Source organism: Sceloporus undulatus, chromosome 1 (genome assembly GCF_019175285.1).
Source record: "Sceloporus undulatus isolate JIND9_A2432 ecotype Alabama chromosome 1, SceUnd_v1.1, whole genome shotgun sequence".
NCBI classification, from domain to species: domain Eukaryota; kingdom Metazoa; phylum Chordata; class Lepidosauria; order Squamata; family Phrynosomatidae; genus Sceloporus; species Sceloporus undulatus.
Window position 1 is genome coordinate 316832320 of NC_056522.1, and position 71900 is coordinate 316904219.

General features: G+C 40.9%; 3 protein-coding genes across 8 annotated transcripts in view; 2 read left to right on the forward strand and 1 right to left on the reverse strand.

Annotated features, from left to right (window-relative positions):
* Positions 1 to 7052: 7052 nt before the first annotated feature.
* On the forward strand, positions 7053 to 20412 carry DCAF4 (DDB1 and CUL4 associated factor 4). 2 transcript variants are annotated; one of them, XM_042445247.1, is made up of 14 exons: positions 7053 to 7352; positions 9018 to 9129; positions 10966 to 11066; positions 11196 to 11353; positions 11724 to 11806; positions 12313 to 12415; positions 12999 to 13142; positions 14826 to 14875; positions 15339 to 15418; positions 17669 to 17764; positions 17839 to 17936; positions 18101 to 18277; positions 18378 to 18492; positions 19545 to 20412. In XM_042445247.1, exons 2-14 carry the CDS (start codon positions 9020 to 9022, stop codon positions 19796 to 19798), a joined length of 1569 nt encoding a protein of 522 aa, XP_042301181.1. In that variant the 5' UTR covers positions 7053 to 7352; positions 9018 to 9019; the 3' UTR covers positions 19799 to 20412. The 2 variants fall into 2 exon arrangements, with proteins under 2 accessions (XP_042301181.1, XP_042301182.1); XM_042445248.1 differs by lacking the exons at positions 7053 to 7352; positions 9018 to 9129; positions 10966 to 11066 and having other exon boundaries at positions 11203 to 11345.
* A 7740-nt stretch (positions 20413 to 28152) lies between these two features.
* On the reverse strand, positions 28153 to 57329 carry ZFYVE1 (zinc finger FYVE-type containing 1). 4 transcript variants are annotated; one of them, XM_042472260.1, is made up of 12 exons: positions 57074 to 57329; positions 52766 to 53619; positions 45621 to 46125; positions 44419 to 44633; positions 40424 to 40530; positions 39702 to 39810; positions 38340 to 38437; positions 38060 to 38177; positions 36988 to 37158; positions 35192 to 35372; positions 32118 to 32231; positions 28153 to 30282 (listed from the first exon to the last, which is right to left on the reverse strand). In XM_042472260.1, exons 2-12 carry the CDS (start codon positions 53261 to 53263, stop codon positions 30050 to 30052), a joined length of 2349 nt encoding a protein of 782 aa, XP_042328194.1. In that variant the 5' UTR covers positions 53264 to 53619; positions 57074 to 57329; the 3' UTR covers positions 28153 to 30049. The 4 variants fall into 4 exon arrangements, with proteins under 4 accessions (XP_042328194.1, XP_042328171.1, XP_042328187.1 ...); XM_042472237.1 differs by having other exon boundaries at positions 35168 to 35372; XM_042472253.1 differs by lacking the exon at positions 57074 to 57329 and adding an exon at positions 56852 to 56939 and having other exon boundaries at positions 35168 to 35372.
* A 3295-nt stretch (positions 57330 to 60624) lies between these two features.
* RBM25 (RNA binding motif protein 25) overlaps positions 60625 to 71900 on the forward strand; it is a 37769-nt gene continuing 26493 nt past the window's right edge. For both annotated transcript variants that reach the window (XM_042450939.1, XM_042450949.1), the window contains exons 1-3: positions 60625 to 60774; positions 67856 to 67974; positions 68195 to 68244. In XM_042450939.1, coding sequence (XP_042306873.1) covers positions 67869 to 67974; positions 68195 to 68244 — 156 coding nt within the window. In that variant the 5' untranslated portion in view covers positions 60625 to 60774; positions 67856 to 67868. The remainder of the gene's footprint in view (positions 60775 to 67855; positions 67975 to 68194; positions 68245 to 71900) is intronic.

The window sequence follows — 71900 nt, forward strand, 5'->3', positions numbered from 1 at the left end:
GGAATGAAAAAGATACATTGCTTTTAAATCCCATTTTTCTCCCTGTCCCAACACTAAAGAAAGTTCTTAGAGTTCTCCAGTAGCTAAACTATCCAATAACATAGAGTTTAGTATTTGCAAATTAGATATTATTTGTTGCAATTCATTAAAATATGATTACAATTGTTACAAGGCTATGAAATTTGTAGATTTCAGTGATTGTGGTTAGAATGTGAGAGCTATGAAGCCCAGTCCTGTACAGAAGCCAATCCCATTGTAATCAGTGGAATTTAATCACAGGTAACTAGTTTTAAATCTCTACTCCCTAGGTTCTCTAGACAGTCTGCCTCAATGCACTATCCAGGCCTGTGAGGAATGTACGAAAAGGAAGGATAAGCATGACCACAGTAAATAAGAAGAGCTCTGAATTACTATTGACAAAACTGAGCTGTTTTGTCCTACATGCACCTAAATGCTGAGGGGAGGGGGTAAAAACATTCATGTTTGCACAGAAACAGGCAGTGTGGAATTGAAATGACTAGTAATGGGACACGACACACCATTTCTGAAAGAGCCCTCAATCTCCCGCAGTTTAACTACTCTCATTTTGTGGGATGCATGGTGCCCAGTATATAATATAATTATCTCTCATTTATGCCCTGTCATGAAAGGCAAAGGAAGGGGAGTTCAAAGGAGAAGCAAATGAGAGAAAAGCAAATCCACTTTTGTATTACCCTGTGAAGAAATAACCCGGTTACAAAGGGGAAATTTTGTATGTTTGTGCATAGTAGGTCTGGGTTGTTAAAGTGTTGGCCAGACAGAGAAAGAACATGTTGTATACTAATCCAGAACCAAATTTCCAATTGTCAACAGGTAAGAGGGGAATGGGACTAACAGGAGGCAAAAAAAAAAATTAGAATACAATGCTGATGTGTCTTGAAAAAGAAGCCATCTTCTTGTCATCTTTTAATTTTTCCATTTTGTTCAGTTCCACCTTTTTAGTGAGTAGATTGTGCCTTTAACTTTGTGCCTCCTTTTGAAATAATGGCTTCTGTACCTGCATCTTCTCTAATTTTGAGGCTAAAAGCAACTTCCGCACTCTAAGCCCATCTCTTGGACTATGCCAGTAGTTCTCAAACGGTAGGGTGGGTTCCCAAGGGGGGCACAGAGTTGCTCAAAAGTGGCACTAGACTCCTCCCAAACTTTTTTAGGTGTAAAATTTGCACATGCACTGAGTTAAATATTGAATTCACTTAAATAAAACTGTTCGGATTTGAACAATATTATTTCCTTATGAAATGTTAAAATATGAATATACATGAAATGAAAATATGTATACTCAATAGGCAAAATATTTTAATCATTTACTACACAGATGGGTGATGTGGTACAAAAACAACTCCCCCTAATTTTTAAATTTCCACCCATTTAATCCCATCCCACTTTATTGTCTTTTCTCTGGTGGAGCTCTGGTTTCATCACTTTATTATTATTATTATTATTATTATTATTATTATTATTATTTTCTCAACTTTCTCTCAGGACCAGCTTTCTATCTGGATTTTTCCTGTATTGAACACCTTCAATACAGGGAAAGATCTTTTTATGAGTTTGCAAGAGCTGGTTACATAGCTAATCCTCTGCTGAGGATTAAGTAACATTTTTCTTTTTATTCTCCCTTCTTTTAATATACACTGCTAGATAGTGGGGAACTCTAAGGGCTGTATTTAAATAGTCTTGATTGGTGGAAGTTTAGGTGGAGCTGAAGAACAATCCTAACTACTGTACTGCTCAATTTGTTTGCCATAATTTTAACATGCTATAGCTGCTTCATGCCATGGCTGGCTCATCTAAAATTTTAATATACTTTGTTCCATATTGTATTTATTTAGTATCCAATAGTGGAATTGCAGTCTACTTTGCACAGTATGGTATTTGCACATAATAACTACACTACCCATTTTACTTTGTGGGTGCTTTTTCCCCTCTAATCATTGCATGTTTCATTATTCCTACATCCAATGAACTTTCCCATTTAATTTCTTCTTCATGTTCACTTTCTTTGCTTCTAGAATAGTATGTTTCATTCTTAATAACCCAAAAAGCATTCACATGTTAACCAGCTTGGAATTGCAAATAAGTTTCAGAAATACATTTCGCCTATGGATAGGAGCAGGTTGTTGAAGTGGGGTATGTAATCTTCATTTTTACCTTGAAACTCCAGGGCACTATAAACGCAGATTACCGATTGACTGATCAGGTCTTCAGAGCTTTGCCCATGAGTTGACTGACATGAACTTAACAGGAGAACTGGCATATGAAACTAGAGCCTCTTCCCTGTTCTTGAAGGCAAATAAAATAGCCTTATTAGTTAACAGTGGCCTGTTCCAGAGGAGGCAAATGTGTTGGGAAGTTGCAGTATATTGCAGTAGTTATTAAGATTGTGTGTGTGTGTGTGTGTGCGCACGCACGCACGCAGAGTGAATACACACACACACACACAGAGAGAGAGAGAGAGACCCTGCCCTCCTTATCAGTGGACTTGTTATCCACAGATTGAACCATCTGCAGATGGCAACCCCATTTTGGATAATGGCACCGTATGAGCAGGCATGCGCACACCCCACTGCCATTACTTTTAATGGACTTTAGCATGCTCAGATTTTTGTATCCGCTGGGAGGAAGTTGGTAACGGATCCTCCATGAATATGGGGTCCAACTGTGTATGTATATATATATATATCAAAATGACATTTCTATTTTCCAGTGTATATTTTATCATTTCTAAGCATCAGCTGCAGCATTTTATTCCCATCTTCAAGGGAGTTTCCTTTGAATTCTGAAAGATATCCACCCACCCACCCACATACACACACAAATCTTCCTTTCTCCTCATTTCTCCCCCTTTAAAAATATAGTATGATAGTGTATCAATGAAGTGGCACTTTTGCATTTTAACCCTGTTAGTCAAAAGAAAAAATATATAATTCAGAGCAGAGGTTTGTCTTTCAAACAAATTGGTACAAAAAGCTCCAAAAAAGGAGCGGAACTAATGAATGTGGAGATGATGACAACAACCAGCAAAACACAGTAGCTATACCTTAACAACTTGCACCTCTAATCTGTTTTCTGATGGGAGTGAAATGTCACAAAGGTGGCCACAGAGGAATAGCACAAGAGTAGTAATAATAATAATAATAATAATTTGTTTTATTTATATACCGCTATTCCAAAGATCATAGCGGTGAACAGCAAGTAAGCTAATTAGCAAGTAAGCTAATTTGCCCCCAACAGTCTGGGTACTCATTTTAGCGACCTTGGAAGGATGCAAGCCTGAGTCGAGCTTGGGCCCTTTTGCTGGTCTTGAACTCGCAACCTTGTGGTTTTGAGTGAATGGCTGCAGTACAGGCATTTAACCACAGCATGATTTAGTGGTTTGAGACTGGACTACAGCCATGGAGACCAGGATTCGATTCCTTGTTCAGCCATGAAAAACCCACTGGGTGACCTTGGGCGAGTCACACATTCTCAGCCCCAGAAAACCCTGTGCTAGGTTCGCCTTAGGGCTGCCATAAGTCAGAAATGACTTGAAGACAAACAACAACAACAATCTTGTATACTTACACATAATCCAGTACAATGTGATGTATTTGAAAGAGAAGTCCTTCACATGCCTCAACACACATTGCTTCACAATGTACGTACATCTTAATTTGCCAATAAAAATGAGCCACAGCCATCTGTTTTGGGGTGAATCCATATAGTTGTTAATGCTGATGCTACGCTGCTCTCTACTGGATGACAGAAGAAATAATATTGAGCTTGAAGAAAACTGCTGAATAGACAATCCCATTATTAGATGTTAAAATAACACTGGGTGTGTACGTGCCTTCAAGTCACCTGTTGACTTATGGCGACCGCAAAAATAGCTTACAGAACCTGGTCTTTGTTGGCAGTCTCCCATCTAAGTACTAACCAGAGCTGACTCTGCTTTTTTAAACAATCAAAAGAACTACAGCAATATATACTGCAACTTCCATGATCAGATGGGATTTGGTGCATTTTAGGGTATACAGTATAGGCTTAGTAGCATTATTAGTAGCACAAGCTGATGCTTAACGCTCTAGCAATTATAGAAGTGAAACTTTGGAGGAAACATTGGTCCAATATTCCAGTTATACAAAAGAGAAAATTAATACAATATTCCATTATACAAAAGTGAAAAATAATGCAAACAGCAGCAATATGAAACAACTGCTTCCTCAAGTATCAAATAATTCGTTAGATCAAAAGGAATTCTTTATACAAAAAATGATAATCTCATTGTTATCCAGCCACAGTGAGCCCTTGTTATCTGCTGGGGTATATTCCAGGACCCCCAGTAGATACCAAAATCTGTGGATGCTCAAGTCCCATTAAATACAATATGGTAGTAAAATGTTGACCCTTATATAAAATGGCAAAATCAAGGTTTACTTTTGGAATTTATGTATTTTTAGAATATTTTCAAGCAGTGGATGGTTGAAGCTGTGGATAAAAGAAATCTGAGGGCCAACTGTATAATTAACTGGTTTCATACATAATACAATAGTCTGTATTTTGGGAAGATCTACAGTCCAGTAGCAGAACAGATGGTTTCAGTGCCAAAGGTTTTAGATTTAATCCCTAGCATCCCATTAGTAATTAGGAAAGGCCTGAAACCTTTGGCATTAAAGCCATCTGGCAAGCTCTTTCCAGCCACTATAGACCAGCAATGGACAACTTTGGAGGGTCCAAGGCCCATTGTGCCCTCTCTCAGACTTGGCAGTGCTGCACCCCCTCTAATGCCCCAACTACCCCTACTAATACCTCCATGTTGTCCCAGAAAGTCTTGGGGGTGCAATTTCTGATTTAAACATAACCACCCCCTGAACAAAGCATGTTTAAATGTCAATTTATGGCCTTAGGTTTCTGGTGCAGCAGAATTTTATGGGATCGGTGTAGACCTGAGGTACCTCCCATGTCCCACCACAGCTGTAGACAGGCCAATGATCTGACTCATGATATGAATTCTAGTTTACAAGGTGATTCACGCACAATTCATTTCAAATTAATCCTACTTGAGCCAGGATTCAGTGGTGGGACTGATGAGCAAAACTTCTCAAGCCCAGACATGCTCACCATCAATACAAATCAACGATTTAGTGGAGTGCATCCTTCCTGGATTTGTATAATCAGTAAGGTATTCAGGTCTCATCAGAAATCCCACTCAGTTTAAAAGAACTTGTTGTTGCTGTTGTTAATTGCCCTCGAGTCGACTTTGACCCATGGTGACTCTATGAATGAGAGACCTCCAAGTCACTTCTAACCGCCCTGCTTAGCTCCTGTGCACTCATGGCCATGGCTTCTCTGATTCAATCCTTCCATCTAGTATATGGTCTTCCTCTTTTCCTATTGCCTTTCACTAAGCACAAACGTGGGTGAAACGTCATGCAAACGTGGCAGAAACGTTGCGGAAGCGCCAGGGATGTGATCATCCGTGCAGCTTCTAAAGTGTAATTGAGGCTTCCCACTATGATCCCGTCATGAATTCGTTCGCAAGGAAGCCATTTTCTGAATAACAGCATATCCCGCTATTCAGAAAATGGCTTCCTCGCAAACGAATCCATGACGGGAACATAGTGGGAAGCCTCAATTACGCCACAGATGATCACATCCCTGGCACTTCCATAACGTTTCTGCCACATTTGCATGGCATTTGGATGATGTTTCGCCCTGCTGCATCTGATAAGGTCCAAAGTCTTTTCTAGTGGGCCCTTCCTTTTCATGATATGCCCAAAATATGACATCCTCAGTTTGGTCATCTTTGCTTCTAGGGAGAGTTCAGGTCTGATTTGCAACAGGAGCCATATATTGGTCTTTATAGCAGTCCTATCATCTTTTGAATAGAGTTTACTTCCAGAAAAAGCAAGTGGAGAGTAACTCCCTAAACATGAGAAAGTTGTCGCTGGTTTATGAAAGTAACAGGACAAAAATTGGTACACACGTGTGTGTGTGTGTGTGTGTTGTATGTATATATATGTGTGTCTTGGACCTTCGGTCAAGCTGGTAAGTGTTCTGACTTTGTTCTGTGATTCAAATTCTTTCTTGGACACAGGCTCATTTGGTGGTTCTTACTTCATAGGTCCAAAACACACTACAGAAATAATCCAGTTTGAGGCCACTTTAACTGCCTTGGCTCAATGCTAGGGAATTCTGGGAACTGTAGTTTTGTGAGACATTTAGCCTTCTCTATCAGAAAGAGCTCTGGTGCCACAATGAAGTACTATTCCCAGGATTCCCTAGCACTGAGGCAGGGCGGTTAAGGCAGTCTCAAACTATGTTATTTCTACAGCGTGTTTTGGACCAAAAGGAAAGAGAGAAGCATATAAACTTTCCTATACACAAGAGTGACCAGATGTCCTCACTGCGAAGGACAACAATGGACCAAAAATGTAGGACATTCAAGAAAAACAGGATATGCTGAAATAAAAGCTAAAAGCACAAATAGAAATATTAAATCTATGCTTCTTAGTGATGCTCAAAATGGGGGACATTTGGAATTCCTCCTGGACAAAAGGCTGAAATGGAGGACCTCTCTTGGAAAAGCAGGAGGGCCAAGTCTGGTGACCTTGTCTCTAAAAAAAGCAGTGGTCCCCAAACTGTGCCCTTTAAGGGGATTTTGGACTTCAGTTCCCAGAATCCCACACTATTGGTCAGCATGGCTGAGGCTTCTGGGAGCTGAAGCCAAGACCAAAGCTCCTTGCTTGCTGCTCCTCCTCTTCCTTCCCCTGCTAGCCACGCCCACTCGGCTCCCCAGTCAGGCGCGCGCCACCGAAACGGCCTCGAAATCACAGAACAGTCACGTGACCCGCCAACGGTTCCGCCAAAGACGCGTGGCCGCGTGACTATAGGTGTATGTGGGGGGAGGGTCCGAAGTGTTCCTCGCTGAGGGGGTGGGTGGGAGAAAAAAAGCATACTACGACACATGATTGGCGTCCCTGTCGTCCAATGAAAAAGGCCAGAAGTGTTTGGAACGGAACTGCGGGCTCCAATGAGAGAGGGAGGAAGAAGGAAAGAGGAAAGGCGTGGCCTCTGGGCCTCAGTGAGCGAAGGGGAAGGGAGCAGTCTTCGGCGCTGCTTAGCGAGAGCTCTATTGGTGGAAAACATACTACTTCACATGATTGGCGTCTCCGTTGTCCAATGAAAAGGCCAGCAGTGTTTGGAACGGAACCTCAGGCACCAATGAGCGAGCGAGGGAGGAAGAAGGAAAGGCGTGGAGTGAGTGCTGCTGGGCCTCAGTGAGCGAAGGGAAGGGGTCTTCTTCTTCGTCAGAGCTGCTCAGCGGGAGCTCGGTAGGTGCCTCTGGGCCAGTATTGAGCTTTGTAGGTCTTGTAAACCACAAAGGAGCCACGTCAGGCGCTACACTGAGGCGGAATACAATGAAATGCCAAGATACACAGAAAGAGAAGAAGAAGGGGTAGGAGAGTGGAAATGGGAGGAAGGGATATCAGCCATCTAAGATCCGCAGAGGACACCATTTACTACGAGCAGGAAACCCCACAGAGCTGGCACACCTCCTGAGGAAGAAAGGCAAATAATGACTATTGAGGACCTTTACAAGTTCAGCCCAGTCAGTGAGGACATGGAAGGAGTAAAAGGATCTCCATACCTGGGATCAGACCTTGGTAGAAATGGGGGCTGCGTCAGGAAACCAGAAGGAGGTTAAGAATGGGGAAGGTGGCTATAATAAACAATAATAAATGCTATTTGTAGCCCGCCTCTCCCAAAAGGATCGAGGCGGGTTACAACAATAAAATGCATCAACAACGTATACACTGCAGACATAAATAACATTATAAAGTACAGATTTAAATGCAAAGATACATGACCTGGTGCAAAAGTTAAAATCATACAAGCCACTGCATTCCCTGTTGCCCCGTATGGACAGGAGAGCTGGGCAATTAAGGAAGAAGATAGGAAGAAAATCCATTCATTTGAGATGTAGTGCTAGAGAAGAGTGCTAAGGATCCCATGGACAGCCAAAAGGACAGACAAATGGGTCCTAGAGAAGATCAAGCCAGAAACCTCCCTGGAAGCCAAGATGACCAAACTGAGGCTGTCGTATTTTGGACGCATCATGAGAAGGCACAATTCACTAGAAAAGACAATAATGCTGGGAAAGGTGGAGGGAGGTAGGAAGAGAGGAAAGCCACATGATAAATGGATGGCCTCTATTAAGGAGGTCACGGGTATGGGGTTGCAGAGCAGTGGAGGAAAGAGAGTCTTGGAGATGTCTCATCCATAGGGTCGCCATGAGTCGAGATCGACTCAAGGGCAGTTAACAACAAAGAGCTGGGGACACCTGGCTTAATGAGACAACATTTGAAAGGGATCCAATAGTCTTAGTAGACCACAAGCTGAACGTGAGTCTATAGTGCTCAGAATATATTTTAGGCTGAAATGTTAATTGGAAAAGGTTACAATTTGAACTTACTGTCTTAATCTGTTAGTAACAATAAGGTGAATATTACCATGCAGTGACTAGGGGCTTGAACAGACAGCCCAAAATGAAGCAGCTTTGGGCCACTTTGGACGTGTGCTGTTTAAATGACACACACATGTCCTAAAAGGCTGGAAGCTCCTTAGGGCTGAAGGGTGGCTTTGGAGCAGCTTCTGGCCCCTTAGGACATGTGCATTGTTTAAACAGCACACTTCCAAAGTGTCTCAAAGCTGCTTCATTTGGCCTGTCTGTTTGGGCTCTTGGATTCAGAAAGCTGTGTTAGGTCAGTTCAGTTGGGTCTGCTGCTTGTGTGAGGTTCTGGACTTACAGTGTGCTGAATCAAAGACTGCTTCTGAAATCATTCTTAATTTCAACGGGGGGTTTTTCATGCAACATGGCTACTGTTAAAGAAATAAAAATCCAAAGTAAAGCTAAAGTAGTTAATTTTATGTGAGTGTTCTGGAAGTCTTTTCAGAATATTTGTGTTGTACATGAACTTCATTTTTGTAAACTGCAGGAATGAAGAGAAACAACTGGCGAGGCAGAGAAAAATGTGTCCGGAGCAATCGCAGGCAAACCTATAATACCCAGCCATACAGGGCACTCCACCACTGGAGTTATACAGAAAGGCAAGTGTATGTTACAGTTCTTTCGGTGTTTTGAAAGTGTGCAGTAATGGAGACCATCCATTAGCAACCACCAGGCTATTTCCTTGCCATTTGTAGTTTATGGGATAAATGGGTGGGTACTATAATAAGGCCCTAATGTGCTTTGGATCAAACTTGAAGATTGGATTATTTTGCCAAATAGTCTCCTTGGCAAAACAACCTTCTAAAAGCATTATTCCTATATTTGCTTAGTGTTAACCAGACTATTTGGGGGCAAAATATTCCAGTTTCTTTGAATGTTCCATGGGATAATTTGCTATTTACTATAGTAATCCCAATGAAGTAAGCTGCATTTTCCTACTTCATAGTGGGAAGCATAGTGTCTAGATCAAGGGAAGTAATAGTGCTACTCTATTCTGCTTTGGTCAGACCTCATCTGGAATACTGTGTCCAGTTCTGGGCACCACAGTTCAAAAAGGATGTTGACAAGCTGAAGCATGTCCAAAGAAGGGCAACCAAAATGGTGAAGGGTCTGGAAACCATGCCTTATGAGGAAATGCTTAGTGAGCTAGGTTTGTTTAGCCTGGAGGCGATATAAGAGCCCTGTGTAAGCATTTGAAGGGATGTTATATTGAGGATGGGCCAAGTTTGTTTTCTGCTGCTTCAGGGAATAGGACCCAGAGCAATGGATGCAAGCTTTAGGCAAAGAGATTCCACCTCAACATTAGGAGGAACTTCCTGGCAGTAAAAGCTGTTTTTGACAGTGGAACAAACTTCCTTGGATAGTGGTGGTGTCTCCTTCTTTGGAGGTCTTTAAACAGACAGAGGCTTGATGGCCATCTGTCGGAGGTGCTTTGATTGTGAGTTCCTGCATGACAGGGGGCTGGACTGGATGGCCCTTGTCATCTCTTCCAACTCTATGATTCTTTGATATGTACTGTACTGCAATATTCTAATTGCATTTTACAGTATGTGGAATCACGTGACCCGCCAAGGGTTCCGCCAAGAAGCTTCAAGAAGGTCGCTTCAAACATCCCAAACCTTCAAGCCTTCAGCCACACTTAACTTTGAAGGTCATGGTTCATCCCACTAGCAGAGGTTATTATGAATTGGAGGAGATGGTTCTAAAAACATAGCTGTTACTGTCAAAGGAAAGGTTAAATGATGGTTTATATGGCCTAATAGCTGCTTAGTGGTCCCTTGAAATCTGTTTCTGTGGAAGGGGCAGGGTGATGAGAAAGTTATGGTGGAGAAAGATAAAGTAGGGGATTGGAGCTTTCTTTTTATTATAGCTTCTCATTCCATCCTTTAAACTAACCTTTTGGTTTCTAAATTTAGAAAGGAACTTAACTGACTCACAGGAACTAATAAACTCATAGTAAGAACTAAGTGTTTACTTACTCTCTGCTTGTCAAGAAGAACATTTGCCTTCAGCTGCCAGTTGTCTTGAGACTGTGAAGGGAAATATACTCTGTCTAATTCAGGGATGCGTATATAGAGGTGCATAGTTTACACTGATGTAAAATGCCTTGAAGATAATTTGATTAAAATGTAGTACAGTGTGCCCGCATTATACCCAAAGAATGGCGCCACACATCGGAAAGAGTAATTGCACGCACGCCCATGCACACACTGCTGCACCACCGCAACCACGAGCCCATTAACTTTAATGGGGTGAGCTTACATGGTATTTCCCTTACATGGTGGGGTTCAGAACAAATCCCCCGCATAAGGGAAGGGACTACTGTATAAAAATCTTTTAGAGCAAAACAGAAATGTACAGGAAGATGACAGTGTTTTATTAGTTAATCTATCAACAGTATTGTATTCTTTTCTTCATGCATTCCTTTTTTATAGATATGAACAAGAAGAAAGACAAAACTCACAGAACCCGGGTACAAGCCAAACTGAATCCCCCTCTACATCTTCTAGTATGTGCCAGAACTCTCCAGCGCCTGGTAAGAAAAGCGTTAACAAAGCTCACTACTTTTTAAAAAATATATATTTGTCCACTGCTATACTGTGTAGCTATGAGGACTGTTAAACAAACTTGTTTTTGAAGAAATATCTGTTCTATTTCTTTTTAGAATTACCGGGTTTTTATTATGATCCTGAAAAGAATCGTTATTTCCGCTTACTTCCTGGGCATAACAACTGCAATCCCCTCACCAGGGAAAGCATTCAGCACAGAGAAATGGAATATCAGAGGCTGAAACTCCTAGAAGAGGAAAAGAAATGTATAAAAGTACCGTGTTTAATTTGTTCCTTAAATTTTGCACAGTGGCCTCCATCCAGCACAGAGTTATGCATTATTAAGTCATTTGATGTCTGTGCATTTCAATCTGACTAATTCTGTATGGGATTGTGGCCTCTGGTTTAATATAAGTCTAAATTTCTCTGTTAGATGAGCAAGTGTGTTATTGATCAAGTTTTAATTCATAAACAGAAGTCTACAGATATAGATGGACTAAGCACAGCAAGTGTTTTAAAAATGTATGAAATTCACAATTTACTAGTTGTTCATCTGCTAATGTACATAAGAAGCTGATGTGCTTTATTTGTCTTTAAGCACAAGGAATATGACATAATATTATTCTGTCCCCAATTTTTAATAGAAAACATCCAGATGTGGACTGAACTCTTCCATTGTCTTACGCAAGAGGCAGTTAGGTTTGTTCAGCTCAATCAACTATTGCAGGTAAGATTATTTAACATTTTGTTTATGTTATAGAGCTCTTGCAAAGTTGCCTATGATCTAGTGAATTTATTCATATCTCATTCTGTAGTGCATGGATGGTGTATTTGTATGTCTTTCACTTTTAGCCCACCTTTACCAGAAAATTAGTTTGCAGACTTGACAGATGAGGTAAATATTTCTTATTCAAATGTTGTCCTTTCTTCAACTTGTGTTTTAAAAAAGAATGTACAATTATTAGTGGTCCTTTACTGTTTAGCTTTAGCTAAATAATCTGATAATAACTACTTTATTTCACTGATATTAATAGGCAGTTCAGTAGAATGAATTGCCTTTTTGTCCCCTATTACTGTCCTGGAATTAATATGTTTGGTAACATCTGGGCAATGTAAGAATTTAATATAACTGAAGTGTTAGAAAATATTGCTTTACATCCATTTTATCTATTTTATTGACATTAAAAAAACAATATGGTAATTTTATTTTCTCTTTTCCTCTTTTCTTTGTAGGTTGATTCATGAATTAAAGGTGAATTGTATGCAGAGAAGAAAATTAGAAATTGAGAGCCCAGATTCTACAGTTTCTGGAAACAACTATTTTAAACTGATAGCAGTATGTTGAGTGCTCTTCTTTTATGCTGGAACATAAACATTTGTGTTTGCACTGGATAGCTACATTATCTTACGTGGATAGCCACAGAGGATCCGGGGTCTGCAAACATCATATATTCCACCACCTCTTTGTCCCAAACCTACCCATTTTTCTGAAACCATTTCCCCCAGCTGTTTGTTTGTTTGTTTGTTTGTTTTTAAGAGGAAAAGGCTCCCTCCCAAAGTTGACCTTCACAGTAGCCTTAACTCATTCCTTCCTAGAGGCTTCTAAGTGTTTTCCCCAGTTGTTGGAGACAGGGGACTACATTGGAGCACTGTGGGCTGCACAGTTTTCATTCCTGTTGTAAGACACATACATGAGAACTTTCAGAAACCTGGGTGCCATGTACTTGGAAGAATGTACCTTATAGCTGGATCTGTGATATGGGATGGAAATAACAATGTGTTAATCTATGGCATTTGGGGAACCAATTGCATTTTGGTATGTGTAGAAATTCTTATTGGTACCTGGACTCTCTCCATGCATAGGAAAAAAACTTACAGCAACTCAAAACAAGACATTTTCTTTTCTTTTTTTTTTTTAGGCAGACACTGCTTATGAAAGAATATTTACTGTGAATGATGTAGAGCATGGAGGATGTAAATATGGTATTATCAACCTTAGTGGCTTGGGGAAGGATTCTCTTACTGTGGAGATGTATGACAACCTTTATTTTACAAACCGCAAGGTATTATTTTGTCCTTTGTTCAAGATTACAATTGATCCGTTCTGTTTGATTGAAATTAAGATTGCAATCCTGCAGATAAGCATCCTCTTGATAAGAATATTGCATAGTCCCTCCTGATTTTACTTACAATAATAAATCTAGTTATTTAAGTGAGTTTTGCAAAGTGAAATGTTGGACTCAGTTGGATGAAAGTAGCCTGGAGAAGAATTTAGAAGTAAAATACTACAGCTAAACTACCTGTAGTTAATTCTTTCAGTTCTGGTTGTTCTGCCTTTAGCAAGCAAAAGTATTCAACTAAAGAAAATATGAGTTTGATTAAATAGCTTCAGCAGAATTTCTGATGTGTAAGCCTTCAGTTCAAATTATTGTAGATGGGAATAGATTCTGACTAACGGAATAAATTTGCAGTTTCTGTCACAGGTTTGCAAATATCCCCAGAATGATTTTCACCACTTTGTGCACCTCAATTATGCATGGGGTACTGACTTCAGAGTGGAGTTGTTGTGAAACATATGTAAGACTGACTTTGAATGCAGTTCAGAAACTACTTTTGATTCAAAATACCATTGTGCAGCGGCTGACGGGATCTTGAGAATGTATTTCCTCTCTGCTTAAGCAACTATGTCAGCCTCTAATTTATGCCTAGGCACAATTCAAAGAAGTGGGGGATTAACTTTAAAAACATTAACAGTTTTGGACTGAGGTATTGGAGAGAGTACATTTCTTCATATGAGCCAATTGAGATTGTTGTGAAATGCCTTTCTTTTGGTGTCCCCAATGTTACCATACGAGGTCAGGCATTTTCAATAATGGCAGTCAGAGTTCAAGCATCCTCTCCTCAGATAAGATTAGTCTGGCACCACTTTTGTTGTCGTTCTGGTGTCACATGACACCTAGGCATTTTTAACATACTCCTAGGTGCGTTGTTTTTTTTAATACTTTTTTTTTCTTTAGAGGTTTTAGAAGTTGTACACTTATGTATATTCCATTATTATATTACAGTATTTGCCATGTTGCAGAACTGTCCTAGAAATGTTTTTTAAGGGGCAGAACAAAAATCTTTTAAATATACAGTGTATAAGGGATTTGTTCAGACTAGTCATTCTATCAATTATTTGGCCCTCGTATAGGCAGAATGGCTGATAAGCTGTACTACTGTACCAAGCCTGAAATGTTGTTAGGATATTATTGAATCTCTTACCTCTTCTATGGTAATATTCCCTGATTGATGTTTTGTGCCTTCAAGTTGATTTTGACTTATGGTGACCCTAAGGTGAACGTATCATGGAATTTTTTTGGCAAGATTTTTCAGAGTGGGTTTGACAATGCCATCCCCTGAGACTGGAAGAGTGACTTGCCTAGGTCACCCAGTAGCTTTACATGATAGGGCCAGGATTCAGACCCTGGTCTGCAGAGCCATAGTCCTACCCTCAAACCACTACACCATGTTTGCTCTCATCCATCCCCTGATTACTTTTTTGGTTAGTTACAGCAATGCAAACTGTTCAGTTTATTCATCCCACAGTAGGTGAAGGGTTGTCCTTCTAATCATATGTTGGAGGAGTAAGATTCCACTCGTTATATTCTGTCTCACATATTCAGCCCTTCTGGGTCTTAATTTTTTGGATTCTGTTGTTGTTCCAATTGACTTTACCTGTTGTTTCTTTCTTTGTGTGTATTAAGGTGAATTCTGTTTGTTGGGCATCACTAAGTCATCCAGATTCCCATGTTCTATATCCTTTTTTTTTTAAAAACGAAGAAGCACTGGCTAATTAACATATTTCTCAAAATTATCACTGTTCAGGGATTGCAAAGAACATATAATTGGTTATACATCTACTACTCTGTCCCTTTGTCCCACCAGCCTCAGTGGGCATCAACCACCATTAGACTAATGACAATTGCACCCAATGAAAGAACTGTCTGATTAAAAATAATAATTGTAAGCCGCCCTGAGATTGGCAGCACTGAGAAAAAAGAGAAGTATCCACTTAAAAGAAATCCCAGGAGTCTTGCTTTATAGTATGTGTTATACATTTTGAGACTGCCTGAAAGTGACTGTTCTCTGGTGAAATATTTATGAGTACTGCTGTAGCAGAGGTGGATCTTCCTCTCAGGCTGATATTAAGTGACACATTTTGTTCCTTTGAGAGTTGTTTGTATTGCCTCTTTAATATCCTTAACTGCCTCCATCAAGCTGTGCCTCATGGGCATTGCAGAAACTCTAGGCTGTGCCAGTTTGCTCCCAGCATCCTTATTTAGCAACTCTAACACAGGTACTGCATGATTGTTGGACGGATGATTATGCATATAGATTTGGGGTGTAAATCTTCCAGCACTTTCAGTGCCTGTCTCTAAGACATCTAACAATAAATACCAGTCCTGAATTATATCTGTAAGATTATAATGAAAATGTAGAACTGTTCAATAGAAAATGTTTATCTATGGGTTGTGCACAGTTAAGAATTTAGAACCCCTATTATAATGATACATTAGATCAAACAGTGAACTTCGAAATTTATACTTTAGTTTGCTTATACTTTTATTAGGCCAACCTGTATGGCCTTCAGAGTTTCTCTTGGGGTCATCATGCAGAAAACAATGTGGAGACATGCTTGACAGTACTTTACTGGATTTCAGTACTCTCTCTATGATTGAGATCAACATGGCCATCCCTGCATTTGTATTAATTTATTACAGTGGTCCCATGGTATCCGCTGGAGTTTAGTTCCAGGACTTTTTGTGGATACTAAAATCTGTGGATTCTGAAGTCCCATTAAATCCAGTTGGCACAGTAAGATGGTGTCCCTTCTATAAAATGGCAAAATCGAGGATTGCATTGTGGAAAATTAAATATTTTTATTCAAACCGTGGATGCGTCAATCTGTAGATAAAAAATCCATGGATATGGGGAGCTGACTGTATTTGTACACATGTGACAGTGTGTGTCTAAAGAAAATACGAACTGCTGCTGTTGCACAGGACCCTCAGACCCCAAGTATTTATGATCCTTTTTGAAATAGTACTCATAAAGCATGTATGAGATGAGTGAAAATGAAGCATTTGTACAGTTTGCATAAAGAGTATTTTACCTAGATATTGAAACAAAAAACTATCATATTCATTCAATAATATTGTAACTGCATTAATTTTGGAAGATCTAATATCCAGTTGTCTCATGCGGACAAGTGCTACCATGAATAGTTTATATTCGGCTCTCTGTATCCACAGATTTTTTTTTCAATCCATGGATTGAAAATATTCCAAAAAAATATAAATTCCAACAAGCAAACTTTGACTTTGCCATTTTATATAAGGCAGTGATGGTGAACCTATGGCACGCGTGCCAGAAATGGCACTCAGAGCCCTCTCTGTGGGCACATGTGCCATCATCCCAGCACAGAGTTTGCCAGAGTTTGTTACTAGAAAGCCAGTGGGACATGGCACTTTGCAATAAATAAGTGGGTTTTGGGTTGCAGTTTGGGCACTTGGCCTCGAAAAGGTTCGCCATCACTGATATAAGGCATACCATTTTACTATGCTATTGTATTTAATGAGACTTCATGTGTTACAAAAACAATCTTAAAATGAGTCACTGAGCAGCTAAAAGAAAACTGATTTAGAGTAGATGAATTATGGACTTACTGTGCAGATAACCTACACACGCCTGTTTTGGTGTATTAATGCAAAAATAGGCAGGGTTTAAGGGACATGGTTGCTTAGCAGCTAAGATGCTGATTCTGATGACCACAAGGTCAACAGGTTGGCAGTTTGAGACCCAAGCGCCGAGTGACAGAGTGAGCTCCCGTCACTAGTCTCAGTTTCTGCCAGCCTAGCAGTTTGAAAGCATGCAAATCAAGTAGATAAATAGGCACCACTTTGGTGGGAAGGTAACAGCATTCTGTGCAGTCATGGTGGCCATGACCATGGGGTCATCTTTGACAATGCTGCCTCCCTTGGCTTAGTAATGGAGATGAGCACCACCCCTACAGCTGGACACGACTTGACAATCACGTCAAAGGAGAAACCTTTACCTCCTTAGGCAAGGTCTAGAAGTAGAGGACCAGTTTTCAGTCTCTGGATCTGCCACAGCAGCCCCCAAAAACATGCTCCAACAGTAAAATGGCTGGAAACCCACTTCAGGTTTGTGAAACTCCTTTTGTAGATTTGAGGGGAATGAAACAAGGTGCAGAGGGGCCCTACGTATTGTTTTTTTTGGCAGAATTACTGTTTTCAAGGAGGTAAGTATAAGCAATATTTTTTCAGTGGGAGAAAAATCTGAGAAGAGTAGTCTGTAAAAAAAAAAGTCCTATGGATGGCTAGATTTCGACTCCTGTATTTAAAAAAAAGGTAATTCCGTGTCATAGAAATATGTCCACTGTGTCTTGAATGTAAACATTCTGAAGCTGTTGGTGTATAAATAATAAAATTGTAGTCCCCCAAATATTTCAAGCAGCAAGCCTGGTACTGAGCATCATTTTTCATTTCCACATGATGCCTAAGAACTTCTTTTCCTCTTCTTTTAGGAGATCAACCAGGAATGTTGTGCAGCTTTAAAATCCCCACAGCCTGGTCCTGTGCCTGGTGTTTGAATCCTCAAGCTGACAACTGCTTTAGCACTGGTGAGATGAAGTAACTTCCTACTTCCATTATGAGTTTTATTATCCAACTGGTGCTTACACTTTATTTACTGTAGGTTTAAGTCGACAGGTACTTGTGACCAATACAGTGACTGGTCATCGGCAGACATTTGGTACCAGTAGTGATGTCCTAGCACAGCAGTTTGCCACTCAGGTAGGTAGGACATTTTTGTGAGAGAAGCAGCTTCTGAAATATACAGTACTTCTGTGCTATTTGATCTGCTTTTATTTGTTCATTGCCTTGAGAAACCTTGTAAGTTCAGAGGCAATAATAAATAAATTTAGAAGCCCACTTAATTTCTTACCTCGCTTTTTCAGACTCCAATGCTCTATAATGGCTGCCGTTCAGGGGAGATTTTCAGCATTGATGTCCGTCAGCGTTCTCATAAAGGGCAGAGATGGAAGGCCATCCGTCTTTTCCATCACTCAGCAGTCACATCTGTTAATGTTCTAAAAAATGAGCACTACCTCATGGCTGCAGATATGGAAGGCAAGGTAGAGATGGGTTTCTTGCATATATTTTTACTCATATGTTCCAATAGTTTTTCCTTTACTTAAGGCAGATGTATATTTCTGTTACTCTGTCAACTTGCAGGTAAAACTCTGGGATCTGAGAAAACTAAAATGTGTGAAAGAATATAGAGGCCATCACAATGAACATACCATTCTTCCTTTGCACATTAATGAAGAAGAGGGATTTCTTACAGCAGGTATGACACACGGTTAAATGCAGTTATGGTGGCCTAGTGGTGGTGTTTGCTCTGCTGGAAAAGTAAAGCTGTCTGTGTTTTCCTTTGACCTCTTAAGTATACATAGAGAATAATGATATACTGTCATATCTGAATTATGAAGAGACTGAGCCTCCAATGTTACCTTTCCCCTCCTTTTTGGGTTGGTGTTTACTCTGAACTGTTGACCTTATTGGGCATTATCTCCATACATCCACAGTTGCTTTGCTGCTTGTGCCTCAGAAAGCTGATCCCAACCCATTTTACTGTCTACGTTGGGAGCTAAACTCTCCCCACCACCGTCATGCACAATATGTAAGAAAACAAAACAAAAGCCAATCAAACTGGAATTTGAATCTTATTTTAGCATATTTAATGAAACAGTGCCCTCTACCAGGTTGGCTTAGAGGGCATATGTAGATCATGTGGCACTCAACAATCTTTCTAACACTTCCTAACACAGGGGTAGGCAACCTGCGGCCCGCGGGCCGGATGCGGCCCAGCGAGGCCTTGGGACTGGCCCCAGCCCAGTCCTGCCGCCGATTGCTGCCGGGGCTTTGGCCTCTCGCGCGCAGGGACAATTGTCTATAGAAGCCTCAGAAACATGCATTTACATTAACATTTTATAAAAAATCAGCAAATTTTTTCGCGTGTCCTCCACTTTTTTTTTAAAAAGTGTACACAGTTTGAAAATTTTGTCCTACATTTGTCCCGGTTTATTTATTTATTTAATTTTTTAAAAAATTATTTACTAATTTATTTTTTGGCTTCGGCCCCCCAGTTGTCTGAGGGACAGCAACCCGGCCCCCAGCTCAAAAAGGTTGCCTACCCCTGTCCTAACACATCTGCTGCCTGAGGGAGATACCACCCTCTGCTCAGTAGTAGGGCTAACTGTTGCTTAAATCTGAAAGAAAAACCTAGCATGAGAAAGCAAATGGAAAGAGAGGCTATGTTGTGACAAAAATATTGGAATTAACAAAAGGATGTAGGTGCTGGAAATTTCTTTTGATTTTAATTACCTTTTGTCCTTTTAGTGGGTCAAGACTGTTATACACGAATTTGGAGTCTGCAAGATGCCCGATTGCTACGGACGATCCCTTCTCCACATCCATCTTCCACCGACTCCATCCCAAGTGTAGTGTTCTCATCTCGGCTTGGAGGCACCCGAGGGGTTCCTGGGTTGCTTATGGCCGTCAGGCAGGATCTGTACTATTTTTCATATAAATCGGATGACCCATATTGCTTAGATACCAAAGACATGGACCATTCCATCCTACTTAGTGACTGAAACTAACAATATGATGGGGATTTAAATTATTATTGTATTGACATGACTTGTTGTTCTTCTCATCCATTAACATTTTGGAGCTTCATAGTAATCCCAAGAACATTTTTCTTTTCTATATTTTTTATGAAGCATTGAAAATAAATTCAAAAGTGATTATATTTTGCTTTTTCCAAGCATGACTGGTTCATTCTTTATGTATGGGTGTTTGTAAGTATGTATATTAGAAATGAATGATTGTGGAGGGATAGGAGGCTGCATTCATCCCTCGGGACCATGGAGAGTTGCACCCATCAAGCAAAACAAAAATATCCCCCCTCCCCCCAATGCCTTTACCATGTTTTTAGGCCCAAGAAAGGAAACAACTAGAGAGTAACTTCCTCTTTCTTACGTTCCTTTCTTTTCTTTTCCGGGATGGGGAAGTCTCCTCTGGGGGACTTCGAAATATGGTGAAATTTCCTCCCACACCTAGAGGGCATTTTGGGAGCAAATAAAATTGTAGCCCTGTAGGTTGCACTTTGCCCACTTCTGGTGTATATAATCAGTTGCAGATTTGAAACTCACAACAGAACTTTTCCAGTACACGTTGAATAAACTTTATCCAAAATGTTTGGGAACAGAAGTGTTTCACGTTTTTTTTATTGCGGAAGAGCTTGAAGAATGTGCACCTGGGAGCATCCCCAACTAATCAGTTACCCACAGCTACACTGTGGCAGTATTGAGAACTGCAACTTCTTTCATTGTCTATAAATGGACAGTCAGTTCTGAGTACCTCATCCACCTCTGGTGTTTTGGAAGAATGCATGGGGGGGTAGTGGACTTAAGTCTAGGAAAGCTCATGCTGCTAACTTCTTTCTTTCAGTTAGTCCAAAGGTGCTACAAGATCTCTACATACTAAGCATATCACAGTTAAAGCCTTTGACAAAAAGTTCCTTTTTACAAAGCCTCTTCCTGCCCCTTTTCTTTTCCTCTTTGTTCTATGTCTAGCTGGAAAGGTGTTTTGTTTTTTTAACAGCATTGGAATTGGGAGGGTGGTGAAAAAGTGGAGGAACAAAGACTTTAATTTGCTTGGTTGCTGCAGTAAACAGTGCAATAGTGCTTGAACTGGAATACTGTGGGTCACTCCTCAGTGAATACCTTTTCAAATGTGTGTATGTGCCTACAACAGGCGAAGTAGCAACAGGTGCCTCTAGAATTCCTTAACTGAGCACATGTGAACAACAAATCAGACAGAAGGCAGAAAACAAACTAGACTGTTCCACCAGCTATCACAAGCATGATAAAAAGCACAGAGCTACCAATTTGGCCATAACAAAAGCAGAAGCTGGTGGGGGGAACCTCTGGATTCAATCTGGGGAAAGCTTTCAAGTGTAGAAGATTTACAATGTTTTTGTTCACTTATGCAATGCTTATCTAATTTCATATCTACATACTGTTAATTTTAAACAAAAACTGGTGCAGCACGTTGAACTGCTCTTTTTTCATGGAGTAGGACCCTATCCCTAGTTCTCTCATGTTACTTCTAAGTATATTTTGTGCATTTTGCTTGGCCCAATAAATTTATCACTGTTTTGTGGGTTTTGGATGCAATTCTGGTTTGTACAAATAAAGTAGAAATGACTGCCAGGACTGCCATCTGTGTACAAGGTGGTCAGGATGGACAACCATGAGAGTGTCTTCCCTATGTTAGAGACTTGAATCCATTGACTTTCCTAGGTTAGTGAGGGCCCTTTCACACTACACACAAACCATAATTTCACTTTATCTGCCATGGCAATGTCCTGTGGGATACTGGGATGTGTAGTTTGGTGAGGAACTATGGTCCTCCCTCCATACTCGAGGTCTTCAGACTCGCGTCCCTCAGTTACACGCAAGGGACAAATGGAGGGAGAATGGGGTGCGCACCCCCACCCTATATTAAAACCAATGAGGCTTGAATATATGCAAAACTCCATTTTCGTGCGAGGGTCCGGAATGAATCCTCGCAAAACAGGAGGGGCAACAGTACAGCTCTTTGGTCCAGGATTCCATAGGATGCTGCCATGGCCGTTAAAGTGGAATTGTAGCTCTGTAACTGTGTAGTGTGAAAGGGCCCTTACTGCTTCCCCAGACATGGCTTGGCTTTTTTAAAATTTCACTTTTTCATCCAGTTAACATGGGGAATGTAAAAAGATGGGGGATTCTGTTGAGTTTGAAGTAGCAGATGAGGATAAAGACAATCTAATCTGGCATTTTAAAAAATATATATTTTCTGAACCCCTAGCCAACATGGCCACTAAGGTTTTAAGATTTAAAAACTTAGATGTAAACATTTAAGTTCTATTTTGGTATTTGTTGGTATTTTGGTATTTGGCACTAGGTAAAATTTAGAATATGTATAAGGTAGATAATGGATCTGTTGAAAAGAGAACTTCCAACTGTAGCCCAAGATCCAGCTCACAGTCACTGCTCTGTGACCTTTGATATCAAGTCTATATCAAAAAGAGATGTCTTAGGCAAGTAACCCCAACTGGGCTCCCCAACACAGCAAACCAACTATATCAGGCTGATTCAGATAGCTCAGCATGGGAGAAGCCTAAGACACACAGTCATAATGGGATCTCTCAAGATCAGAATCAGCATAATCCTCTAGACTATGGAAAGGTGGTAGTGAGCTGGACGGGGAGATCACTTGCATATAGCAGACAAAGGGAATTTCCTTCCTTGGTTGTGTAAAGAGGACGACTTGCCCTCTTGACCCTTGCCCTTCGGGGTTGACAGTTCAGGGAGGAGAAGTAATAAAATCTTCATTACTCACTATAATTAATACTTCTCTCCGAGAGGGGACATTTCCATCTGCCTTAAAACAGGCTATAGTAAAACCAATTTTGAAAAAACCTCCTCTGGACCCCTTGCAGATGAGTAGTTACAGACTGGCAAGATGCTACTGGGCCACTTTCAGTTCGGCTGCCCTGAAACTGGAGCTATGCTTCAAGATTCGTAGAGTATTGCCTCTTAGCAACCATGCAACAACATATTATCTACTACCTTTGCTTTGTTAATATGTGTGTGTGTGTGTGTGTGTGTGTGTGAGAGAGAGAGAGAGAGAGGGAGGGAGGGAGAGAACTCCCCCTTTTAAATAAACAACATTAATCTGGAAATTACCTCTAGAGTTCTCTGGGTTTAGAACCATTATACAAAGACCAAATTCCCAGCAAGAAGTTATCCAGGCCCAATCACTACTAAACTATTGAGCTAACTTAATTTCCCCATTGAATACAATTTGTGAGTGCCCTGTTGGGACTCCCTACAATTTAGGTAACACAACATAGACAGTCTTAACACTTAAGATGGACATTTACAACTTTTTTGAAAAATGTGTCATGCTTCTATTAAAAATAAATGAATTTCTGGGTTTTGGATGACAAAATTTGGGCTATTTGCGCTGTTATCTTGGAGGAAGACCCATTGAAACCAGTGATACATTTTACTTCTGTGTAGAACTGTACTATTGTATTAATCAATTTTTTGAAACATATTTAATAGCTAAAAAGGTGTCCTCAATTATTTGGGGTGCAACTTTTCATATTAAAAATTATGCAAATACTGTTAAAAACTGAAGATAGGCTAGCACCATCTTTTGAGGTATTCCCCCATCTTTTATGCACGTGAGCAAAATGCCACCACTAAGACAATGCCTGCTACAACACACATCTCATGTGCAGCTCATTTTATATTGTTTCTATTGATATGCAAATTTAAATGACCGAGTCACCTAAATCTCATATTGCCCTATGCTCCAGTCAGTAAGTGATCCAGGAATCAGGTGGCTGGATTGAAAGAGCTGCTGGGTAGTTAATCCAGTGTAGATCAGTCAAGGTTATTCAGCAAGATGAAGGGAAATAAGAGAGTGGTTGTCAGCCAGTCCAAAAATGGTTACAGCAAGTCAATAGTCCTGATAAACGAAGCCAGTAAGGAGCAAATCAGAGCTGTCAACCAGAGCTAGTCCAAGGTCAAGAAAACACACTGAATAGTAAGGTCAGTCACCAAGACAGAACGGTTGTAAGCAACAAAGATGCCAGGGAGTTCCTGGGAGGTTTATAAGCAGCTGTCTTAAGATACCAGGTGCTTAATGGGTCAGCACCTCCTATTTAACAGCTGCTGGGATCAACATAGGCGTGTTACAGATGGGCCAATGAGACGCCGTCGTTACACGCGAGGGGCAGCGCTTCCTGACGCACCTTGTCCCTCGCGCATAATGAGTACGTCAAAATGGCGGCATCGCATACAGATGGGCGCCGCCATTTTGACGCCGCAGACATGCAGTGTCCGGATGTCGCATGCTAGAAGTAGCGCCGCGAGTGCGTTCCTTGCGGCGCCACTTCCAAAATGCAGGAAGAAGTGTCATTTTGGCGCTTCTTTCTTGCTGCGCCTGGGAACCGCACGGTTTGGCTGCTGCGGTACCCGGACGCAGCAACCGGCAGCGGCACGAGACCGCCCGTTTTGGGCGGTCTGTAACGCGCCACAGTCTCTCCTTTTCTCTTCAGCCATCTTCAAAGGACCTCATTATATCCTTAGCATCTTCCACCTCTTGCTGGGGAGTAGGGCCCCCCACTGCCTCAGTTCCCAGCTCTTTGGTGTCAGAGAAGCCACTGTCATCACGGGCTATACATTCCTAAAAATCTGACTCCTCTGTGTCTGAATATTCCAACTCCAGAGGGTGAGTTATGACACACGTATTAAGTGGATCAAAATTTCCTGAATCCTTTTATAGCCCTGTTTCATATGAGCAAGAACTGTGCTTTCAAGGTACATAGATAATGGAGATGCTCTCTATTACTATATTACACAGTGCATGCAAAACTTACACAAATGGAAAAAACCCCTTGCATCTGAATCAGATAGGGTCCAAACAGTAGGAACCATATTGTCGCAATCAGCATAAAACCAGCATAGTTAAGGACAAAACAATTGTCACATCAAATATTAATTTATGGGGAAATAGTAGCTTGTAGTTAGGGCTTAGGAGAACCTTGGGTTTGGAGAAGCATAAAACCAAATGCTTGCACTAAGCCTATGAAAGCCTTCTATTTGGTGTTTTTAAGAATAAGCCAATTAGGGAAGAAGGATTCCCTAATCTGGAGGGTTAAGGCAATGACTTCAGACTTCGTTTCATTGTGTATTTTTTCTTCTGCATGCTCCAGCTTTTTGAAAGTAGTATTTAAGACTGTTCTTCAGCTTCCAAACTGCCACGTTGAAAACAAGGGATAAACTTTGCAAGGTTCATTCATCTGCATTTCTTATGTTCTGGTCAAAGCACTAACTCAATATTTCAGTGTGTAACATGAACTATGTGTCTTCAGTTGTATAATAGGAACAACAGATTTGAGATGGGTGGGATTAGGCTGTTTCAAGACTGTGAGTGATTTGGTGTTAAGCATATTTATGTAATTTCCTGAAAATCAGGGTATTTTGGAATGGAGCATAACACTTTCCCCAAGTTTGCTTTATAATAGCAAGTCACAACTGTGTCTGCAACCAATGGTATCTAGTCTGTGAGCAGGCAACTGACTTAAATCTGATCTCACTGGGTTTGGTTTTCTTTTTTAGGATTTGTTCCTTTGGTAGTTATTCAAATTCCACTTGCAATATTCATCTGGCTTCAAATACAGTTGTCCCATTTTTTTGGGAAACATGATGAAAGGATGCTGTTAAGGCCACGGCAGATCGTCCTGGATTGACCTTTCCATACAAAGATTTTTTTTCATATTGCTGAAATGGCAACGCTGACATTGTGTTCTATTGAGAAATGGATGAAGATGTGGCCCTTCTTGTTTGTATCTGAGGCACTGAATCAAGAAGAAAAAAGTATTTCTGCCTTGCCCTGATAGAATGGGAGATCCTGACATCTAGAAAATAGTTAATTGGCCCTGCACAGCTAGGTTGAAAGGTACTACAGACTTTACCATTTAAAGTAAACTTATTCAAACGTTGGTCTTCCAGATGTCTTGGACCTCAGCTTCCTGAATTTTTGGCCATCGGCCAAATTATCTGAGGTTTCTTGGAGCTGATGTCCAAATAACTGGAGGACTAAAGTTGGAGAACCATTGATTCCTTGATTTATAAACAGTGAAAGTATAATGTAAGTCCTTTCCCAGCTGACATAACTTTTGTTGTTGTTTGGTTTGATCTGCTTTTTCCTCTTATACCAACAGAATCGTCCTGCTCATAATGTCCTTGCCAGTGGAAAAAGGGGAGGCAATTTTAATTGATTCCCCCCTCCTTCTGCACTGCACTGCCTCCTTGTTTCAGATGCTCCTGCAGTCCTCAGAGTGTATTTTGGGGATAGCATGGTGCAACATCAAATGTTGGACTAGGACTGAGTTTCAAATCCCCACTCAGCTATGAAAATTACTAGGTCACCATCTCTCAGAATAAACTATTTCACAAAGTAATTGTGAGCATTAAAATGGGACAATAACCATCCAGGCCACATTAAGCTCCTTAGACAAAAAATAGACTTCAGCAGGAGGGAGGCACTGACACAGATCCCCTCCTCCATTTCCCACCGTGAGTTGCTTTTACTGGTTCATAAAGCTGCAGATGGAAGAAGCACTTCATCAGTGAGAGGCTTGTGGCAGATCAAACCCATTTTGTATAATGGCTGAGATACACATCATGGCATGACTTCTTAATCTTTTCTTCTTCTCTTTTGCCCACACTTTAATTGACGGAGCCATCTTGAGACGCCACAGAATGATGTCATGTTTCTAAAAATAGAGCAAAATCTCCCAAGAAATTAGAGTGACCCTTCCAGCTTCCTTTCTGCACTGCAGGCAAAAGCAGGCAATCTTCTGCAGACAACTGATCGTATCCCCTGAAAACACGGCCCCAAAGGTAACCTAGTGAAAGCATGCTAGACAAATTATTGTCATTTTAAACATACAGAAGCAAAAACCTCAGAGCAAGGGGAGAGCTTGAACACAGACTGCAAACACAATGGGAACTTCAGAATTTAATTGTAACCAATAATATCAAAAGGTTCCAGACTACCAAGCCTGGCAGAGACATGTGAGAATTAAAATTTACTTCCAAATGTTATCATTGCTAGGCTTCTTTCTAGTGGGGAAAAATAGCACACAAATTGCTTTGTGTAGTAGACAAATCTCTGAGGGCACAGCCATCTCTCCCTGTAGCTGCAGGACTCAGAACTCCAGAACCAAAACGGCTGTGAAGCAGCAGCAATAACAAAATGCCAGACAATCACCCATAAGCATATTAAGACTCCAACAAACTGAAGCATTTCCAATTCAGAAAAAAAAGCAAAGCTCTCTACCCTTTGTATTAAACCACTAATATCCTAAACAAACAAGACGATGAAAGCAGGAAAATGTGCAGCAGGGCACACCACCCTGTCCCTCCAGCACCTACATTTTTGTAGCTGAGGATTTTTTAAATATATATCGCTGCTATATTTTAATGCTCATAAATGTAAATTTGGCACATTTGTATGCTATGATGATGCTGAATTTAAATAAAAGTTGCCCATTTATTTTGGAAAACAAAGGATCAGCACTCATAGCCAAGAAAGCCATGGAGCTGAGAGTAAACCTCTGCCAGTATTGTTCCTCTGGGTTGCCACTTTGCACAACCTCAGCCGTACTGTGCATGGGATTCCTTCTACTGACTGAACATTGAACATACACATTGGGGCCCATCCATAAAGCTGCTCCTGAGCATGATAGTTTCCATTATGACATTCAGTAGAATGCCAGCATGATCTAGTGGTTTGAGCACTGGACTATGGCTCTGAAGAGCAGGGTTTGAATTCCTGGTTGGCCATGAAAACCCATTGGGTGACCATGGGCAAGTCACAGTCTCAGCCTCAGAAGATGGCAATGGCAACTCCCCTCTGAAGAAATTTGCCAAAAACCCTGTGATAGCTTTGCCTTAGGGGCATCATAAGTTAGAAATAAACCTCTCTCTCTGTGTGTGTGTGTGTGTGTGTGTGTGTGTCTCTCTCTCTCTCATATCACATGAACTACAGGTCCAACTCCTCTCTGCTTGCTGTAAAACAGTGCTATTTCTGCTTATTCTAAACTGATCAGTTTTCATTTCTAGAGTTACTGTTAATTCACTTTTTTTCTTTCTGAGGAAACCAACCCCATACAATTAATAGGTGATTCTAGGTGAGAAAGTAGCTGACTTTTCATTGCTAGTGCCTTTGCAGCTATCAGGCTTTATGCCATGCTCAGCATTGCAATAAATAAATAACTATGTACATCTGACATAGGGAACCTATAGAAAATGTTTATCTGGTGTTCAGAGAATGAGGTAGTCCCATGGCTGGTTTAAAAACATAAACAGAGACACACAAATCAGTGAAACAAAGCTTACATGTGAAGATTTTATACAAGGAATGTTAGGGAAGGTTTCTGTATGTGCAGTAACATGGCAAGAGTAGCTACATGCATGGGACAACACACAGGGCATGGACTACAAACAATTCCATTTCCACCACAGAGTCAGAAATAAAAACACTTCAAAGTGCAGTACCTAGGCTGAAAAATCTCTACAAGAGGACTTTTGCCCTACCTCTATCCCATGAAAAAAATTATCAGCTTCTAATTACAAAATATATCCTAATCCATATGGGATTCAGATAGCAGGAATTCAGTATTACATAATCCAGTTCATCTTTTGGCATGCATGCCAGAAACTGTCTCTTACTTCCAGTGACAAGGCATGATCAGGAAGGTACACAGAAGATCAGCACTCTTGTTCAGGAGGGATAGTCCTCTACAGCACTTAATTTAATAATACAGTTCAAAAGAGGAATTTATATCAAGGATATATAATTCATAGTTGGAAGAAACAACAGTGCCCAGATTAACATGCCAAACTCCAACTGTTTTGAGTGAAGACCAATCTTTGCCAAAGGAATGTGCCATACTCATAGGAGCTGAAAGGAGGAAAGGATTCATTCTTCAATCCAATTTAGCTTGTGACAGCCTCTTGCTTGTTATCATGGAAACCAAAAACTACAGAAAAGTGCAATGCTACAATTTCTTTTAGTAGTTTGATTTATGCTTCAAAGGGGTTCAGTGCAGGACTATTTGAAAAAGAATAATGCCTCAGTGTCATATGCTTTTCAAGAGGACACTGGCATTTTCCAGTTTACTTTATTTGAGTACTTGAAGGGTGGTTCACGCAGACACCTCTAAGAATTAAACTTAAGTCAATTTATATACTAAGATGCTAAGCAATGACTACACTACATGGTATGAGAGCTTTCCTGATCCATACTATTGAAGGTTTGTGTGAAGAAATGAGAGTCCACCAAAAGAAAAATGAAGCATGGAAATGTGGACAAGTGGCATAAGGCCTCATCAGATCAATGTGTAGTTAAAATAGCTGTTAGCAGACTACCTTTGGCTGTTGTTCCCTGTTGTTTGTTTTTCATTAAACTTCTGTATTTAGCCCAGGGTCATTCTAAGATAACCAAACTAGCATATTTTCCCACAATAGCACTAGTTTATTACGGCGTATACAGAGCAATGCTGAATAAAGACAAGATATTCTTATTAATTCCTCTGGCTGTTTTCAGCCCTGGGAAAACTTATTTCCTCTGGATTTTGTCCTACAAATGAACAAAACAAATTGGGGGGAAATAAATATGAATGGTGTTACAAACAGCCAGACTCAGAGGCCTGGGATTCCCCATCCAAAATCAGGGACCCCAAACAATGTGTTTTCCCCCAAACTGCAGACTCTGGAATAGAAGGCTTTCCAAACCTATGATGCCGTAAGCAGTCAAATGCTTCACACAAAGGAATTCCAAGGCACTCATGAGGCAGTGTGGTTGACCCATTTCACTTCAAAAACAGTTCCACACACCTTTGCTTTAATGTTAAACTGTAAATCATCAATGCTTCATCAGCAACTAGATGCATTCTTAGCATACTATATTATACAGATAGAGATTACATACTTTTAACTGGTATATAATACACTAGATTATGGATTCCTCATCTTTCTCAAGCTTCTCTGCACATCCGAACTGTTAGGATTGGTTTGAAATCAGGCCTTGTCTTGGCTCTTCGTCATTCGGCAATCTTATTGAAATCCACACTTGAAAAAGAGCCCAGAGATCCAAGAGCATGCACTCTGACTAGAAAAAGTTAAAAGCAGTGATTTTTGTTTTGTTTTGTTCTGTTCTTTTGTCTAACCCTGAGAAGCTAAGCTGTTACGGAGGATCCAGAAAAGCCCATGGGGTTAAAGATCACCAGGCTTTTTATTGCAATTAAAGCAGACTCTGACAGGATGATCCCAGCCACGGGAAGGGACAGCTCTGCGCTCATGGGAACATTCGTCACAGAAACCCTGACCACAGGCACGACAGTGGTGCTTTGACAGCTTGATGTTGAATTCCTTCCGGCAGTTGTGGCAGTGTAAGATTTCATGGTCGGGAACCCAGTAGGCAGGTCTAGCCGCATCCTTCACAAGACCTGCAGTGTCCAAAAAACAAGAACTGCCATGCTTTTCTGTGTGATACCACCAAAATGAAGCAGAATCTACAAAGCCTTAGAGGATTACAGCCAATCTACAGAACTATGCTAAGTAATGTGTAACCTTTGGGCCAATTTAGTCTCCCCATGTCCATTTTCACAACCCCCCGAAAGGCTCATCACTGCTGCTGTCACCACTAAATTTGTTGAGTGATGGCAGCAACAAACTACACACCCATTTTCCATTGAAACAGTGTGTGCTCTTCTTGTGCACCTAGTTTACAAGTGGTATTGCACTTCCCCAAACCTCTTTAAAAACCATGATTCTACTTGTAATTCTACTGATTCTACTTGTGCACCTGGAGAGCACACACCTTCTTTTTGCACTTTTTAAATGCTCTGGCAAATTTGGCAACAGAGATGTGGCCTTTAAGGCCAATAGCACCTCCTGATTCTTGGTAGTTGACTGCTCCTGTAGTCGGTTAATAAAGGATTAACCAAAATGTTATTCTAAGGTCCAGGTTTTCTGTTTTCCCTGCTTGTGCCTTGGAATGTAACCTGTAATAGGGAAACAAGTCCCAGGGATAAGAAGATACACAATATTGTAAGTTGTCTTATGCTGGCACTGTACCTTCCTATGTAAGCTATGGCTGTACTTGTGGGAATCCTTCACATCTGCCACCTGAACAGCCTGGGTCTTCAACTGTTCCATCCCACCAGTGACCCCATAAAATCTCCACACAAGCTCAAAGGAGACCTATATCCTCTGCTCCACTCCAAAATAAGGGTAATACAGAAGTTATAGACTCCAGTTTTTCTCCTAGAGGTCAACTAAAAAACCTTCAGGTCTTATATAGGGGGTCGAACAGACAAGGCCAAAATAAAGCTGCTTCGGTTCACTTTGAAAGTATGCTGTTTAAATGCTGCATGCGTCCTAAGAGGCCAGAAGCCACGCCAAAGCCACGCTCAAGTCCTAAGGACTAGAGCGCAGCTTTGGAGCAGCTTCTGGCCTCTTAAGAAGTGTGTGTCATTAAAACAGCTTACCTCCAAAATGACCCCAAGCAGCTTTATTTTGGTCTGTCTGTTTGGGCCCATAGGTTTTCTCTTTCAAAAACCATGAAGAACACAGTGTGGGCAGGTGGGTTGACCTTCTTGTTTCTCTGATCTGCTTCATGATGGAATAAAGACTAGAGTAAGTACTATCAGGAACACTATAAAATGCCTTAGGGGAGGACCCAGACATTTGAGAAGCTGTTGTCTTATCTTGAATGAAAAGCATATAAATGAATTTATTCTTTACACATAACAGCATGCATGCAAGAGAACTGCTTGCCAATGATGCTGTCCAGAGTTTGGGAAGGTTACTTTTTGAACTCAGGCTTTTGTTGTCTAAAAAAAACAATATTTTCAAGTTTTGCTACTGTGCAACCCACAATACTGCAATAGCAGTGTAGATCACAAGTCTGATCACGAATAGGTTTGATAATATAGGAGTGTCATTCTCATCCAGCTGGCACCCACTCAGAGTTAAATATTTGGTGGAAAAGATTCCTAAAAGCATTCCTGCCCATATGGCTGCTATATTCACATAACATTGCCATTACAGAGAACAAAAAATGGGGAAATGGTTCCCACACACCCACAGCTATGCACAAACAACCTCCATCTGATAGGAGAACATGATTCACCAGTTGCAACTATGAATAAATGCCAAATGCTTCCCAAAATACTAGCTTTCTTTTATTTCCCCAAATGCTACTTCTAAAAATCCACCATCTCTATAACCTTTTAACCGAGCAACTAAATATTTTCTAAATCATACCAACAACACTTACCCAGTGGGATGTCAATGGCAGTTACAACAGCCCCAAGAGTATTCTGTACTGCTTCACCAACCTTCCTGGCTATCACTGTTCCTCCTTCTTCATCTGTTGGAGCCTCAGGCACATCTGCAAGACAGATATTAGGGCTCAGGAGCAAAGACAAATTTTCACCCTATTCACAGTTATCCTCCCATAATGAGATCTTCTCTAAAGGATGAGAGATTTCTCCACCTTTTCAGCACAACCAACTTACTGACTGCCTTTGTGGACAGAATCCTTTAAAAAGTAATCAGATAGCTGACTGCTCATCTTTCTTGTCTGGTTTTGACTTTCAAGTGACACCAAGTAGACATGGCATATATGGGATGATACCTTAAAAGGGGCTCAGGGCTCACCACCCTGTGAGTGACATCTGCAATGCGACTATTCAAGTATTTCAACCCAGAAATAGACCAAGATGATGGCAAGAGATTAACTGGAATATAAGAAACGGTAAAAATTCTCACATTTGGGCAACTCATTAGGAAAATGAGATGTTTTGAGTAGATTGTTTAGTCTGCAACTTGATTATATGCAACAATCCCTAAGGTTAACAGTCCTGGTGATTTCTTTGAACTGTATGGTTTAGTCAAAAGAGGCAGAAATTTACTGAATGGAACCTTGAAAAGTTAGGGGCTTATTCATTCATCCCAAGCTAAGGAACTAAGAGCTGAATTCAGATTTATTTCTTCATTCAATAAAGTATTTACCATTTTTCTATCTGTTTGAGCTCCCAAAAATGTACAATGAAAAACATTCTTGTTAAAAACAACCCATTGTACTTCGAGAAATCCAGTTAAAAATAACTTATACTTAATGACAAAACTGAATGACAAAATACAAACCTAATAGAAGGCTCAGTATACTAAGAATAAAATCATGATTGGAGTTTTAGGATCAATGAAAGGTCACTGCTTTTGCAACTTTTACCTAGGGATTGGAAATAACTGAGACATAGGGATTTTAGCTGATCACTTCTATTCTGTGGGGTTATTTTGTAAAGCTCATTTTAAAGCTTTAAAAACAATTCTGAGAAGGGATATTTTTCTGTTTGAGACAAAGGCCAACATGTTTATGCAGAGCATAGCTCTATACCAAGCAAAATGGGGAGGGAAAGGAATGTGGTTTTGTGAGTGACATAGGAGTCAGCCAATCAACTCTGTGCAAATGTGCTATTAGTTAGAAACCAAAAACAAACAAACAAACAAAAAAAAAACCAGCCCCTAAATGAGATCTGGAGAAGAAAAGGGTACATGCTCTCATAATGCAGTAAGTGCAGTTTCACAATTTTACTGCTAAAAGTACAGTTACAGTGGGCCCTTGGTACCCAATGGGATTTGATTCCAGGACCCCTCATGGATACCAAAATCCATAGATACTAAAGTCCCATTATGTATCATGGCATAGTAATATGTGACCCTTATATAAAATGGCAAAATCAAGGTTTACTTTTTGATTTTTTTAAAAAAATGTAAACTGCGAATGGTTGAATCTGTGGATGCATAATCCATAGATAGAGAAGGTCAACTGTATATGCTCCCCAATATTTACTGCAGACCAGGGAGAAACATCCAGCAATGTCCCTATAGTCAGATGCTGAATGACAAAGGCATCCTCCCAGGTCTCCTAGGTGTCCTCCAGAGGCCCTGAAGAATGATGTCATTGTTGTGTGTCCAGTTTTAAGCACATAGCCAGATGCTTCTCTGATGTTGTCTGCTTTTCACCAGACACTAAATAACTGGAGGGGGGAGCAAAACCACAGAGTTGGAAGAGACCACAAGGGCCATTTCCACTACCATGCAGAAAGATGCAAACAAAGCACTTTCAACAGATGGACATCCAGCCTCTGCTTAAAAACCTCCCAAGAAGAGCTAGCTGAGTCCTGCAGGGATGGAAGGAGGAAACATAGCTCCACCTGGGCAGAACTTCATGATGCACCTCCTCTGCATACGTACCCACCAAATGTTACAACTCTCAAAATTCCTGACAATTGGCCATGCTGGCTGTGGTATTATGGGAACTGTAGACCAACAAATCTGAAAGGCATCAGCACAGGGAAGGCTGAACTACAGAAGAGACAAGGAATATGTTGACTTCCAAATGTGTTGGCCTATAACTCCCACCAGTTCTGTCTACCATGACCAGTGGTTAAGGGCTGTGGAAATTGTAATCCAAAACATCTAGAAAGCTAGAGGTTCCCTCTCCCTGAGTTGAAAAATCAGAACAAGACATATGCATAAATGTACCTCCTTGGGTAAATATTCAATATACCAGTACACGTTATATTATTCTATTACCATTACCATCAGAATATTTTCTTGCAGCTTTTAATACATTCATTTTATTATAGAATAAAATGGAAGAGACATAATTCAATCTGAATACTGATTGCTTAATTTATTATTATTATTATTATTATTATTATTATTATTATTTGCCCAAGTGTGTGTGAAGGGGAGGAATTGTCCTGGAAGAAGATATGTATTCTAAATATGTGAACAAGCCTGGAAATTAACTTATTAATAAATCTTCCTTGTACTCCATGGTGTTGCTATCTTGTTATTCGGCTGTATTATATTTTCCTCTATCTCTCGTTGTAGTCTGAGGACCACACCCAGAAACAAAGGTGAATGACTAGGCTCAATAAGATTATATGTTGGAAAATCATGGTCAGATCTCCTTATCTCTTCAATTTGTTGAAAAACAGACATAGGCCCCCAACTGGATCCTTGAATAAATAGTGTGAGGGTCCATTTAGATGAGGAAAATAGCATGGATGGGGAAATGGTTAACCTTTTATGCAGCTCTCACTGAGAGACTCACATGGGTACTTTAAAAAATAAACAAAGTGAGAAACCTGACCCAGAGCTTACCATGTGCTAGCTGGGGGATTTGGGGAATTGTCACCCAAGAGAAAATATTTTTTCTAAACTCTGATGATCACAGAACACAAACATTTCATTTAAGCACAACATTTGTCTTTAAAAAAGAATGAATAGGTTTTCCCTCCTTGAATCACACACCTAATATTGTCAGGTCAGGATTACCTAACTGAATGCCCCTGCTATCAAAGCAGCTGTCACACACTCGCACAGGTGTGGGTCCCCAGCCACGTTCAGGGACAGGGCAGGTCTTGGATGAACAACCATCACAGAAACCTTCTCCACATGCCCGGCAATGGTGTTTGGTATCATTATCTTTAAAAGATATGCCACACTTCCTGCAATTCTGAACAAGGGAGAGAAAAACAAAATACTGAATTCTTCTTCTGTTTAGCTTAGAGGAAAGAACAAAGGGGAGCAGGGAAGCATTTGAAGGCAACAGCAACATTCAGGTTTTTTGTAGTCTCATCCTTCCCTAAACACAAATTGTTCACTTCCCAAACCTGCAGCCTTCTCAAAGTACACAATCATAGCATTATATTTCACCTAACTACTGTGATAACTTCCTATGGAATCCTGAGACTTACCATTTAGGGAGTACTTACTTAGAAGTTTTAGCCAGAGAGTTTGAGGGCCTTACAAGCCCCAGAATTCCATAGGAAGCAATCATGGAAGTTTAAGAGGAATCATAGTGCTATAACTGCATAATGTGAAAGTCAGCATAGTCTCTTGAATAAGACCAGATCCTAGATATCAAAAATCACCACGTTATTTTGGCATCGTAGGCAGGCAGGTGATAGATAGATAGGCAGACAGATTGACAGATAGATATCACAAGAATCTTTACTCCTCTCTAATATTAAAAAAGCAATGACAACAAACTAAATTAACAATCTGCTGCCCTTTCATGACACCCCAAACCACCTGCCTGGGGCATGTGCCTTACTCTCGCCCTAACAGTAAGACTGCCCTTGCTGCTGGGAGGATCCAGACAACTATGAAGGGATCGTTAGCATTTGCAGCAGCCCCTCAGCAGAACACTTTAGATGTTGCTGCACTTAAGTCACATCAGCAGCTGTATTTGAGACATTTGCAGTCTAGCTGTTAGTCTGAGAGGAAAGATACATTGCCTGCTGAAGAAAAACATAGTTGTCAGGAATCCTGTTCTCTTTTTCACCTTCTTTCTCTCTTTGGTTAGGAGGAGGGAGAGTGGAGATGCAAACCTGGCCAGCATTCAAAACAGAACCCAATGAAAGCCAGAGTTCTGTTGTTATGTGCCTTCAAGCTGACTCCAACCTAGGAAACCTTATGATAGGGTTTTCTTGACAAGATTTCTTCAGAGGAGGTTTGCCACTATCTTCCTCTGAGGCTGAGAGAGTGTCACTTGTCTAAGGTCACCAAGTGTGTTTCCATGACTGAGCAAAGGTTCAAACCTTGGTTTCCTAGAGTTCTAGTCAAACACTCAAACCATTAGAAAAGGCTGGCTTCCTATAGCGCTATCTTGGAGGCTATGTTTCCCCAGCTCTTTGCAGAAACTAAGCAAGAAACAATCAAGCATGCAGCCAAAGAGAGGATATGCCAAGTAGCTTTGCATATTCTGTGTGGAAAAAGTGTGGAGAAAAGTGCGAAGCTCATCTTTGGAGCAGAACTAAATAAGAGCACTTTTACAGAGGCTGCTCCCATGCCTGGTCTCTCTCTCTCTCTCTGAGTATGTGTGTGTCTGTAATTAGAGAGGCAGAGAGTGAAAACCTCCATACAGAAGACTGTAGGCAGCCCCTTATATCAGGTGTCACCTGGTTGTGCCTTCTAGAAGTCATTCATGTAAGGACTTGCTTGTTTTTTTCTAAAGTAAAAAATTTACTCTGTAAAACAATGAACCACTTCTACATCTCTTAGGATACGAACTAGGGGAAGGAATAAGGGTTTCTCATCAACAAGCAAGTATGGCACCTGCTAGTTACCAGAATCTGGGAGTTGGGTTTCCAGTAAGCTGGAGCAATCTGATCAGTCAGCCAAGAGGTCACAGCTTTCGTGGGTCCCAAGCTCAATTCAGACACTGACTGAGCCATGAAATTCATTCCATCTATGAGACGCTGGGCAGCATTGTTGTTGTCCTTCAGACTGCAATCGGTCTGCAATGAAAGAAGAAATTGGTACAATGGATATCTCATTGAGCTGGCCTGGTTGTTGACATGCTTCCCTCCATCAAATGTAACCATGGACCACATCCTTTATTCAGAGGATAACTCACCAATGCAACCAGTTACATTCCCAGGATATATGACTACAACAACTCATGATTTTCATGCCACTTCCTTATGAACAATTCCAGTCAGAGCTTGGAAAAGTTACTTTTTTGGATTACAGCTTCCAGAATTCCTCCAGCCCTCACTAGCTATGGGATTTCAGGAGCATATTAAGTTCTCAGTGAGCTTTTAGAAGAAGCATGGAAAGTCCCTCTCAGTTTTTGCCCTGGAATCAGTTACCTCAGCACACTGGGTAGGCACTTAATAGAGAAAAGCAGAGAACATTTCAATTGATACCACAATGCAATCAGGCAGCAGGGATTTGCTTAATATATTTTTCTAAAACTGTAGTAGGTAAGGTATGTCCTGTGGGCTGAATGCCACCCATTTGGGTCCCATTTTGTAGCCCCCAAAGTTCCTCCTAGAGGCCACTGAACCCTCAGACACCAATTTAAAAAATACAGCTTTGACCTCCTTGCAAAGTCCAAATCAAAAAATCCCACAGACAGTAGCCTTACCTGATGTCAAGAAATCACACTGAATCATTTTCTGTCATTCACAAAGCCATGTGGAGGCACTGGAAGGGGTAATTTGCTATCTTTCTGTGGTTGTTGACCTCATTTGAAACACTTCTCCAAGACAACAGCAAAATTAGCACCATCCTTAGATAAACGCCCAGACATGGGGGGGGGGGGGGAATCTCTCTTGCTATGTTTCTCTGGAACTCCTGGACTAATCATTTCCTTTTCTCTTAAGGTGAAGAAAATACTCCATACAACAAACTTACTCCCGGCCAAACATGCACTATTTCTGTCCTCACAACCGTGTCCACAGGATCTTGATTCCCAAACCAGTACTGTCGGCTACGGTACACAACTCCACAGTTGGGGCACTCGATCACATACCTGCAGTCAGGGAGAGAAAATAAATAAGAGCCAGTGACTCCAGCGTGTCCCAAATGACAAGACCAGAGGGGAGGGGAAGGGGAAGGGGAAAGGGAAGGAGGAAGAGAAAGGAAGGGAAGGGAACAGAAGGGAAGGGAAGGGGGGAAAGGCTTGTGTCCTTACCCTGACCAGGCATACTTGGCAAGGCCCATCCAAGGGGAATCAGTAGAAGCAGATGTTTTGGGCACCACCCTGACCTCATTCCCACGTTCATAACAGGCCTGGAATGCAAGAATTCAATTTAAAAGACTTCTTCCCAAGGCTAAAGTCCAAGTCTTGCATGTATGTGAAAAATGTTTGTTTTTCAACAACCATAACCCCCAGTTCCAAAGCAAATATTAAAACTAAGGCCTAAATCCAACTGCTAGAGGAGTATTGTTACTGTTGTTAGTGTTGTTGTTATTTTCTTATATCCCACCTTTCTCCCAATATAAGGACTCAAGGCAATGAACAACAAGAGTAAACCCACAAAATCAAATGCTGAATGTTAAATCAACACATATGTAAATCCCACTGGGACAATCAGTCAACTCTTACTATGACTGGCAACTGATTTAGGTCTAAGAATTTAGGTGCATCCAGTTGGTACATTATGGTGGTTTAACTACACCAGCCTGGCAGTGCCAGCAGGTGCTAATAGACTATGGGTGCTACATCTGTAAAAGAAGCAACGCACTAGAGAAAGAGCCTGCTCGGAGCTGTTTTTGTCTGCCTTCTTTTGAACAGCTCTGGAAAAATGCAACTGCTGGCCTAGTGCATCAGCACAATCCCTCCCTTACTATTCTGTTACAGATTGGGGGAAATCACAGTGCTTTTTATTTCAAAATAACAGAACCAGTGACACCCACCAGAGTTAGCAGCAAAGGTTCAATAAAGCTCCTATTGTTTCTGCCTTCTTGAGACTACAAAATATGGGAATCCAGTGCACACGAGGGAAGGTGGTGAAGACATCCAGTTCTACTTTAATTCCTGCCCTGCTTCCATGGTGTTCCAAAACACCCAAATAGCTAACAGTTGTTGTTGTTGTTTTAAAACAACTTCATTACACTACCCTCACTCTGGATGTTATTGACCTCCAAAGATGCCTTCTTAAACCTTATTTTAGGAAAAAAATGCAATTTAACCCAAAGGGGGGGAAATGTAACATAACCTAAAAGGCAGAGGAAAGAAAAAGGCAGCAGGGGGTGGATGGAGATGTGATGTTTCTTCTGAAGTGGTAATTACTGCTCTAAAATGACAATGTGTTCATTCACATATAACTACACAGTCAGTTTCCAATGGGATATTTAGGCAGTAAGATTAATGAGGTGACTTGCTTCATGAGACCCAGTCAATTCTCCAACACAAGCATTTTACAGGGCATAATAAACAACTGGTGGGTTGCACTCATCTTAACACATCACAACTAGGATAGGTCTGCTAGAACATATGAACTATTTTCTTCTACTCCACTGACTGAGATTCTGTTTCATTTGCTTCATTCACCTTGCAGGTAAATACTCGGTTATCATACTGATGGGTATATCTACAGCGGTTCTTAGCTTCATGAGGCACCCCTTCTTTTGCATGGTTCATGCTGTTCTTACATCCAGATCTGGAATTTCAAAATAAAGCAGAGAAATCTTCAGAGGCAGATTGACTGCCAGCAAAAGAAATAACATTTACCTTTTTACACAGAGTGAGTTGGCTATGTTTCTACTAGGGCTGAATCAAAACTGGGAAATACTTTTTGCATAAGCATTTATCACATGAGAAATGATTGCAGTGCACTGACTAGCAGATCTTTCTAATAAGCTGGGATCACTTCTTATGAGAAAGCAGCCCTCTTTTTAAAAGAATTTCCCCCCCCAAAGTAGCTGCCCAAATGCAGCAAACCACCAGCATAAAGGAGGGCCAGGGGGAGATATTCCTGCCCCTAAAAGAACTGTTTTCTACTCTGAAAATGTTTGCATCTTAACATTTAAAGGAGCCCTGGTTTCTTCTGCCTTGCATTTGTATGAATACCTTAATCTTCAAACTACAATATGTTTTACTTGACTGTTTTTGAAATATACAGACATATTATTCAACAATGCAACAGGAAAAATAATTTAGAAGTGAAGAATGGAAAATTCTCATGCAGCACAGATGGAATTACCCATTTCCAATAAACAATGTATTCTTGCACTGTAGAGCATATTCAGAGAGAAGCTTTCCCATCTACCTACCCACAACTGAGGCAAACAGAAGAACAGGTGAAATACTCGTCTGGAAAGAAGGAACTGTGGGCCATCTGATCATCTGGGATCTCCCCACAGAACCGATCACTCAATGCCTGCAGAACAATGAGCGAGAAACCACCAGTGAACAGGACAAGGCAAGGATATCAAATCAAGAGCTGTTTCACAGAAAGGTATACATCACTTGAACTCCTTTTGATAGAATTCAAAGATATAGCCATGTTAGTCTGTAGAATCAGTATGTAGTGAGTTCTTGTAGCACTGTGAGACTAACTGAAAGAAAAAAGTTGGCAGCATGAGCTTTCCTAGATTTAGGTCTACTTCCTCAATGCATCTGAGGAAGTAGACTGAAGTCTATGAAAGCTCATGCTGCCAACATCTTTCTTTCAGTTAATCTCAAAGGTGCCAGAAGATCTATGTACATATTGAACTCCTTTTGGAAATCTTATTAGTTTCTTTAATAAACTTTGCTGGCTGCCTTTCTCAAGTACAGCATACAGCAGAACAATCATCCCCTTTCCCCTTTATTCTCACCTCCAATTGCTACCTCTTAGCCCAGAAATTTTCCTTGTTTCCTAACAGATAATATTCTATCATCTCTCTAGTGTTGTTGTTGTGTGCCTTCAAGTCATTTCAGACCTATGGTGACCCTAAGGCGAACCTATCATGGGGTTTTCTTGGTAAGATTTGTTCCCACTCACAGCAGCCCTATGAGAAAGTATGACTGACCCAAGGTAACTCGGGTATCTTCATGGCTCACTGTAGACTAGACCCTGGATCTGGCAGGTACTAGTCAAACAGTCTAATTAGAACATGTTGCTGTTTCATATTGTCCCTTCCTACAGCTTCCAGGAAAAAAAGAAGAGGAAAATGCTTACATTCTCTGCCTACACTCACGATTTAAGGTGGCCAATGTCTATGAAAATCTATGGGAAACACTCACCCTACCCAGTTTTTTTTAAAAAATATCATCATTATTTATTACATTTATGTGGCCACATGTCAACAAACACCTTCTGGACAGCTTACAGAGCAAAAAGTACCACAGAATACAATAATGAAAAACAGTAAACCAGACTAGCAATAAAATTCTCTCCTAAGAGAGATGGACTAAAACAATTAGGGTTCAAACAAAGGAGCCGCTCTAAACTGCTTAGAGCGTAATGTTTGTTTGGATTTTAAAATGCAAATATGTTTAAACAGTTTGAGTGAACAAAAGTTGTAGCAAAATTTTATGCAGGAGGAACACAAATTGCACAGATGTAAGGGTGCAATAGACATCCAATGTGGTGTAGTGGTTTGAGCACTGGGACTACGATTCTGGGAGACTAGGGTCCAAAACACACTGCAGAAATAATCCAGTTTGAGACCGCTTTAACTGCCCTGGCTCAATGCTAAGGAATTCTGGGAACTATACTTCTCTATCAGAGAGCTCTGGTGCCACAATAAACTAGGATTCCCAGGAATTCTAGTGGTCTCAAACTGGATTATTTCTGCAGTGTGTTTTGGACTTCAGATTCAAATCCTTGCTTGCCCATGGAAACCCACTGGGTGGGCTTGGATAAGTCACATTCTCTCGGCCTCAAAGGAAGGCAATGACAAACTCCCTCTGAACAAATCTTGCTAAGAAAACTCCACAATAGGTCACCTTAGGGTCTGCATAACTGACTTGAAGGTACAGAGTAACAAGGGTGTAGAAACAGCACTGGAAACTGTGAGTATGTCAATGTTTGGCCACTGGAAAGCAGCACTTCACAAACATATCCTTGTCATATTGTTATAAAACCACACAATCTCTCCTTGGTTCAGGAAAGAACAACTCTAGGTGAAGAAAGAGCAAGTGTTTATGATTAGAATGGGAACATTTCCCCATTCTGGAAAAGTATGACTTACTGTATGATTAAAATGTGAATATTTCACATTCCATCATCCATAAATAGAATTCTCCTGAACAGATACTGAACATTAATAGCATGAGTAAGTGTACCCCAATATGTTAAACTGATTTAGTAAATCTCCTATTAATTACTGGTATGTTCTGGAGAGGGTTACAGGAAAGAAGAATTAGACTGCAATCTTATGCATATTTACCTAGAAGTAAGTGACTACAGTGCTACTTATTTCTGAGTAAACTCACCTAGTATTGTATTGTCTCTGATGGTTAGTGTCACCTCGGTTAAATATGAAAATAAAAACAGCACCACAGAAAATCTAAGAATGGGACTGTGGGGAAGAAGTTAAAAAAGGGAAAGAAAATTTCCTACAAAAACATACTCTAATCTTAAAATACACATAACTTTGCTCATATACCTTGCCCGGTTGCTATTCATACCCGTACACAGCTGTGGCTCTTGACTGCTAGATGTCACATCTTTGCTATCTAGAGATGGAAAAACCATCTCCCCCATTTAAGGAAACAGAGGAAAATCAAGGCAAGTCAAAGAATGGGTTGTTGCCCGGAGACCATGTCCTGACACTCAGTTACCCTGGTAACAATATGGACCTTTCCACTGTACTAGAAGACCTCATTCTTGCTTGTGTATGTATAGAGCGCGAACAATCATTACTTGCTCCCATCCTCAGAGGCTAAGTATCTGTATTACAAAAGCTATAAAACCTAGATTTGCTGAGGCAGACAGAAAAGAAGAGTACCTGGGACTGAAATAGTACTCTTTGCACACTCTGTCTAAAGTTTATTCTAGCCTGCTTTTTGTATACTTTTAATCTAATAGACACAGTCATAAGTGAAATCCAGGATCCATCTACAATGTAGAAATAATGCAGCTTGATACCACTTTCACTGCCATGGCTCCATCCCACAGAATCCTGGGATTTGTACTTTTGTAAGCACCAGCACTCTTTCACATAGAATGCTAAAGACCTTGTGAAACTACAAATCCCAGGATTCCACAGGATGCAGCTACAGCACTTAAAGTGGTGTCAAACTGCATTATTTCAACAGTGTAGATGCACACTGAGATTTCAGGGTAGTACCATCAGGGTAGGGGTTTGGGACAGAAGTACCATACTAAGCAGTGCAAGCCATCAGCTGCCAGTCCACAGCAAGCTTCCTTGAAACTATGTGAATACAATAATAATATGGTACCAGTTGCTGTAGGTTATATTTCAGAGGAAGGTACTGGCAAACTGGCACTCGAAGGGTGGTGGAGTCTCCTTCTTTGGGGGTTTTTAAACAAAGACTGGATGGCCATCTGTCAAGGGTACTTTGACTGTGTATTCCTGCATGGCAGAAGGTTGGACTTGATGGCTATTGAGGTCTCTTCCATTTCTATGATTTTATAAAAGCTACCCCTGAGAATTTCTTGCCTAAGAAAACCTGATGAAATTCATGGGGTAACTATATTGTCAGCAGTTCACAGTTGTCCATAGGCAACTTGAAGACACACACACACAGAGAGAGAGAGAGACAGAATGGGAAAATTGCTAGTTTGCTGCACAAGGTGGCTTAAGAAGCACTAGCATAAAATACTACAAGGCAGGGAAATAAGACTATTTTGACTATAGAGTCTATAAGTACAAAGTTTCTCTGCTGAATAAAACTAGAAAAAAATTATTGCATGGAACATAGCTATATGCCATGAAGGCACAAGCTGACAGACTCTAGAACTCAGATGTGCAACTCAGTGCCACCTGACTTTCTTGGACTGTAGCTCCCATCAATACCAGACAGTATGGCCAACTGTCACTGATGAGAAATGCAGTCAAAAACATCTGGAGATCACTAGGTTGCCTATCTATTCCCTCAAGTATAGGAAGACAATTGTGCTCATCCAGATGTTTTTAGCCAACAGTTTCCAGCAGCCCTAGTGAAGATGGCCAATGGTGAAGAATTATGATAACTGTGGTCCAAAAAACATCTGAAGGATCATAGTTGCCCACTCCTACTCTATAAAGTTTTTGGTCCAGCCATGTAATCCAAGGCCATTTTCTATAATAAAAATGATTCAAAGTCTTCAACTTACTTTGAGTGCTTTGTAGATAACACCAGGAGGCCGAGGGGAACGTGTAGTATTGTTTTCTAACTGCTGCTCCACAGCGTGCCTGAGCCCAGAGAAATCTGTTGGGGGATTCTGTGTCCTTATTCCTTTGTAATGGATTGAGCTGAAGGCTTCAGGGAATAGACCAAGTTTCCGGAATCGGTCCTGGATCAGCTTCTCAGGCACCTCAGAAGGGTGATCTAAACATATTCAGCAGTTCGTCAACAGTTGTTGGTTAATCTTAGCTATACCAAACTTAGAATAATTTACATCAGGAGTGAAGAACTTTGGTGGCTTGAGGGGGCAATTTTCTGAACCAGGATTTTTTGAGGATCAGATTGTCAAAACTTCCTGAAATAGCAATAAAAATTTCCAAAATGTCTGGTTTTGAAAAGGGGATTTTAGGGGAGTCTTACAATGCAGGAGTCACCTCCAATATATTTAAAAGGTAAACTGTCACTCCTATAGGAACCGAGTCATGGTAATTCTCCTTCTTCTTGTTGGTGAGAGAGTTAGACTACAGCAGGGGTAGGCAACCTTTTTGAGCCGGGGGCCGGGTTGCTGTCCCTCAGACAACTGGGGGGCCGAAGCCAAAAAATAAATAATTAAATAATTTTTAAAAAACTAAAATATATAAATAAACCAGGACAAATGTAGGACAAAATTTTCAAATGGAAGACACTTTTTTTAAAAAATGGAGGACACGTGAAAAAAATTGCTGATTTTTAAAAAAATGTTAATATAAATGCATGTTTCTGAGGCTTCTATAGACAATTGCCCCCCCAAAGGCCCCGGTGGCAATCGGTGGCAGGACCAGGCCGGGGGCCGGTCCCAAGGCCTTGCCGGGCCGCATCCGGCCCGCGGGCCGCAGGTTGCCTACCCCTGGACTACAGAAACAGCCTTTGAGACTGTTTGCAGAGCCTCTGGGCCACACTTTGTACACCGTTGATGCAGTAGGATAGGGCATTCTAATCCTCAAGAATCACATTTTGCCTCATTAGTCTTGTAACACTAGACCTACAAATCACATCATCAATTGATGAGTTGTAAACAATATCCCAAGGCTCCACTCACATGTCATGCAAAGATTTTTTTAAAAAACAGACAAAATACAGTTCCAATTCAAATGCAACTGAAAGTGATCCATGTTGCAGCTTCTGATGTCCATCTTATTTCCATTTACTCACCTGCACCCAGTAACTGTGTGTATACAGTCTCATGGAAGATAATGACTCCTGGACCCAAAGTAGACAGTGGAACATCTAGACCACAACGGGCTGTGGTTGCCTTTAGCTCCTTGGTGAAGTGTTTTAGATAGGCCTCTGATGCATCTCCAAGAAATTTGAAAAGATCATTATGAAGTCTGTCGGCATGAGTGCGGTAGATAATGAGGTCTGAAATGGCCAAGACCTTCAGAAGCAACCGGGTCCTCTGACTTAGGTTCACAGTGGCTCCAAGAAGACCCTCTGTGTCAATCACCACCATTCTGTGAACAGGATCATAGGCTGCCCAGACACCTACTGTACAAGACTCCTGGGCTGGTGATGTTTTAAAGACCTCACGACCATAGAAGAAAGTGTGATTAAGTGTATGAGATTTGCCATCGCCTGTATTCCCAAAAATAGATACCACCTTTACATGTTGGTCAGGCTTGCAGTCCAGTTTCCTGATAAATTCTTCTTCATTTTCCACCTTACAAAACAAGAAAAAGAAGACTGTATGAGAGTCTTACAAAAGCAAGGGCCAAATTAATGAAGCTTTGCTACTTCGGAGATCTGACCTGCAATCCCAAAACAAGATTCCATTAAATTATTCCCAGAATCCCACAGCTAACATGTCCAAAAAAGGAAGTTTCCCCTAGCTCTTCTCCTATAGACATCACATCACCAGCAATGAATATTTTGTTGTTGCTATTGTGTGCCTTTAACTCATATCTGAATTATGGTGATCCTAAGGCAAAGCTATCATGAGGTTTTTCTGGAAGAATTTGTTCAAAGGTGGTTTGTTCAAAGCTGAGTGTGACTTGCCCAAGTTGGTTATGAACCCTGGTCTCCCAGTGTCCTAGTCCAGCACTCAAACCACTACTCCATGCTGGTTCTCAATTACTACACTGGTGGTGTGTTGTTTTTTTTAAGTTGCACATATACAACAGTTTAATCCTGTTGAACCACTTCATTTTTAACAAGTTATTTCAGCTGAGAAAAATAGTTAAAGAAACTGAACAGCAAGACTAAAAGGTTCTCTACTTTTCTAACTAGAATCATTCTCTAAATTTTGAAGACTGGTAGTAATATTTCCATCTTATATTATGGGCAAGTTACAAAACTTTGGCCCCATACAGACAGGCCAAAATAAAGCTGCTTCAGGTCACTTTGGAGGTATGCTGTTTAAATGACACACGTGTCCTAAGGGGCTGGAAACCATGCCAAAGCCACGTTCTGGTCCTAATGACTGGAGCATGGCTTTGGCGCAGCTTCTGGACTCTTAGGATGCTTGCATCATTTAAACAGCATACATCCAAAGTGACCTGAAGCAGCTTTATTTTGGCAGTCTCTATGGGGCCTTTGATGGCTTTCTTTTGGTACTCAAAAGAACTGCTGCATCGCAAGATTCTGCTACTCCTAATACTGAAGCCACAGAAGTAACCCACACAAGTGGATTCTTCATCCTTCCCAAAGATGTCACACCTTAGCAACACAGGAAAAATATGAACGGATGAATGGTTTTAATTTACTCTATTTTAGCATTCTTAGTCATATGATTCAGTCCCTACAAGTAGTAAATACTGGTAGTAACATTAGGATCATTATACTTACAATAAAAATTAACCAAATAGCTTTCAAGGCAATTCTGCTGTCTATGGTGTAAGAAAACAGAACTCCATTGACAGAGTAACCATTGTCCTGCTATTTTGCTATGGGCAGGAGATGGAAGGGGGCAGTCTTGTCCCTCACCACTATGAAAGACAGAATTAACTACAGCAGTTATAGGATTAGCATAAGGCTTCCCCATTCATACATTGAGAAAATGAAGCAGCTTTGGACATAACTGACCCCTGATCATCCTATTTTTCTTGCTTTGCTGGCAGAATATCCATGCTAGCACAACCTTCTGCCAGGCAACTGGGGCACACAAGTGATGTGTCATCTTACTAACATAGTTCTATCTTTTTCAGCACAGTAGCATTTATGCAGCTCTCTGTGGTCCGTCAGTTGGCTTTCCACTGGGCCTCAACTATCCCCTTTATCACACAATAGAGTAGGCCCTTGGTATCTGCCGGGTTTGGTTCCCAGGCCCCAACATAGATACTAAAATCCATGGATGCTCAAGTCCCATTATATACAATAACAGTAAAATGGTGTCTCTTATATAAAATGGCAAAATCAAGGTTTGCTTTTTGGATATATATTGAAACTGTGGATGGTTTAATCTGCGGATGCAGAATCCGTGGATACAGAGGGACAACCATATCTCTTGGTTACTGTAGTTAGGATTATTGACACTGATGGACATAGAAGATTATTTTTTTTAGAATGAGCAACGTATATAGAAATTAAAACCAAAGGCTTCATTTTATTGTGTTCAGGTGAGGTGTCATGTGTTTTATTCCACATTTGCAGTGTCAGCTTGTGTTGAACTTTAACAAGGAGATACAGGATTATAGTTCTGATTTACAGTTTGTAATAAGTAAATACCACTAGCTTCCTTTTTTTTTTTTTAAACAGTGGTCCCTGCCTTGTACAACTGCATGGTAAACACAATTTAGCAGACTAAACTGTTTCTGACATGTAGCAGAGCAGAAGCTGCAAGATATGTTTTGTCTCACAAGTTTCTATCTTGTTGCCTCATAAGGGCAGGGGGAAAGGTGTCCATGAGCCCTGAGACATGAAAAAAAAAGAGCTGGCCATGAAAACTACAATATTTAAATTACAGGAGAGTCTGGGAGAAGCAGCTGTGTCTGAATTTTCTTTGGTACTGTAAAACTGTTAGAGAGACTCTCCAGTTTGCAAACTGGCAACTTTAATTGGCTCAATTGCTAGGGATCCCCTCATATGCCACAGCTATGTTTACTGGAAAACAGAATGAGCAACAGATGTGCTAAAGCCATGACAGACAGCTGGATGCTGATTTAAAAGGCAGTGCTGGCAACTGCAGATAGTCTCAAAACCAAGCCACTGGGTGGAGCTCTTGGTACCGACTGGTGTCAAAATGGATATACTTAGCAGCACTGGTTGCATAAGAAAACATTTGTTTAATGAATGGTGCAATAGAAGGCAATAAGAAAGTTGTGAAAAGCAAAATGAAAAATTGAGGCTGCTATCCTGCATACACATTTACTTCAAAATACATATGCACTGCTAAACACTCTCCAGATTCATCAAAAAGTCACTCTTTCATTTAGCCTGTCGTCATCCCCCCTCTCGCTTATGAGTCAAAGCAGCTTATAACATTAAAAGGATATCAAATAATAGAAAGCTAGGAAAATTCTATAGAACTACAGAACAGTCAAATGGCTGTCCAGCTGCGTCATTTAAAAAAAAAGGGACATGTTGACCCCTAACTGCCTACTAGCCATGAAATAAAATCCTTGTTGTGGCTTATAAATGGAATCTTGTTCATTTCAAACTACAGAGGAGGTAGTATGTCACCGGGCTGCCTAAGAGAAGAGTACTTTCACTAGGGTTTACAAGCTTGTAAATTTTTTTCAAATGGATAGTAAGGTTGCCATATATTTTACCAAATGTGGTCCTCTACTTCTTATAGCAGTTTCATACCCAGAAATCCAGCAGGTCAGGTTTTTTCTGTACCCAGATGCAACAGAAAACAAGGCTTCTGTCCGTTTCTGCAGAAAAGTGGATTTCTGCAGCTATACTTGACATTTATGTAGATAATTCTACATATTACAAGGTGTAGGGAGTAGGGACCTATTCCTCTTTGGCATGTGGCCTTGCTTTCCTTTATGACAGCGTCACCCCTCAGATTCCTGAGTGTGAAGCTGGGTGTAAAAGACACATGAACATGGTCAGAAGTAAAGATGAACCCCACAGTCAAATCACTCATTAAGTCCAAGAATTACAAACTTGGGAGTTATAGTGCTGTCTTTGGCTGCATCTGCACTGCAGAAAAAATGCAGTTTGATACCACTTTAACTGCCATGGGTCAGTGCTATGGAAGTCTTGGGTTTGTAGTTCTGAGACCTATTTAGCTTTCTGTCAGAGAGCTTGAGTGCCACAATAAACTACAAATCCCAGGATTCCATAACATGGAGCCATGGCAGTTAAAGTGGTAGTAAACTGCATAATTTCTGCACTGCGGATGCAGCCTTTATCACAGTCTAGGGAACGAGACTTCAAGTTCTCTCCAGAACTCTTTATCACACTGTATGTTAAGCAAAACATTACGTTTCTTCTACTGGATCAACACTACCTCCTGTGCTTCATGTGTCCTTAAAAAGGGTACTTATTCTTTTCACACTAGAGAAACATTCTGTACTTGGCCTTTTTACAGCTTAAGAGAATTAATACCTCTGCCTGATATCATCATAGTCACCAGCATCTGGATATATGATAGAAAAAGGAGAGGTTGCGCCCAAAGTTTGGAGGTAACATCTTACAAGTGACAATACTACCTGTAACATGTTACTTTTAGGTGTAATAATATTATTTTTCTACGTCCAGTTAAAGACTGGTAGCGCTGTTACTTTTCTTCCATGAAGTGAGCAACATGTATTGTACTTGATACTCTTTTCTCATTATTCTTCATAATGTTTGGAGGTCAATTTGTGGAGGGCTTTCCTCCCCCACATTTAGATTCCCTACCCCTGCAAAAGAGAACTAAAAATTAATGAGCCACACAGCAAGGAATTAAACTGATTATATCAACAAAACCATAGTCTTAGTCATAACAAGTTGCTCCTTGGGCTCTGTAATTAATTTCATAATTATTTTTTTAAAAAGCAATGTACAAATCTCTTACTATTAAATAAGAAGGCTGACAACAGATCTCTGACTTATGAGGCATAGGAAGCTGCCATGCCTAGCTCACTTGTTTCACCTTGTACCATCTTAGACCTGGTCCATCTAACTTGCCCATACAGTATATATGCAAAGCAATAGTAGTTCCTTGGGCTTTCATACAAGAGTCTCTTTCCCAATCGTACTGGGATAATGAACATGAGAGCTTTTGCATAAAAACACAGTTCTTGTTTTTTTGTGGGTTTTTCAGGCTATGTGGCCATGTTCTAGCAGAGTTTCTTTCTGACGTTTCGCCAGCAGAAAGAAACTCTGCTAGAATATGGCCACATAGCCCGAAAAACCCACAAAAAACTATAGATGCCGGCCATGAAAGCCCTCCACTTTACAAAACACAGTTCTGTCACTGAGTGATGGCCCTTTCGTCAAACATTTTAGCCAAGTAATGAACAAGAGATTTTAAACAAAGTTTGTTTTATAAGGAATGAAAAGAGAATAATTTTATCTGATGACTGTTAAAATCAATTGTTTTCTTCTTTTTGTATATTATTTTGCTAACTTAATCTCCTTATGTAACATAAATATCAATGCAAAATACAATGACATTTGCTGACTTCTTACAGTAAATGTTAAAGGCCAATGACTGACAAGATCTGGGCAAGATTTTTTCTACAGTTACAAAGGGATACCTACTGAAACTTTTTGCTTGCCTCCTTGACCCCTGTCTCCTTCCCCTTCCTCATGCCAGATAAGTCAGTTAACTCCTACTACAGATGGCAGACTAAAGGCATTATTACATATGATGCTTAACTGCCATGATCTTCTAACATTTAGAAAATACCACATTCTGCCTGAAGGGACCTCTGTAGTACAGACCAGAGAAAAAGAAAATTGTTTCACCATTATCAAAATAATTGGCCCAAAGACTCAAATTTAGCCAAGAGTGTACAGGATAAAAATGAGGGCACTGCCCTTCCAAATAAGAATTCTGCCTCCCGAAATGAACTTTTCCTTCAGTCACCAAATTTCTAGCATTGCTTGGAGCGAGACACTGATAATCATTTATATCTAGAACTCTTATCTTTCCTGTGCTCTCATTCCTTCAGTAACTTCACCTGCCCCATTTCTTTGGATGCCTAAACTGTTCCAAGTTACCACAAGGCTAGACATTTGAGATCTGAAGGAAATTTTAATTTGGAGGGGACAGAATTCCTCTGATCTTGTCCTCATTCTCCCCCAGCTATATCCCTGTGTCCACCCAAATAGCAAATAATCTGTTTGTGACTATTTATAGGCTCCACAATACTTGCACAGTTGAATTTAACAGACATGACTCACACAACTTAGAACTGAAATACCAAGAGTTCAGCCAGGACCAAGGTTTGCTCTCAGTAACATCAGGACAGCTAAGCCAAACAGAGCTAGAGCAGTCAACAAAGCCTCTGCCTCTTGGATAACAGGTCAAGCCAGCCACTTTCTCCCTGACTGCTTATGGATAAGTATCCGAAAAGAGGCAGCATGGTATAGTGTGAGTGTTGGGCTATGATCAGGGTTCAATACACTGCTCAGCCATGGAAACCCACTGTGTGACCTTGGGTGAATCAAACACTCTTGGCCCCAGAAAACTCTGTGACAGATTTGCCTTTGGATCCGCCATATGTCAGAAACAACTTGAAGGCACACAACAACATCCTAAAATCTACATGAGAACTACAGTACTTTAATGTAGATTCAACAGTAAATGGACCTAGGTAGGGGGGGAAATCTGTGCCTTTCTGTGCAGTCTGTGGGGGAGCCAAAATGTTTGCAAGCTACTTACAATGAGCCTTGTCAAATCAAGAGTTAGATCTCCACCTTAGAACTGTGTGTTTTGTGGGAAGGACTGCAAAGGAAAAGCCTCAATGCAACAATTGGATTTCCGCAAGACTAGGGGTGGGCAACTTGTGGCCTTCTATATGTTTTGGGCCTACAACTCCCATCATATCTCAAACTTGGCTATGCTGGTTTGGGCTAATGCAGCCTTTCTCAAATAGTGGGGCGGGGCGCGAGGCTCCGTAAAGGGGGGCGCGAGGCTCTGTTATGCAGAGGTGTACTTATAACAATTTTATAGACAAATGATACTATTTACAGTCACGCTGGGGGCGTGAAATGTTTTCTTCTTCCTGGGGGGGGCATGACAGAAAATAATTGAGAAGCACTGGGCTAATGGGAGCTGCAGCTACATTGACATCTGGAGGGCCACAAGTTGTCTGTCTATTCCCAAGAGTGTTGCCTTGATCCAAGCAGATCTGATTTGCCCAGTGAACAATTTCCCATTAGCCTGCTACTCTGTGCTTTTCATACACCACAGCCATTTTTACCTGGATCTCTTCAGTTTCATCCACCAACAGGAAGCTTACAACATTTTCAGTCATCTTCTTCCTCTTGGCCTCCTCATCCATCCCCTCCTCCTCCTCTTGCTCCTGAGATTTGCTACAGTGGTATACAGTAATGGGGTGTTTCCTCTTGTTTCCACCAGCATGAGTCCTCTTCTGACACTCTACACATAGGTTAATTTTGCATGCTTGGCACCTTACTGCTGCCCTCTGTCTGGAGCTTGCACTATTGCTTTGCATGATGTTCCCACTGGTAACCTTGCAAGTGTCACAGTACGGGACATGGCCTGCTTTAATTCGGGTCCGTTCATGGTTTCGTAGTCTTTCTTGTCTGTGCAGTTCTTCCTCACACCGCTGGCACTGGAGGCTTCCACATTCATCACACTCAAAGTTTGCTTCATCGGTGCCACTGCAAGCATAACTTTCCTGGCACAAAAGAGCTGTATTCAGTCCCTTATCTGCTGTTGGAGGCTGGGCACTCATGTTTAGAAACTTGCTGTCAAGTTTATAAAATTATTTTTTTAAAAAGAAAGATATGTCTATTGGCTTCCCAATGGATTAAAATCAATATTAATCTTAACATGGGGGAAACACTGAAAAAATTGGTGCCTTTCCTAATGCACAGCTAGTCTTGATTCTCCCTCCTATACAGCTAGAATGATTTCTTGATATGAAAAGTGCAATTTTGTATGTGTCTCAGAAATGTAAACGTTGCAGGTTCTCAAAATGAACGATAGGCCTAAATGAATCCCAAGCTGAAAGTCACAACAAATTTAGATGTATGAAAAAAAAATCTGGTATGTTTTTAAAATGTAAACAAGATCTTTTCCCTCAAGCACCTATAAAAGAAAGAGAGAGAAAGTTGAAATAAAATAGTAAGTAAATAAAATTCAACAGACAATGCAGACAGTATTATTAGAGAGTCCTTTGTTTTCCTCATATACTATGACACCTGCTTCAAAATACAAAACACTTGTAGGCACTTCTCAGATCTGTTTTTATTCTAAAACAAATTATTGGTTTGCCTGCTTTTTGCAATGCAATCTCATACACACATCATTATTTTAGCTGTAAATATATATATGAAAAACTACTTTGAGATCAATGATCAATTACCCAGTGGGGCTTCATAAAACTAACTACACACTTCACAATCCCATGTACTCAGAAGAAACTCCAGATTAATTATGTTAAATATTTATAAGCCACTTCTCTGAACCATATTCAGTGACCCTCTTATATAAATGAACATAGGACTGCAGTCTTTAAAACAATTTTGTAAACAAACATGAGAGCAAACTACATCAAAGTTTAACAGGTTCTGAAACTCTACAAAGTGCTTGCATTTTGTTTTGTAACATCAATGCCTCCAGTTGCCATGAAATGTGTGAATAATTATCATTGAAAACATATTTAAACTATTGGAGGCAAGGGGTTACAGTACATGAGTCTTCACTGATTTAGCTGTATTAGTCTGTAAAATCAGTATGTAGAGAGGTCTTGTAGCACCTTTGAGACTAACTGAAAGAAAGAAGTTGGCTGCATGAACTTTCCTAGACTAAAGTCTACTCCCTCAGATCCCCAAATGCATCTGAGGTAGATTTAAGTCTACGAACGTTCAAGCTGCCATCACGTTTCTTCACTGTTTACACATGTGGATTCACTTAACATTCAGTAAACAGCTCCTTATCAACGCAATCAAAATAAGAACAAATTGCAAAATACATACTTAACAGGAAGTAAGCTCAAGTCTACAAATGTACCAACTTCTGTCAGTTAGGCTCCATCCACACTGTGGAAATAAAACGGTTTGGTATCGCTTTAACTGGACAGGCTCAAGGCTATGGATTCTGGAAACCTCACCAGAGCAGAGGTCTGCTCTGCTCTGGTGCCACAAAAAACTCTAATTCCCAGAATTCCACAGCCTTGAGCCTGGCCAGTTAAAGCGGAGTCAAACCAGGTTGTCTCAAAGGGTCTACAAGATGGCCATGTTAGTCTGTAGAATCAATACATAGAGAGATCGTACAGCCCCTTTGAAACTAACTGGAAGAAGAAGTCAGCATCTGAGATAGTAAAGTCTACAAAAGCTCCTGCTGCCAATTTCTTTCTTTCAGTTAGTCTCAGAGGTGCCACTAGATCTCTCTTCTGAATTATACAGGTACAGAACAATATTACCAAACATTATTAAACAACAACAAAACAACAGCAATATTAAATAGCACATAACAATACAGTCACCCCTCTGTTTTCGCAGGGGATCCGTTCCGCACATCACCACCCCACAAAAACGGAGTTTCGCATATATTCAAGCCCCATTGACACGGCCCATTGTTTTCCTCTCTGTTCGTCCCTAGCACATAAGTGAGGGACGTGGATTCCAAAGTCGCAAGAACAGAGGGAGGACTGTATAAAACATTAAACATAATAATAATTATTATGCTTAATAATTTTTTGTAATAGTTATTATTAATAGTTAAATATTATTATTATTATGAAATCGCACAGAGCAATATTACCAAATGTTATTAAGAATAATAAGCATCATCATCATCATCATCATCATCATCATCATCATCCACTCTGGGATTTAAGATGTAAAACATAAAGGTGATGTGAGTTAACAAAACTAGAGCATCAGAAAATTGGTTTATGCAGTATCCAATATTGAGGATAATTATGAAGGGAAGGGATAAGGGTAATGCTTTTCTTTCTAAAATTAAATTAGAGATGAAGAGTTGCGGCAGAGAAAAGTTATTACAGAAGCAGGTATTTAAGCTTTGGAAGATTATTTTCTGCATTAATGGTAGGATAGGTATATACAATGAATGTGGAAATGTAACAGATGCCAAATATAGCAATAGACATGCACCGCTTAAGGTGGGAAGTAAACATACAAGGATAAAGGAGGTAGTTTTTTTTAAGATACAGTACTTAGTTTAACAACAATGGGAATCATGACTCTATATTTTACACTATTTCATTTGTATCTTTTCAAGTATGTGTATAATAATTAAAATAAAAATAATAAATACTATTATTAAATAGCCCAGAACAATATTACCAAACATTATTAAACAACAGCAACAATAATATTATATTGATATTAATATAATAGTAGTTATTAATAGTTATTAATAATGCTAAACATTATTATTAAATAGCCCAGAACAATATTACCAAATGTTATTAAACAATAACAATAATATTATATTAATATTACTATAATATTTAATAATATTTAATAATAATTCTAAATATCATTATCAAATAGCATAGAACAATATTACCAAACATTATTAAACAACAGCAATAATAATATAATATTAATATTTATTAATATTTATCAAAATACTAAATATTATTATCAAATAGGACAGAACAATATTACCAAAGATTATTAAACAATTATTATTATTAAAGAACAACAGAATATTACCAAACTTTATTAGACAATTATTATTATTATTATTATTAAAGAACAACAGAACAATATTACCAAACATTATTAGACAATTATTATTATTATTAAACAGCTACAGAACAGTATTACCAAACATTGTTGATGTTGTTACTATAAGTATTATAGGACAGTCCTAAAAAACATTGTTATTAAATATTGTTATTAAATAGCACAGAACAATATTACCAAACCTTATTAAACAATGATTAATAATAATAATAATATTAAATAACAACAGAACAATATTACCAAGTATTATTATAGTTACTCTGACTATTATTAGGCAGCCATAAGAAACATTGTTATTAAATATTGTTATTAAATAGCACAGAATAATATTACCAAATGTTGTTAAACAATTATTGTTCTTGTTAAATAGCAACAGAACAATACTACCAAGTGTTATTGTTGTTGTTACTGCAGATATTATAACATAGTCCTAAGAAACATTATTATTAAATATTGTTATTAAATAGCACAGAACAATATTACCAAACCTTATTAGACTATTATTGTTGTTGTTATCAGATAGCAACAGAACCATATTATTAACATTATTAGGCTATTATTATTATTATTATTATTATGAAATAGCAACAGAACCCTATTACCAAGTGTTATTGTTGTTGTTTCTTGCAAGCATCATTAGACATCCACAAGAAACCTGTATGGAGTGACTAAGGAGGGGCAGATCTCCCTGGGGGGAAGAATCCTTGGGGGGGGGGGGGCAGAGAAAAAGAGTGAGGGGAGAGGACTGAGAGCCCCAGCCCCCCCCCCCAAATAAAGCCCAGGAACAAAACAGGGGGATCTATTGTTTACAAAACAGGAGGCACCTCCTTCTTCCTCCTCCTGCTCCTGCTCCTGCTCCCTGCCAGTCCAGGGGACTAAGTCATCCTCTCCTTCTCCTGCTTGCTGCCCAAAGGGCCGAAGGGGAGGCTGGAGCCCCCCGCCATGAAGCCCTCCTCCTCTTCCTCCTCCTTCTGGCCCCAGAGAGGCAGCAGCAGGACCGGCCTGGGCCCCTCTGCCTTGGCCCCTTGTTGTCACCGGGGATCAGCTGATCACAGGAAACTTCAGGGTTATGCTTCCCTCCCTCCCTCCCCCCCTCCCTCCCCAAGACAGGAAGGAGAGCGGAAGGAGGGGCCAAAGGAGGGCGGGGCATGCTGGGAGGTGTAGTTTTTCTGCTCTCTCAGGAATAGGGACGACAGGCGCGGCAGGAAGAGGCGGGGTCTCGCGGAGCATGCTGGGAGGTGTAGTTTCGGAACTCTCCTGGGCAGTTGAGGAAATGGACAGGAATAATAATAATAAAGGCTATCAGAGGGGCTTCCAAACTGTTAAGCAGACGGTGCCCTGCCCTCAGGCTTACAACGGTTCTTCTCTCCCTCTGAAACCAAGGCCATGACAGATGGACTGGAGGGGGGACCCTTCTTCTTCTTCTTTCTCTGGGCTAGGCCTGCCCTTCTCTCCCTCTGAGGCCAGGGCAGTGGCAACCGTGACAAGATGGAGCGGCCAAATAGGACAGCTTGGAGGTGCCAGTGGAATATGGTTTTTGCATTGGACTATGGTCCAAAAAACACTGCAGAAATAATCCAGTTTGAGACCATTTTAACTGCCCTGGCTCAGTACTAGGGAATCCTGGGAACTGTATTTTATTGTCGCACCAGAGCTCTCTGATAGATAAGGCCAAATGACTCATAATACTATGGTCACATTCTCTCAACCCCAGAGGAAGGATGGGGCAAAAAGAAAGACCCTTCTGAGGCTTGTGCCTTAGGGTTGCCATGAGTAAGAAATGACTTGAAGGCACCACAGCAACAACTACAACAGTGTTAGCCATGTAGCAAAGTACAATAACATCCAAAATCCACAAAACAGTGATACCTTTACGGACCGACCAAAATGCACAAAATACATGTTGCAAGCTTTCAAAGTTCGACTGGCCCCTTCATTGGGGAAAGATGTTAAAAATCATGCTTGTTATTGTGTGCCTGCAAGTTGTTTCTGACATTATTGGCAAGATTTGTTCAGAGGAGGTTTACCGTGTCCTTCTGCTGAGGCTGAGACCGTGTTACTTGCCGAATCACACAGGAGAAGAAAAAATTATGACAGTGTTAGGCACAAGCCTGCATTTTGTCAAGCTGTTGCTGTTTGTTTTTTGGGGGGGGGTTTTTTTGGGGGGGGGGGGAACACATTAATTTCAGGGAAAAAATAATCCAGTTCACTGCTTTTCCAGGGATTTCTCCAGGTTAACTGGGGAGTTTCATTTGTCTCCTGACATTGCATCCCCAGCATATCTCAAGATTGAACACAACATGATTTAAAGATCAAACCTTTCCCCAAACATTACCCCCATTCTCACTTTCATAACAGCTGACCTAATAAAGAGTTCCGAAAACAGTGGCATTTGCACACTGGTTTGTGCCTTTTTGGATGGCTCAATAAAGGCGTTTCGGGGTTTTTTTTAATGGCCAGCACTGCCATCCCTGGTTTTCTGCAGCACTGTTTTGTATTGTATAATGGAAAACTATATCAGAAAACCTTACCTGTACATAATGCCCCTTCTTCTATTATTCTGAAAAGAGAAAACAACTCTCTAGACTTGGGATGGCTATACTGACCATAATATTGCATGGTCCACTTTGTTAAAAACTAGAATCCTCATGGTACACTACTGTGTTTTAAATGCACAAAGCAAGAGGGCATAAACAGGATTTCTAAGCTATCACACAGCTTCTGCGATACTGTGTTAGTCTGATCCAGAGCATACATATTAGTTTAACAATGAAGAAATAGCTTTCAGGGGTAGACCAAAATTAACCTGGTCTTAGCATCCATAAACTGGAAACAACTTGAAGGCAAACAACCCACACACACACAGCATCCCTCCCATGCTGGTCTGCTCCATTGGAAACTGGCCAATTGTCAATGTAAGGGTAGCCTGTTGTTTATTAAACTGGAACTGTTGCACTTCAGGATTATCTCTCCAGTGTGAATGCAGCCAAAGATACATCAAATCCTTTTCACGTTGAAACACGAACTCTATCTGGAAAGAAAGAGTAGGAGACATTTCGTTGCTGGCTCCCACAGTGAAGCTTTTAAAAAAGCTGCAGGAGTCACCTCAAGATGGCGCCTCCCCGCGCACTGCCCACAACAAAGATGGCGGCAGCGGCATCAACGCCATTTCGCCGCTCTCTCCCTGCCGCAGTACCATAGAGCTGGACCGGAAGTAATAGAGAACCATCGTTCTGCGGTTGGAGGCGTGGCTTCCTCTTTGCTTTTTCGATGCTATTATTATTTCCTTCTTCTTCTTGTTGTTCGCCTTCCAGTCATTTCCAGAAGCGGGGTTTGCCATTGCCATCCTCTGAGGCTGAGAGAGTGTGACTTGCCCTGTGGGCTTCATTTAAAATGGAGACAAATTTGGTCCAAAACACACTGCAGAAATACATCCAGTTTGGGACCGCTTTAACTGCCCTGGCTCAGTGCTAGGGAACCCTGGGAATTGTAGTTCACCGTGGCACCAGAGCTCTTTCTGACAGAGAAAGCTGTCTCACAAAACTACAGTTCCCAGGATTCCCTAGCATTCAACCAGGGCAGTCGAAGTGATCTCAAACGGGATTATTTCTGTTTTGGAAATGGACCAAATATCTACGAAAACCATTGGAAAATCAGGGCTAAATAAGGACTTTAAGCCCTGAAGTAAATACGTTGAAGCAAAGAGAGAGATTTTTGTCCTTTTCTTAGCTTTTATTCGCAAAGCATACTTAAAGTAGACTTCTCCCTTCTGACACCGAGGTCCAAAACACACCGCAGAAACAATCCAGTTTGAGACCACTTAACTGCCCTGGCTCATGGGAAATGTAGTTTATTGCTACTAGGCCTTTGTAGCTCCTTTGTAGCCCCCCTCACCATTCCCTTCTCCTTTTGTGTCGTGTCTTTTAGATTGTAAGCCTGTCTGGTTAAAAAAATAATAAATGTAAACCGCCCTGAGAGCCATTAGGGCTGAAGGGCGGGATATAAATACCTAAATAAATAAATAAATATTGCAGCACCAGACAGAGAAGGCTGAATGTCTCTCAAAACTACACTTCCCAGAATTCCCTAGCATTGAGCCAGGGCGGTCTCAAAAAGCGGTCTGAAACTGGATTAGTGCTTCATTGTGGTTTGGACCGGAAACATCCCCTCAAACCAGACCGGAAGTCCAGCTTCCTAGACAGTGGAGTCCTTGATCATTGGGCAAACTGACTGGGGCTGCTGGGAGTTGAAGTCCAAAAACTCGGAGGGCCAAAGGTTGAGTAGTGGGGAAAAAGTCGCCTAGAGAGCAGCGGCGGTGACGTCACGCCCATTTCTAGGGTGACGCGCGCGCGTGGGCGTGGCTTTTGAACGCAAGGCAAGGCGCGGGGGTCACATGACCAGGAGCGTAAACGCGTCGGCGGCGTCCGAGGCGGCTGTGCGCGGTGCGTTCGCGGCCTACTTTCCTTCCTTCCTTCGCCGGTCGCGTCGAGAGGGACGGGCCGCTGTTCTTTCGGCTGCGCTTGCGGTGAGGCGTCGAGGGAGCTTCAGAGGCCGGGGGAGAGGGACGGGGCAGTAGCGGCCTCCTCTGCGCTCTCTCTCTCTCTCTCTCAGCCGAGGATGGAGCGAGGCGAGGAGGCCCTCCTCCTCCGCCATTTGAAAGATTGTTACTATTGTTATGGTTATTGTTACTGAAGGGCAAGGAGCCTGGGGGGCCTCGGGGAGAGGAGCTCGTTTTCTCCTGCAGCCCTCGCCCCAGCAGGCCCTCCTCGGTCGAGGGAGGGAGGGCACCTGGGTGGATGGATGGATGGATGGCGCCGGAGCAGTGGCTAGGCTTCGGTCCTCCTTTTCCCGGACCGCCCTCCATTTCCCAGCCTCCCGCCCAGGAGGAGGCATCCCACAAGGTCCTCCATTTTGAGCAGGGCTAAAATGGGCTTAATATTTCTGCGAGGGACTTCAGGGTTTGCTCTTTTTAAAAATGCGTTTGTTAGAGGCAGAAGGCCCCAGAATATGGGAAAGCCGCAGGCCTCCCCCGAATAGAACAAGTGCCCCTGACTCTGCCGTTTCCCAGTAGATGGTGGCGGTTGTTATCGGTATTTTGGCAATTGAGTTTACACTCTAATGGGCTGAATGCTTTTTTAATTTATTTTATTAAGAAAACATGTAAAGAAGACATAATACAAAACACACAAGACAGATCCTTTCTTAAGGGGGAGGTTAGGCACAGTATTGACTGCCTTTTAGTCATGGAAGACGCTCTGATTGCTCCTGTAGCAGAAAAGCAGGGCATAAACAAAAGGTTTAATTTATGTATCTATTTACCTGAGAAGATGCCTCTCTAGGAGTTTCTAGGTCCTCCAGTCCAACTCTGTGGCCGACGTCTGCCAGACATTGATCATAGAGTTGCGCTGGAGGAGCTACAAAGGCCTAGTAGCATATGCTCTCTAGGAATCTCCAGCTCTTTCAGTGCAGCTTTTACTTACAGTTGACCATAGAGTTGCGCTGGAGGACCTAGATATTCCTAGAGAGAACATGTTAATCAAATCCACCAATAATCCAAGCCACAAATATCAAAGCTGCAGATATGGAGGGATGAGAATAATAATAATAATAATTCACAGAGTCCTACTTTATTTCTTGGACATCCTACATTTTGTCACACCTTGCTCTCCTTTGTTTATGGCTAGGTGCATCTGAGTGCACAGAGTCATACAGCTGAAAAACAAGGAACATAAAACTAGTAGCCAGATGTTCATGTGGAGCCATAGAGTTGGAAGAGACCCCAAGGGCCACCCAGTCCAACCCCATTCTGCCATGCAGGAACTCTCAATCAAAGCCTCCCCGACAGATGGCCATCCAGCCTCTGCTTGAAGACCTCCAAGGAAGGAGACTCCACTACACTCCGAGGAAGTGTGTTCCACTGTCGAACAGCCCTTACTGTCAGGAAGTTCCTCCTAATGTTGAGGTGGAATCTTTTTTCCTGCACCTTCCATTCATTGCTCCATTTCCTATTCTCTGGAGCAGCAGAAAACAAGCTTGCTCTGTCCTCAATGTGACATCCCTTCAAATATTTAAACAGGGCTATCATTTCACCTCTTAACATTCCCAAGACTAAACATCTAAAATGCAATAGGCCCCACCCCCCTGCAAACGTCTAGACTTCCTATATATTCATATATATATATATATATATATAGTTTGCAAGGCATGTCTGCTGAATTCTTACTTGTGCTTATTGTCTTTCATCTCCCACCTCTTTTATAATTACAGGTTTTAATCAATATGCCAAGGGACCTTGTAACACCTTTTTAGTGGTAGTAGTAGTATTGCATTTGTTTTTATCCTGCTCTCCCCCAAAACCAGGACTCAGAGCAGCTTACAGTTTAAAATGACATTGTGAAAGTATTAAAATAGAATTAAATTATCACAGTTTTAACACAGAAACAGAAAATACAGTTTAAAAAGTAAAAGAAAACGTTTAAAACAATGTACTTTAAACCAATACAATACCCCAGCCTATTCCTTAAAGACCTTTGTGACTAACTGAGAGGGAAGACTTGGTAGCTTTCATAGACTTGCCTCTGAGGGATTAGGCATTTAGAAAAAAATTAAATAATCTTAAAACCTATTGGATCCTGACTTTTGCTTATTGTTTTTCATCTCCCACATCTCTTAGAATTATAAATGTTATCAGTATTCAAAGTGACTATGTAGCACCTTTGAGAATGAGAGGGAAAAGTTGGTAGCATGAACTTTTGTGGTCTTGCATCTGAGGGAAGTAGACATTTAAAAGTATTTTTAAAAGTCTTAATCCTATTGAATTCTGTCTTTTTCATGTTCTCTTTCACCTCCCACATCATAGATTTACAGGTTATGTCAATATACAAAGGGATCTTGTAGGACCTTCAGACTGAGAGAAAAGCCTACTTCCTGAAATCCAAGTCAAAGAAAGCTCATGCTGCCAACTTTTCTCATTTTTAGTCTCAAAAGTGATATAAGATCTCTTTTTGTACTGATTTCCAGCTTAACATGGCTGTGTTTTAGATTTTCTCCATCTGTTAAAACAAAAACATGGCCTCCTAGGAGCAGTACAGCACATGCAGGTATTATGGGCAGCAACCAACAGTTGTTCAAAGGTAGCAGTTTTATTCTTGGTGAAGGTGGTTCATTGTGGAGGTTTGGTGATGGAACTGCACCTTTTCAGTGGAAGATGTCAATGAACTATATTAGAAACATATTTTAGTCATAAATGAACTTGCTTGGAATTAAAATCACATGGGACTGTGCATGAATTGGTCTTGGAGCCCAGTTCACTCATGGGAGAACCTGTTTAAATCATAAAACATTTTTGGAAAATTCTTGGGTGGTGGTGGTGGTTGTGTGCCTTCGACTAATTTCTGATTTATGGCAACCCTGAGGGGACCCTATCATCGGGTTTTCTTGGCAAGATTTGTTCAGAGGAGGTTTGCCATTGCCTTCCCCTGAGGCTGAGAGAGTGTGTCTTGTCCAAGGTCACCGAGTGGGTTTCATGGCCAAGCTGGGAATTGAACCCTGGTCTCCAGAGTCTTTGTTCAACATTCAAACCACTATGCCACATAAATCAACTTCATAAATATTTCAGATGTTTGATGCATCATATGGCACTGGCTAGATGAAAAAAAGCAATTATTCACAGTCTTCTAGCTTTGTTTCCACTGGTTCTTAGCTTGCCAACTTGTGTTTTAAACAATATTGTAGCAAGTAATTGAAACAAAACCAAAAAAATCTATGTTGTATCTACCTTGCTTGTTTTTGTTTTATTGGGCCAGCTGGGATGGTATCTCTTAAGCCTGATGTAATTCTAGTGCAAGGTGATTACACCAGAGCAGCCTTTCCTAACCCTCATGCCCTGTAGGTCATGGAATCTGTAGTTCACCGGAGTGTCTGGAGGTCACCAGATTTGGAAAAGCTACATTAATCAGTATCTTGTACAAGCAAAGATTTAAAAAAATCTAGTGGATGGAGAGAATACTCATAGAGGTACATAAATAAATAAACCGGGACAAATATAGGACAGCATTTTCAAATGGTGGACGCTTTTTTAAAAAAAGTGGAGGACACGCAAAAAAATGGCTGATTTTTAAAAAAATGTTAATATAAATGCATGTTTCTGAGGCATCTATAGACAATTGCCCCCCTTGCCCCTGTGCGCGAGAGGCCAAAGGCCCCGGCGGCAATCGGCAGCAGGACCGGGCTGGGGCCAGTCCCAAGGCCTCTCCGGGCCGTGATACTTGAGCTATTCTGGTACCAAGCTGCATAGAGCTTCGTAGATTTATCACTAACACTTTGAATAATGCATATAATTGATACCCTAATTTTGGTAATAAAACACATGTAAGCAATTTTTTTATGCACATGTTGTGGCAAATATAGTTGGCCCTCCACATTTGCAGCTTTGACTTTTCCAGATTTGATTATTTGCAGTTTTGATTAATAGGTTCTCTCTAGGAATCTAAGTCCTCCAGCACAATTCTGCTGGAGACTGACCATAGAGTTGTGCTGAAGAACCTAGAAGTTCCTAGAGAAAACACTTCTCTAGGCATTTGTAGGTCCTCCAGCATAATTCCATGGCTTCTGACAAATGATGACCATAGAGTTGCACTGGAGGACCTAGAGTTTCCTAAAGGTGTTCTGTTACGTAAAAGAATAGTGGTTTGTTTTTTATTTGCGGTTTTTCCACATTCATGGGGGCCCTTCACCTCTAACTTCAGTGAATGTGGAGGGACCCCTGGATTATCTTTTGAAAGAAGAGATCTTTTAAAATGTTGCCATCTGTATCCAGATATCATAATAAAAATATGTTGCCAAGTGAATCAGGAGCAGTATATTAGCCAGGCAGTATATTTTTAGCTGCTTTGACCAATTGATTGGATAAACTTTGCTGCCTTAATGAAATTGTATTACTGAATATAGTGTTTTCAGAGACATTTTTTCCTGTTACTTTGAAAGTACCTCGTGCAACTAATCTGCATTGCTTCTGAATCAAACAACTGTCTTTGAACAAACTAAAACAAGTTTTCATATCAAAGAACAATATATATTTTTAAAAAGCAGTGTGTGTGCTCATTTTCCTTGTTTCAATTTTTTCTGAATTCTTAGATTCTTAATTTTGGCTTAGCTTAAACATCTAACATTTCCACTGGTACAGTCGGATGTTCTTCCCCCTTGTAGCCCTCTGAATCTCCTGAATAGCTGATCCAAAATCTGGAACAGATTTTGAGGCTGGGAGGTAGCAGGAGAGCGAGGGAAATTGTCCTCCTCCCAGTGAACTGTCCTATTTCAATGGACAGTAGCTGTTTAGTCAGCAAAATGATATAGTTGTTTTGTTGTTGTGCCTTCAAGTCATTTCTGACTTAAGGCAACTCTGTTATGGGGTTTTCTTAACAGGTTTGTTCAGAGTGGGTTTGCCAGTGCTTTCCTCTGAGACTGAGAGAGAGTGACTTTCCCAAAGTCAACCAGTTGTTGTCCATGGCCAGACCAGGATTCGAACCCTGATGTCCAGAATCATAGACCAGCACTCTAACCACTATACCATGCTGGCTCAGTATATATTAGTATAAGCCTCCTTGTTTCTAACGTTTCTTGGATTAGATCCACTTACTCCCCCTGCCCACATCTCTCTATTTCCAACCTTTTAAATCCCCTCCCTGGCACTGAAATCTCTGCTAGAGAACCTTAGTCCCTGCTGCACATAGTAGGACTTATTGTAATTGAACAAGCATTCTGGATCCATCTCCTTTGCTTTAAGGGAGGAACTGTAATACTATATGGTAGTCTTTGTTCTTCCCTCATCTCTTAATAACTGGATTTAACTATATTTATCATTAATACTATTTTGGAATAATGTGTTCTAGCTGATGTATATGCAGGTTTCAGTCTTACATGGTGTACTTTGCTTTTTTACTAGAACCTGAAAGTCTACTTAGCAGAGTCCAGTGCAGAAAACACATGGAATGAAATAATTCTTGATCCAGAAATTGATTTTGGGTATGAGAAATGAACAAAGTAATAGTTCATCTACTTCTGGTTACCCAGATTTTCCTTAATTTATACTATACAACTAGGCTGAGAGGAAGTAGTTTTGTTGCTTCTCTTACTAAATAATTGGAAATCAGAAGAGATTTAAGAGTGGCTTCATATTTACTTTCTGCCTACTTGTCCTTAAGAAGAATGATAGAATATTGTCTGTTTAGGAGAACTAAACTGAACACCATAATTCAGAACTTACTGGTCTGAGAAATTTTCAAATGGGCTATTCTAAGGCTGTACAATAATTGTAGAATATGTGTGCCAACATGCTGCAGTGATTCGAGAGCTGGACTATGACTGGAGACCAGGATTTGATTCCTACTGGGTGACCTTGGGCAAGTTTCTCTCAGCCTCAGATGAAAGACATGGCAAACCCCCTCTAAATAAATCTTGCCAGGAAAACACTGTAATAGGTTGACTGTAGGGTCACCACAAGTCAGAAACAACTTGTTGATCCAAGACAACAATTGGAGGAAAAAACACTTACAAATGTACTTATAAAATGTAACAGTTGTATTTCTTGCATTACCCAATGAGCAGAAATGTTTCTAGCTCATTGGCCAAATCCCATTTGAGTCCATCTCAGTAACAAAATTATTGTTCGATACACGCGCGCGCACACACACACACACACACCATCATATATTATATCACTGCTGAAATGATGTAGAATTCATAATCTCCCTATTTAGGAGTGTTCACTATCATGTTTTGATCCTAGTTTTTCATTAACAGTTTGGAAGGGGGGGCAGTGGAAACAGCTTTTCAAAGGCATTCTCTGTGGGTGTGCCATACTAGGTATCTTTGAACAGATTCACCAGAATGCATAATTTAGGGTCTATACAGGCCGCCCCTTTCCTAGCCAAATTGGGGCCACAGCAACCTCACACTGCAGCCCCAGCAAAAAGGAGATACAAAAAGTGGTTTCTTTTTGCGCCCTCCAAAGGGTGCCATAGCTGCGGCAGCACGGCTGTATGGCACCCGTTGGCGCTGCATCATGCGAATGCAGCACCACAGGTGCACCATACAGCCTCTGCTGTCTGGAATGGCACGCAGCATCATGACACTCTGGGGGTGGAGTCAGGGTATCCAATGTCAGGGCGTTGTGCCCTGACTCCACCCACAGGCTGGCACAAAGTGCCAGTCTGTACAGGGCCTTAGACAAGATGTCCTGTTGTTTAGGATGGAAATTAGTTCTTTGAGTTAAGTGTGTGTGTGTGTGTGTGTGTCAAGATAGTTTCCAATTTATGGTGACCCTTAAGGCAAAGGTATCATGAAGTTTTCTTGATAAGATTAGTTCAGAGGAGGTTTGCCGTTGCCTTCCCTGGAAGCTGAGAGCATGTGACTTGCCCATGGTCACCCAGTGGGTTTCTGTGCGAGCTGGGAATTGAACCCTGATTTTCAGATTCGTAGTCCAACACTTAAACTATAACTTTTATTTGGTTTAATGCATATTATTCATTCAGGAGCAGCATGGATACAGAATGGAAACAGCAATAGGACAGAACATGTTTAGAAACTGATGTTTGTTCTTTTTCTAGGTTACTGCTAAAAATGTCTTTCCCGCCTCACTTGAATCGCCCTCCTATGGGTATTCCAACTCTTCCGCCTGGAATTCCACCTCCACAGTTCCCAGGTTTTCCTCCACCTGTACCTCCTGGTAAGTAATATCAGATGTCTATGAAATCAGCCATTCTTTTGCTTCACAAAAAATTGTTTTAGCATAAAGTTCAGGGTTAAATACACTTTTGTTGTGCCAACAGGGAAAAAATTGGCCTTAGGACACTTGTTGATATAGATTTCCTGCTTTTATACCTCTGCACAAGAGTAGATTTATGATGTATCCTTGTTCTGAAACTACTGACCTCTCCTTTTCATAGGGACACCAATGATTCCTGTGCCAATGGGTATTATGGCTCCTGCACCAACGGTAAGTAGTATAATGTGTGGCATTAAATCCTCCACCTATAACTTCATTTACAGTGGTGCCCCGGGATACGAAATGATCGCGTTACGAAATTTCCGGGGTACGAAAAAGTTAGATTGGAAAAAACTGTTCCGGGTTACGATATTTTTTTCGGGTTACGAAATTTATTTCGGCGCGAAATTCAAACGCAAAGCGCGGCTAGCGGCTTTCCAGCGCTAACGGAAAGCCTTTTCGGGTTGCGAAATTATCGGGATACGAACGGAACGGCGGAACGAATTAATTTCGTAACCCGAGGTAGCACTGTATATCTCATTTCATTTCCTGGCTGGGACTCAGGATGGCTTACAAAAAGACAGAGAATTAACATATACTTAAAAACGTGCAAAATCAAGATTAAAACAATATTAAATAACAGAATTAAAACCAATTAAAATCTTACCTGAGGATAGATTAAAAACGGTAGAGCACTATAACAGTGATTTTTGTTAAAATCAGTTTTTATAAGCTAGCTGGAAAAGTAAGGTCTTAACCTGTTGCTGAAAGCAAAATAAGGAAGGAGCCATACTGACTTCTAGGGAGGTAGTTCCAAAGTGTGGGAGCAGCCACAGAGAAGGCCTTCTATGTTCATAGAATCATAGAATCGTAGAGTTGGAAGAGACCACTAGGGCCATCCAGTCCAACCCCCTGCCATGCAGGAAATCCAAATCAAAGCATCCCTGACAGATGGCCATCCAGCCTCTGTTTAAAGACCTCCAAGGAAGGAGACTCTATCACCCTCCGAGGGAGTGCATTCCACAACAGCCCTTACTGTCAGGAAGTTCCTCCTAATGTTGAGGTGGAATCTCTTTTCCTGTAGCTTGCATCCATTGTTCCGGGTCCTGTTCTCTGGAGCAGCAGAAAACAAGCTTGCTCCCTCTTCAATATGACATCCTTTCAAATATTTAAACAGGGCTATCATATCACCTCTTAACCTTCTTTTCTCCAGGCTAAACATCCCCAGCTCCCTAAGTCGTTCCTCATAGGGCATGGTTTCCAGACCCTTCACCATTTTTGTCACCCTCCTTTGGACACGCTCCAGTTTCTCAATGTCCTTTCTGAATTGTGGTGCCCAGAACTGGACACAATATTCTAGGTGGGGCCTGACCAGAGCAGAATACAGTGGCACTATTACTTCTCTTGATCTAGACACTATACTTCTATTGATGCAGCCTAAAATAGCATTGGCCTTTTTAGCTGCCGCATCACACTGTTCACTCATGTTCAACTTGTAGTCTACTTGGACTCCTAGATCCCTTTCACACGTAGTTTCATTCAGCCAGGTGTCACCCATCCTATATCTGTGCATTTTATTTTTCCACCCTAAGTGCAATACCTTACTTTTCTCCGTGTTGAATTTCATTTTGTTAGCTTTGGCCCAGCTTTCTAGTCTATTCAGGTCATTTTGAATCTTGATCCTATCCTCTGGGGTATTAGCTATTCCCCCTAATTTGGTGTCATCTGCAAATTTGATAAGTATGCTCCCAATTCTGTCATCCAGGTCATTGATAAAGATGTTGAATAGCACTGGGCCCAGGACAGAGCCCTGTGGGACCCCACTGGTCACTTCTCTCCAGGATGAAAAGGAGCCATTGTTGAGCACCCTTTGGGTTCGGCCGGTCAACCAATTACAGATCCATGTAACAGTTCCTTTGTCTAGCCCACATTTTACAAGCTTGTTTGCAAGTATGTCATGGGAAACCTTGTCAAAGGCCTTAGTGAAATCAAGATATACTATATCCACAGCATTCCCTTCATCTACCAAGCTGGTAATTTTATCAAAGAAAGAGATTAGGTTTGTCTGGCATGACTTGTTCCCACCAGCTGTGCCTATAAGGCCTGTGGCATAGAGAGAAGTGCCTCCCTTGCAGGTTCAGGAGGTTGGGCAGGCTCATATGGGAACATGGAGTCCTTCAAATAGTCTGAGCTTTATAGGCTTTTATTGGTCAAAATTTGTACTTTGAATTGTGCCCAGAAACAGACTAGCAGCCAGTGGAGCTGTTACAACATCAGGAGTTCTTTTGCCATAAATTGACAGGCAGCTAGAAGGCACACAGAGATGGACACACATACACAAGCTTCAAACTCTGTTCTCCAAATATAACAGAATGTACATGTATATGTAATCTGCAGCTAGCATGAACACATGACACTTCCTTCACTGGAACAGATACTTCCTCTCCATTCTTATTTAATGCTTAATCATTGCATTTGCAATGATACTTATAGTAAGTATTAATGCAGCTCTTAATATTACCAATGGTTTGCAAATTCTACAGATCTGTCTTGAATTGGGAACCCTGGTTACTGTATATACTCATCTATAAGTAAAAAAAAAAATGCCCAAAGTTGACCCCAGAATTCCAGGTCGACTTATTTACAGGTCAGTATGGTGATGTGATAGCAGCTCTTTCAAATTCCCCCATGCAGTCAGGAGAGCACTTTCTTTCTCTTGAGCTAAGTAGAAAAAGTCCTGGGTGATTGGTTACTGTTTAAGAGTCTCTCTCCCGCCTTTGCTGCCACTTTCTGGGGAGTGAAGGCTGAAACGCTGAAGCAAAAAGCCTCAGTTAGATTCCTTCTTGGCGTGCACGCACACATACACAAACTGAAGGAGCCTCCAAGTTTTACCCTCGATGTATCCATGGGTCATGGCAAAATCCATAATTTTGGCCCCCAAACCTGCCCTCGACCTATACATTAGGTCAACTTATAGTCGTGTATATCCGGTAATCTTGGAGATACAATAGTAAACTATACTTAAAGCCAGCAAGGAATGGTGGTATGGGATTTTGCACCAAAGAGCAGGGTAGGAAGGCTTGTTTTCTTTATACAAATGAAAATCTTGGCTGGCAGGGAACATTTGTGCTCAACTTTCATATTCTTATACTGTACATTGCTTAGTTTTGTCCACAAATACCTCCCATTTTCAGAGAAAGTGGTTGATAAGAAGGTGATATTTTTGTATTTGAGAAAAAGAATATAATTGCAAAATGTAACTGTATAGTTTCTTTAAATACAGCTCTCCTTATTTGGACATTATTTCCTGTCTGCATTTTTTGTTAAAGCCTATTTGTTTCAATCAACTAAAATATTTGCAAGAAGTCTGCATTGCAGAGAAGTCTGTTTAAGCAAATATATTTATTTCATAAAAATGGGCGACAAAAATGGTGAAGGGTCTGGAAACCATGCTCTATGAGGAACGACTTAGGGAGCTGGGGATGTTTAGCCTGGAGAAAAGAAGGTTAAGAGGTGATATGATCGCCCTGTTTAAATATTTGAAGGGATGTCATATTGAAGAGGGAGCAAGCTTGTTTTCTGCTGCTCCAGAGAACAGGACCCGGAACAATGGATGCAAGCTACAGGAGAAGAGATTCCATCTGAACATTAGGAGGAACTTCCTGACAGTGAGGGCTGTTCGACAGTGGAATGCACTCCCTCGGAGGGTGATAGAGTCTCCTTTCTTGGAGGTCTTTAAGCAGAGGCTGGATGGCCATCTGTCAGGGATGCTTTGATTTGGATTTCCTGCATGGCAGGGGGTTGGACTGGATGGCCCTAGTGGTCTCTTCCAACTCTATGATTCTATGACTTTCTTAGGAACAGCACTTGAAATGTGTTGAAGAATT

Coding starts and splice junctions, on each gene's coding strand:
- DCAF4 (XM_042445247.1), top strand. CDS start 9,020: ATGAAGAGAAACAACTGGCGAGGCAGAGAAAAATGTGTCCGGAGCAAT. Junction 11,807..12,312: donor AGCTCAATCAACTATTGCAG/GTAAGATTATTT, acceptor TTTTCTTTGTAG/GTTGATTCATGAATTAAAGG. Junction 17,765..17,838: donor TGACAACTGCTTTAGCACTG/GTGAGATGAAGT, acceptor TATTTACTGTAG/GTTTAAGTCGACAGGTACTT.
- ZFYVE1 (XM_042472237.1), bottom strand. CDS start 53,263: ATGAGTGCCCAGCCTCCAACAGCAGATAAGGGACTGAATACAGCTCTT. Junction 40,531..44,418: donor TTATCTACAAAGCACTCAAA/GTAAGTTGAAGA, acceptor ATTGTTCTGCAG/GCATTGAGTGATCGGTTCTG. Junction 38,178..38,339: donor GCCAAGTATGCCTGGTCAGG/GTAAGGACACAA, acceptor CCCTGACTGCAG/GTATGTGATCGAGTGCCCCA.